Source organism: Ipomoea nil, unplaced genomic scaffold (genome assembly GCF_001879475.1).
Source record: "Ipomoea nil cultivar Tokyo-kokei standard unplaced genomic scaffold, Asagao_1.1 scaffold0761, whole genome shotgun sequence".
Lineage (NCBI taxonomy): Eukaryota > Viridiplantae > Streptophyta > Magnoliopsida > Solanales > Convolvulaceae > Ipomoea > Ipomoea nil.
This window is the reverse complement of record NW_017617189.1, coordinates 2577028-2649116: the sequence shown is the minus strand read 5'-3', so window position 1 is coordinate 2649116 and position 72089 is coordinate 2577028. Positions and strand designations below refer to the sequence as shown.

Below are 72089 nucleotides of genomic sequence, written 5' to 3'. Positions count from 1 at the left end.
CCAAACAGGTCATTTAGGGGAGATGGAGAAGGATTTAGGAAATCTTCTGCAAATAAACAATAGCTAAGCAGACATTATATTAGTCTCATGTTTCACATGCTGGGTATATATATATATGAATATAATTCATCATAAAAAATTCCATCAATAATTACACTTTTTGCTCCCATAAATCTGCCAGCTCCGAACAGACACTTGAACAACACAGACCATCATTTCTTGAGATCGAGCTTAGGTTGTTGGAGATTGGAGGGAGAGAAAATTAAGCAAATAAAAATGGGTGCAAAACAGGTGCAGGGAAGCAGGGCATCACTGGTTTTAAGGATGTTGGGTTTGATGTTGTTTGTTGTGCAGGTGGTTCCATTTCCAGGGCAGAGGTTGAGAAGTTTGAGTGTGATAAGGAAGATGAATCAGAAAGGCCCTTATATTGGTCTTGTCACTGTTTATCCTCCTGAGGAGAATGCCTTCTTTGCCACTGGTGCCTTCCAACCTCACCCACAACACCCCTTTGTAGATTTATCAGGTTAGTTGTATGTTCACTTAAATTCTTTCTTTTACTTTGGCTCCACCTACTTTTTTTAGTCACACCTAATCTCCATGAAAAGATAGGGATAAATAGAGTAATAATGTAATATTATTTTTATTTTTATTTTTATTTAGAGTTAATACCAACTGGAATTCTCTGAGTATAGTAGCACCACCACGTTTAGTTCTAAACATTTAACCACCAGGTCCTTTAACTTTCAAATTTAACCAGTCTTGGTCCTTCTGTTAGTTCAAGTAATTAAAAATTTGAAAGTTGATAGATCATGAGTGGTTAACTTGAAAGTTGAAAGACCATGAGTAATGTAACTTGAAAGTTGAAAGACCACATATGGTTAAATTGAAAATTTATGACTAAATATGACGATATCACTATGCTCGGAGGACCTCAACTGTTATTAACTCTTTTATTTATTACTGACATGACATTTTTTGATTGATTTATTAAATAAGTTATATTCTTACCTTCCCATTTAGTGTATCTGATTTGGTTAATGAGGTTTGACTGAAGTTATTTTAAATTCAATTTTTCATAATATTAAGTTAATATTAGTATATTAAATTTATATATTTAAAAACTACATTCAAAATACTATTAGATAAAAAATTGAATTTAAAAATAATTAAAAAACATTAAAGAAAATAAGCAAAGTAACAATCAGAGAATAGTAAACTGGACATGCAAAATGGGAAGGAGTAAATTTTTTTTGTTTCAATTTGTTTTTTAAAAATAAATGTAATCATTTTGGTCATATGTCTAGTGAAAATTTTCATAATACCCTTTAGAAATATTTCTGGCTACACCATTTTGACTTTTTGAGTGTTCTAATGTTGATAATACCGTTTTTTGCAGTTTTTTTCTTACTGATTCTAATATTCTATGTATTTCATGTTGTGTGACTATGTGTTCTAGCTTTCTAAAAGGAAAACGAAAGTTGGTGAAAAAACTATTATCTTCATCAAATTTTGTTTTTGTTTTGTGTGTGTTTTTTGAAAAAAAAAAATGTTTGTCATATATTGGGGGTGTTTGGTAAATAATTGTTAGCTGATTGGGTTACTGAGTTTAACTAGTTGATAACATTAGTTGATTGTAGAAATGTGTTTATAAGTAAATTAAATGTTAGCTGATAGCTAATTATATGCAAAATAACTTTATCAAAAAGTTGTTCGAAAAAACTGTTTTGAGTAATTTTTTTAATTTTATCGTTTTGGAACAATAAGTTATTACAAAAAAACTAATTAATCAAACACTCATATTGGTTGTTTAACCAAGTCAAACAATTAATAGTGATCAAATAAACCAAATTTAATTAATAAGCTAACTATGTTACTAAACAGGACCACCAAGACTATGTGGTCTAATGGTACCCTGGTTGGACTTCCATTTGAAAGGTTACGAGTTCAAGCCTCAGTGGAGGCGTTATTGGTTTGGTTCTTTGTGTTTCAGTAGGTTGAGAAAGTATATGAACAGATACTACAATGTAATAGGGCCAGTAACATTCAAAAAAAAAAAAACAAAAAAAAATGTTACTAAACAGGACCACTATAAAAGGTTCACTTTTCAACTGCGCATTACCAAATGACTAACTTAGACCTTGTTTGGTAAAATAGTTAACTTATCAGTCAATTTTGACTTATTTGACCACTATTAATTGTTTGACTTGATTAAAAATTAATATAATTGTTTGATTATTTAACTTTTTGTAACTCTAAAATTTTAAAATTCAAAAAACTGCTCAAAACAACGTTTTCAATAAGCTTTTTGAGAAAAGAAATTATACCAAACAACTACCAACTAACAGCTAATTTACCAAACACATTCTACAATATGCTAATGTTATCAACTCGTTATACCACCTAATTAACCCCAATCAGCTAACAGCTAACAGCTATTAGCTAATAGCCATTAGCTAATAGCCATTTACCAAACAGGGCCTTATGCCCTGTTTGGTAAAATAGTTAGCCTATAGGTCAATTTTGACTTATTTGACCACTATTAGTTGTTTGACTTGGTTTAAAAATCAATATAAGTATTTGGTTAATTAGCTTTTTGTACTAAAACTCAAAAAGCTACTCAAAACAACTTTTTCAATTAATTTTTTTTATAAAAGATAATATACCAAATAGCTATAAGCTACAGCTAATTTACCAAACACCTTTTCTACAATATGCTAATATTATCAACTAGTTATACTATCTAATTAACTCAATCTGCTAACAACTAACAGCTATGAGCTAACAGTCATTTATCAAACATGACATATCTTTTTGTCGTTTCTATACTTGTCATCTATCGAATAATTTTTTTTATATGATGTATCTTGCATTTTATAATTAGAGATTTGATATCGAGCATTGTGCAATGTTATAATTCTACATTTTAAGAAGCTGGACTAACATCACAATATAATTTTAAAAAATGTCAAATAAGTCTTTCAACTTTATACAAATAATTCTTATACAAATAATTAGATTTATGATAAAAAAATTATAATTAAACACTTCAATCTATCATTTTTTGTGTATCTAAACACAATAGCCCGTTATTGACCTATAATAACTAGTCATTAGAGTTTTGGCCGTCACTGGCCACCAATCGCCTTTGTTGATAACCTATAATAACTGATTCGGTGCATGAATGACGGCGACCAGTTGGTAGCCTTCTTTGGTGACGGGTGATTATCAACAACGGTCAATGGCGATAGTCAATAGTGATTATCATTTATAATTTTATTGGTAATCAATAGGTTATAAGTAAACATGTCAGACTTAGATGAACAATCTTAATAAGTTGAAGTGTTTTCTTCCAATAATAATAATAATAATAAGTTGAAGTGTTTAATTACAATTTTTTTTAAAGCTCCAGCACTTAATTGTTTTTTCGTATAAAATTTGAAGACTTATTTAACATTTTGTATATTAAGTAAATTCCGTATTGTGACTGATATCTCAATCAGATCAAAACCAACACTTTGATTTGATTTTGTAGGTAGACGTTTTAGAATTGGAACAGTGATGGGAAAGAAAGTTATCTACGTGAGATGCGGTGTTGGGCTGGTATGTATTTCAAGAGTTCAAAAGAAAAAAAAAAAAAACATAGAGTAAAATCAAATCATCTTGTAGTATATGGTCATATATACCACGCTTCAGTACACATAACCTCTCATTTGAATCACTTGATACTACTTGATCACAAGATTATTGACATGATTTTTGTGGTTTTTAAAACCCCGTTTCTTATATATTTCTCATTTTTAGGTGAACGCAGCGGCTACCACACAACTAATGTTGGATTACTTTCAGTTGAGTGGAATCATTCATTTTGGCATAGCTGGAAATGCCAACAGTTCCATGTCCATTGGAGATGTTGTGATACCCAAACAATTTGCCAACACTGGTCTATGGGATTGGATGGTAATCTTTCACATTAATAGCATTTTTATGGCATTATAACTATATCTTATAACTATATCAACAACTTATATAGTTATATGTAAAAATGTGCGTAAGGCCATATCACAAATCCTTGTCAATAAGACGGGTTGGATCAAGATAAAAAAATGTAATACTTATACTGAAAAATGTTAATCAGGATAAACTGCTTATTACTTATAAGAAAGAGTGTAATACTTTTGAAGAAATGTAATACCTTATTTTGATTTAAAAATATTACATTTAATTTTTTCCTCAAAAGTATTACATTTTCCCTTATGAGTAACAAATATTACATTTTTCAGTATAAGTATTATATTTTAATATTGACCCAACCCATCTCACGAATAATAATTCATAAAATGATGTCACAATACAGTCACTCATAGTTATATGGCGTAATTGTACACTATACTAGTGGGGAAGAGAGAGGGGGGTCCGATCCGGAGTTGGCTAACTTCCACCCTTCCTACTACCCTCACCCTTCTCCTATTTTATTTTTTTTTTTTTTTTGTATATCTTTAATTTTCTTTTAAATTACATGTTTCAATTTGTTTTCTTTAAGTTATGCTATTTATTTCTATTTATATGGATTTTATAGTCATCCCTAGGATTTAATTCAATTTTGTTGTAATTTTGGAAGTAAATTTAGGTTCATGAAATTTTTTCATAATTTAATTACCGAGATGTTCTTTGAAGTGATGATTGGTACTCTACAATATTGATGCAAAGTAATATTGGTATGATAATGTTAAATTTTTGGAGATCCAATTTGTAAATACTGATCTCGACATCCCATATGGGAAAGGTCACTACATGTCATCTGTGCACAAGGTGTTTGGCATATATAGCGTATATACTTATTTAAAGGTCAATATTAAAGGTTGGGAGTTAATTAGTTTATTAGAGATTTTATATTTTTTTAATACTTATTTAGTTTTCAAATATAAATTTCTTGATTCTAAACTCAAAAATTATTTATTAGAAAATATATTACATAATTAATTTACATCACATATCTGTTAGTAACAAATATCTAACAGATATTTCCATTACATATTTTTTATTTAGGTTGCCAGAAAAAATAAAATAAAATATGATGCTAGATTATTCATTATTATTTGTTATATTGTATTCTAATTATTTTGATTAATAATGACATTCATTGCTTTTCGAATCTATGACAAAAATTTCTAACTCCGTTACTACGTGAATCAATCATATATTGTATTGAATCAATCATATATTGTATTGGGTATTATTGGTAATAGTTTCTAATAATTCAAATATAATACATTTTTGTCCTGAGTATCACTAAAAATTATTACCAATATTATTAAGTAAAATAATACAATACATGACTATATTAAGTATACAATCGACATTGATGTCAATGAGTTGTTACGTTATACCATGGACCAGAGTCTACCTTACGGTCCTAAATGACGTATAAATTGTGTATTTTTAATATTAGATGTGAACTTCTAGAATATAAATTGTGTTTCTAAGTCAAAACACATAACAATCGTAGAAGGGAATTTGTGAATACAATACATGGTCATCAAATCCTAATCTGTTAATATTATGTGATTGTAATATTTAAAAGTAACTTGTGAATACAAAACAAGGTAATCAATTACATATATGTTAACATTGTGTGTTCGTAATATACATATTTTGAACATTTATTAGTATATAAATCGTGAACATTTAAACCGGATTCCACCTTGCAAGGTGAACCTGGATCCACGGAATAATTTGCCGATGTCAATCAACACCTTAAAATTTCTTATATTTCTAACATCAACCTATTTCAAGCACCAAATATAATTGTATTGCACTTTTTTTTTTTGTTCGTGATGGACTTTGCATGAATTTTGTATTTGTTATGTGGACAGAAACCCAATGGGACAGTTCCAACCAATGATGTTACTCAAATGGACTTCAAGAACTATAATGTACCAAAAGGGGGAGACAATGAGTTAGGGCACCTTGGATATAGCACTGAGCAATTCTATTCAACTTCAGGAGACCCAACTGATCCTGACAGAGTTTTCTGGTTTAATGTAACCAAGGACTGGCTTAACTTAGCTTCTAGCTTGGAGGTAAGAACATTTTCATTTACAACAATTTTGAATATGGATGAGAGGAACACACAACTATTATAAGAGAGTGTGTATGTATTGGGTAAATCCGGTCTTTTGACTCTAGTCGACAAAGAGCCACAAAAAGTTAAATCAGTCAAACCAAGAAGGCTAATAAGTTGCTCCCACTAGGAGTCAAACTTATAACTTTGTGGTCAATAAGTTAATAGTTTGTGCTTCAAAAAAAAAAAAGTTAATAGTTTAACTTGATTATTTTTTAGTTATGGGATATCAATTTTGAAAACTTAGTTAGCACAAGTTGAGTAGTGAAATGAGGATGATACATATTATTTTTATATTCTATAGTGATATTTTTTGTTTCTTTAGCTTTTGTTCATGTTTATCAGGTTTTTTTTTTTTTTTTTTTCATAATTTGTTTGGATCATACTATTGCATCTAGGTTAATATATATCCCCACCAACAATCACAAATTCACAATCCATAATTCAGTCACCATTATTCAAGTCGGTCCGTGCATGATTCCCAACCAAATACCTCATCTATAGTATTATGTATTGAGTGAGTCTTGTATAAAACTGTTTCAGTGAGACTTATAATATAGATAATGTAATCTCATTCATGCATGGATTTTAACATTTCTTTTTTCAATAATGTTGTAGGGGATGGAATTGGAGCAATGTCTAAATTCAAGCTTGTGCCTCCCACAAAAGCCTAAACTAGTTGTAGGTCTCAAGGGTTCAACTGCCAACCTTTTCCTTGACAATGCAGCATACAGAGAGTTCCTCTTCCAGTCCTTTGAGGTTACCTCACTTGACATGGAAAGTGAAGCTGTTGTGATGGTAAGCTCCTCTTTGCTACTTCTTAATTCATATTATTTAATTCCGAAAAAAAAAAAAAAAGGGTCAAAACATCCCTAAACTTTATACCAGAAGTCAACTTCTAAAAGTTGCAATTAAGCATATCAATATGTTATTTTAGTGCATCGAAACTCAAAAATCGGTTAGTGACCAGTTTTAGCAGGTCGTTTGGATTTTGACGATGATATGGCTACCTCAGTGGAAAAAAATCGACTACCGATGACCAATGAACGGTTGCTGGTCGTCGTCTCCAGTGGAAAAGACTATCACTAGTCCCCAGACCGGGGACCATTCGTCAGTTGTCCTGAAGGTAGCCGGTAGCCGGAACATCACCCGAACCCTAACGACCTGCTATCACAGGTCACTAACTGGTTTTTGGGGTTTGATGCGCTAAAATGACGTGTTGATGTTTTTAATTGTAACTTTTAAAAGTTAGAGAGATTAATTGATTTCTCATATAAAGTTCGGACATGTATTTAACTCTTATCGCTTTAATTTCTTGTCTAAATACCATGCATGTTACCATAATCTTCATATACGGAGTATATAATGTTAACACAACTTTTTTTTCCCTCTTGAAGACAAGCTTGTCCAATGGATTCCCAGTAATTGCCATTCGTGGATTATCAGACCTAGCTGGAGCACAAACAGGCAACAACACAATTGATTTGTTTGGACCTCTAGCAGCTACAAACACTGCCAATGCTGTGATTCAATTCATCAACACTCTGCCAAGATCTAGCTGGAGCACAAACAGGAAACAATACAATTGATTTCTTTGGACCTCTAGCAGGTTCAAACACTGCCAATGCTGTGATTCAATTCATCAACACTCTACCAAGATCTAGAAATACTTATGGATATTATTAGGGCTACCATGACAATTGCTCTTTATATTGTGTTTATCTCAAGTTAGAGTTCCCGGTATTAATGAAAACAATTAATCAATTTAGTTGCAAGTTTGCCACTTATTGTTTGAAAAGAAACATTTCATGTCCATTTTATTTATAGAATTGGGCTGGAGAAACATTATATCCCGTGAGAGTTAATACCCAATTTAGTCATTAGTCATAAACGTCTTTTTGTTTGTGTTTAATTGGGTCATCGACTTTGATGAGTTTACTTTATTGAGTCATTTGTAACGGTAGCTTAGTAATTTTCCCTCTATTAATACATGTTGAAAGACTTGAGGAATTGAAAATATTTTCTATTTCTTACATTCTTACATGGAACATCATATTATAACACAATATATAGGCTAAAGAAAGAGCATAGGGAAGAGACACAATAAATGAAAGAGACATAATAAATGGAACAATCTATCCAAGACAACTACTCCTCTCCTTAGGGAGATACTGCCTTAATGAGGCTAAGGAGAGGCTGCTCTAGAAGATATTTCCAACACTCCTCCTCCTGGACCATACAAATCAAATGCTCCTAGCTTGCTACAAATGAAATCAATCCTAGGTCCACAAAGAGATTTAGTGAGGATATCAACAAGTTGATCATTTGACCCAACAAATGTGATGACAGTGTCTCCAGATGCAACCTTCTCTCGTATAAAGTGGCAATCAACCTCAATATGTTTGGTCCTATCATGAATCATGATAGATAGGATTGGATGTAATGTGTAAAGTTGCCTGATTATTACAAATTAATTTCATAGGATTGAAATTGCAAAAATTGAGTTCTGTGAGGAGTTTCTTCACCCAAATTTGTTCATAATTTCCTAGTGTCATTGCTCTGTATTATGCTTCTGCGCTTGATCGTGCAACCACATCTTGTTTCTTGCTTTTCCAGGAAATCAGATTACCTTCAAACATAATACAGTATACATATGTTGATCTCCTATCCCAATGACATCCTGCCCAATCTGCATCCGTGTAACCAACAATTTCTGTATGCCCGTGATCACTGTAGAGTAAACCTGTACCTGGAGATCTTTTCAAATATCTTAAAATTTTGATAGCTGCATCCCAATGACTTTGAAATGGCTCTTGTAGAAACTAACTAACAACACTCACAACAAAGGAAATATCCGGACGAGTGATAGTCAAATATAATAGCTTGCCAACAAATCTTCAATATCTGCTTGGATCGGATTGAGGCTCCCCCTGTCCTGGAAGAAGTTTGACATTCGGATCCATGGGTGTTTTAACTGACTTGCTATTTGTCATACTTGTTTCTTCAAGAATATGCAAAGCATATTTCCGTTATGACATGTAGATACCTTGTTTGGATTGAGCAACTTCAAAAGCAAGGAAATACTTTAATTTTCCAAGATCTTTTGTCTTAAAATGTTGAAACAGATGTTTCTTCAGTTCGTTTATTCCTTCCATATCATCCCTGTGATCACAATGTCATCAACATAAACCACTAAATATATGCTTTTTTCCAAATAGATGTCTATAAAAGACAAAGTGATCAGCTTTGCTTTGAATCATGCCAAATTGTTCGATCACATCACTAAATCGTCCAAACCATGCACGTGGAGATTGCTTCAGTCTATAGAGAAAGCTAGACCTGACAATTCGTGTATACGGGTCTGTTAACAGGTCGACATGATAACGACACGAACACGATAAGGCTAAACACGGACACGACACATTATGATTAACGGGTTCAAATTTTTAACACGAACACGAACACGATTTGTTAACGGGTTAAACGGGTTGACACGATAGACACGTTTTGTTAACAGGTTTCAAGTCGTGTCGACACGATATGACACGAAACCCTTTTAAACCCGCTATTTCTATTAATATCTTTAAAAAACTAAAATTTAAAGTTAAGTTCTATAAAAGAGAAATAAAACCTACAGTTCAATCTATTAAAGAAATTTAAAAATATTCAATTCATAACATTCATAAAATGATAAAATAACATCCAAAAATCATAATTAAAGGAGTCCATACTAATTTTTAGAATAAAATTGAACACAATAAAAATTCATATTTCAAATTATTGAACATCAATAATTGGTGTGTAGGATTTTGGCCTAATGTAGTAAATTCATCTTTAGTCATGTTCATAATATCTTTTGTAATCTCATTCATGACGATGGTTCTTAGCGGGTTATAAACAGGTTGGGTAAACGGGTTCGTGTTAATGGGTTAACACGATAATATTAACGGGTTAAACGGGTTCTTAATAGGTTTAACGGGTTGACCCGTTAAGACACGAAACATAACGGGTCCTTAACGGGTCAACCCGTTAACGACCCGGGACACGTTAAGGCTAAACACTAACCCGTTATTTTCGTGTCCGGTTTCATGTCGTGTTAACGGGTCGTGTCGATATTTGCCAGGTTTAGAGAAAGCGTTTGAGGCGACAAAAAAATTTAGTTCCAGTCCTAGCCACAAAGCAAGGGGCTGCTCCATATATACTTTTTCTTTCAAGTCCCCGTGTAAGAAGGCATTTTTTATATCCAACTGATACAAGGTCCCGCTAGTGACGATTGGCTACCATTGAGAGGAAGAGACGAATGGATGTAATCTTAGCAACCGGTGAAAAGGTGTCTGTGTAGTTAATGCCAAAAACATGTGTGTACCCTTTAGCCACTAGTCGGGTTTTAAGCCTATCAACTTGTCCATTTGGGCCAACCTTCACATTATACACTCATCTACAACCAACCACAATTTTTCCAGGAGGCAAAGGAACTAACTCCTAAGTTCCAGATGAGTGTAGTGCTTCCATTTCATCAATCATTGCTTGCTTCCATCCTGGATGAGTTAATGCTTCTTTGACACTTTTTGGAATAGACACAGTAGATAAACTGGTAATGAAAGCACAACATGACGAAGACAATCGTTTTTGTGTAAAGAAGTTATAAATAGGATAAGGATTTCAAGTGGATCTCTTACCTACTCAACTGGCAATGGGAGAGCTTGTTGTGGTATTTTGGACCGTGTAAGTGGACAACGCTAGTGTAGTTGTTTCAAGAACATTGGGAGACACAAGCTCTGTGAAAGTAGGGACATGGAGAATTTCTATGGCTTCAAGTGGTTTTCCTAAGAAGTTAGATTCTTCAACTAGAGTGGAAAGGAAAAAGGGGGTAGTTTCCAAAAATGTGACATCAAAGGAGGTATAGAAATAGTGTGTTTAAAGACAATAACACCTAAAGCCTTTCTGGAGGCGAAAGTACCCAATGAACACACATTTTATTACCTTGGCATCAAGTTTGTCTCGTCCTGGTGAGGAATCATGGAGGAAGCAGGTACACCAAAAAACCCGTAATGGAAGCTTGTAGAGAGGTTCCTGTGGGAGTAAAAGATTAACAAGAATTTTCCCTTGCAAGACAGAAGAAGGTATTCGATTTATGAGATAACAAGAATGAAGTATAGCGTCCCCCCAAAAACTTCTTAGGAACATTATGGTGAATGAGCAAAGTGCGGGTTGTGTCAACAAGATGACAAAATTTCCGTTCAGCAACACCATTTTGTTGAGGGGTTCTAGCACATGAAGATTCATGAAGTATTCCATGTGAGGAAAAGAAAGAACTGAAAGAGTCTGAAAAATATTCTCTGGCATTATCACTGCGTAGGACTTTGAGAGAAACTCCAAATTGATTTTTGATTTAATTATAGAATTTTTGGAACACATCAAAAAGTTCTAAACAATTTTTCATTGGAAGACCCAACTAAACCGAGAAAAATCATCAATGAAGACAACAAAATATAAGAACCCCAAGGTGGTTGGAACACAACATGGTCCCCAGACATCGGAGTGAACTAAAGAAAATGGTGTATTAGCCCTCTTATTCACTCTACTAGGATATGAGGACCTCGAGTTCTTCCCAAGTTGACATGACTCACATTCTATTTCTTTTAAATTAGACAAACTAGGAACAAGTTGTCTTAATTTATTGATGTTTGGGTGCCCTAAACGACAATGGTTGAGGAGGGGTGAAAGAGTAGCCATGGAAGCTGTGTTGGTATTGGTGGAACATAGAATATGGTAGAGTCATCGTGATTCATGCCCCGTACCAATCGTCTCCCTCGTCTGTAGGTCTTGAATAACCACAAAATCAGAAGAAAAGGTAACCAAGTAATTACGAGAATGAGTAAGCCGATGGATTGAAATCAAGTTGAAAGGGCAACCGGAATGTAAAGAACATGGTCTAAAGAGAAGGAATGGATAGTGACTTTTCCAATTCCTTTAGCTTTTCCCTTTGATCTATCACCAAAGGTATTAGATGGGAGAGAATCTGAGAAATCAATTTGGGAGAAAATGGAGGGATTACCAGATACAGTGACTCCAAAGTCTAAGACCCAAACTGAGTTTGATTGTGAAGCAAGAGCAATATAAGAGATGTCCGGAGAAATGATTGTCTTGGCAGCCTTTAATTCCAAGAATTCTGCATACAGCCTTTGAGACAGCTTTTGTATTTGAGTCCTCAGTATTTCAATCCCCATATTGAACTATGTTAACCATAGTTGGTTTTCCATGAAGTTTCCAGCAAGCTTCAATTCGTGAGTGTGCCATTGTTTGTTACACAAATCACAAAAACGAGTAGAATTTTGTCCTCCACCTCTTCCTCTATTGTGACCATGATGACTTTGAGTAGTAAGAGCATAATGATCAATAAGGGTTGATGATGATGTATTTTCTTTATAAATAGATGAGACTTTAAAAAGTCTTTTGAATATTTCCTTGGTGCTTGGAACAACTCCATCACCGATTATACTATTTTGACTTGCTCAAATTCTGGTTCAAGCTTGGCAAGTGTAAGAATGAAAAAGAACTTGTTGCGTGGGGTAAGTTTCTTTTCAGGTGATCCTCCAAATAGGCATGAGTTTATTGAATTCAGCCATGAGTCCATGGATTTTCCCCAGAAATTTTTCCGTGGACATTTCTGACTTCTTGATATTTAATATCTCACTTACAATGAAGTAAAAGCGAGAGATGTCATTCGTATAGAGAGACTGAGCTTATTTCCACGCTGGAAAAAAATGGTTTTGAAAGGTCTAAACATGAGGATTAAATCAAGAGCAAGGGACTGCCATAATAAACTGCATAGTTGGGCATCAACTCTCTCTCCCAATATTCCTTTCATGCTGAATTTCTTCTGCTGTGGTAGTGAGGTGATCAACCACTCCTTGACCCATAAACCATAGTTGCACAGCTGATGCCCAATCTTGATAATTTTGGGACGCAATGAGTTTTTCACTAGTGATAGTTAAACTCCCAGAGAGATTTGGATCATAGAATTTAGGTTGTATTGGGAGAACAATATTTTGGACACTGTTAATAATTTCTTCATCTGCCATAGTGATCAGGAAAATGTGAGAAAATTAGGGTAGGATCGCAACAAGGAGATAAGATGATTTGGAAATTTTGGCTAGAAAAAGTCGCCGGAGATGGAGTCACACGTCTTCGTGTAGATGCAGGTGGCGTCGGAAGCCAGACAGGGTGGTGGCGTGTGGCGGCGCATGTGGAGGTTTCTGATGGTTGGAAAAAATAACCAGGGTCGCCAGAGCTTCCTTTAGAGGTTTGCTGCACTAGATCGTCAAGAGAGCTAAAAAAACAAAAGGTCTTCTTGAAGGAGATGGACAAATGAACAATGTTCATCAGTAGGAAAATGGAGTAATTTTTATGCCAGAAAAAGGTGGCTCTGATACCATGTTGAAAGACTTGAGGAACTGAAAATACTTTCTATTTCTTTCTTACATGGAACATCATATTACAACACAATATATAAGCTAAAGAAAGAGCATAGGGAAGAGATACAATAAATGAAAGAGACATAATAAACGGAACAATTTGCCCAAGACAACTACTCCTCTCCTCAAGAAGATATTGCCTTAATGAGGCTGAGGAGAGGCTGCTCAAGGAGATATTTCCAACATAATATAGTTTTCAACTATATAAGTTTTACCCAAATTAGTCCTCGACTATAGTAGTTTTTCTCGATTTAGTCATTGATTCTAACAAACGAAAACTCAATTAGGTAAAACCATCAAAGTCGAGAACTCAATTAAGCACACAAAAGGAAGTTTAAAACTGAATCGAGAAAAATTACTACAGTCAAGAAGTAAATTGAGTATTATATCTATCATGTGAGCTTTTAAGTTTTATGATTATCATTTTTCTCATTATATAATGTCATCTAAAATGCCTTTTTAATTAATGCTTTCTATTTGAGAGCATATGAATTTGGGTGTAATCATATTTCTCTTAATTTAGTTTTTTGAGTTTAGCTTGGTTAAATGTTAACCTACTTTGAGACAATATATTTGGGTTATAATCTACTTTTTATCTTCTAATGCATATAAAACACATATATCTCTTAATTAGGAGTGTGTTTAGAAACTCAAAAAATGATTTATGAAAATTATTTTTCGAGTTTTCAGTGTTTAGCAAGGGGAAAAAAAATTAGAGTCAATGAAAATTAATTTTCGGTCAAAAGGAAAACAATGCCAATTTTCTGGAAAATGACTTTCCATTTTATTTTGGGAAGTCATTTTTCAGAGTTTAACTTGTGCAACCTTCTCCATCTCCTCCGGTGATGGTTTCTGGTTGTGGGACGAAAACTCATAGCCAAAAACATTATTTTCCAGATGAAAACCTACACTGGTTTCCATTTCCGTCGGAAATCGGGCAAGGAAAATGAATCAAACACGTCAAGACAATTTTTTGAAATGTAGCCAAACACTGAAAATGAAGAAGTTTTCTGAAAAATAACTCGTATTTTAAAAGTCATTTTCTTGATTTCCAAATATACCTAGATGTAATAAATCGTAAGTAATGATACTATCATCAATTGACTAGATTGGATAATGAGTCAAAGTAATTATGAGTTTTCTGTACTATACTATTTTATTAAGTTTAATCTTTTATAACTTAATTTTATTCAATTTAATCTTTATATTTAAACAAAATGAAACAATTAATTAAAGGCAAGTACGCAACCATTAACACCGTTAATTAACTTATGTGACATTGAGTTCATCATTTCATCATTTGTATTTTAATACTAGTTTTCTATGCGCATTGCGCGATTGGGAATTGGGATAATGCCCAATGTTTTTTTTTTTTTTTTTTAAATAAGTACTTTAAAGTATATCAAGACAAGATTATATTGGAATTGTTCATACATAGATAATTGAATATTAAATTTGCATATTTAAATAAGTAATTATAAGTTTACAAATGCAAGATAATATAGTCAAGATTGATTGTAATAAATCGTAAGTAATGATACTATCATCAATTGACTAGATTGGATAATGATTCAAACTAATTATGAGTTTTCTGTACTATACTATTTTATTAAGTTTAATCTTTTATAACTTAATTTTATTCAATTTAATCTTTATATTTAAACAAAATGAAACAATTAATTAAAGGCAAGTACGCAACCATTAACACCGTTAATTAACTTATGTGACATTGAGTTCATCATTTCATCATTTGTATTTTAATACTAGTTTTTTACGCGCATTGCGCGATTGGGAATTAGGATAATGCCCAATGTTTTTTTTTTTTTAAATAAGTACTTTAAAGTATATCAAGACAATATTATATTGGAATTGTTCATACATAGATAATTGAATGTTAAATTTACATATTTAAATAAGTAATTCTAAGTTTACAAATGCAAGATAATATAGTCAAGATTGATTATAATTGTCAATAAAATAATTGTATGGGTATGGTTGAAACCAAATACGGGACATAAGGGAGAGCAAATAAGAATTAGGGCATAAAATATTAAATATATACTAATATTGAAGAGCTAACTGCTGATTGTTAAACAATGACATTGCGAGATAATTTTTCACTTCAATTTGTTGTGTGATTTGAATACTCTTTTTGTCAATAAATCCAGTAGTTAATATGATTGACTTAATTACATTTTTTTTTATTTTTTTAAAACTATTATTATTATTATTATTATTATTATTATTATTATTATTATTATTATTATTATTATTATTATTATTATTATTATTATTATTATTATTATTATTATTATATGTATACCCTTAGGTCATTTTACATATTTATCTAAATAGCTAATTTTTTCAAATATTTTTTACCAACCGTTGATATAATTCGCTGGTCAAATTCGCTAATATAATCCGCTAACGCTAACTGCTAACTGCTGATTGTCAAACAAGGACATTGCGAGGTAATTCTCACTTCAGTTTGTTGTGTGATTTGAATACTCTCTTTGTCAACAAATCCCTTAAGTAGTTAATATGATTGATTTTATTAATTATATTTTTTTTAATTTTTTCATGGTATTAATAAAATACTTGATATATATATATATATATATATATATATATATATATATATATATATATATATATATATATATATATATATATATATATATATATATATATATATAGCATTATTTTCTATTATAAATTTGATATTTAATTAAAAAATAGTGAACAAAAAAGATAATAGACAATGTAGTGAATATAATCAATTGTTGAATTTGAATGTAAAAAATTTTTACATTGGAGAAATATAAAGACAATATAAATAATAAAATTATTTTTCTTAATTAATTTATTGATAATGAATAATTTTTTTAATAAAGACACTGTAGGGACAATGTAGCGAATATAATCAACTGATGAATTTGAATGTAATGAATTTTTATATTGGAGAAAAATAAATACAATATAACTAATGAAATTATTTCTCTTATTTAATTTATTGATAATGAATAATTTTTTTTGAATAAAGACATTGTAGACACATAATTATAAATTAAAGAAATGCATATGTATCATTTTTTGTTGTAGCTACTAAATTATTTTTTAATTTAATAAGAGTAAAATAGAGTACTAATTATGCCAACTTTGATTGGGATGTCGTTCGAACCTAAGACCTTTTTATATTTTTTTATTGAAATCAATGAGTAAGTTAATGGTGAACTAACAGAAAAGATAATATTTAACGGAAAAGTTAACGGATAATCATATTCATTAAGGATAAATTAGGAAATCTTAAGAAAAAATTAAAATCTGATCAATCTCAGCCATTCATTTGATTAAAAAATTTGACCGCCATTTTCTTTAACCCATTATAGGCCTAACTCTATTGGGCTCTTATTAGTATAGTAGATAGTAGATAATATGATGTATCATGCCAACTCAAATATTATTTTATTAATATTTAAAAAATAATTAATTTAATTACTAACATATTAATATTAAGCTTTACAAAATAAATGATAACTAATCCCTTTAAGAGTTAATTTCATTTTTAGTCATAGATTTATAGGTTACAGTCTACTTTTAGTCTTTTTTTTTTTTTCTTCAAAACATCCATGTTTAGTCCTAGTATTATTGTGTTGATGGATTTAATTAACCCGGGGTAGTCACAATTACTAAACCTGATAATAAAGAATAAATAGTAAAATGGGAAAAGAGGGAATATATGTCACGGAGATAATTCTCGTATTGATAACAGTTTGTAGGAGAATTACAAGGAAATGTAATAATTAGACAGGAGAATTAGATGTCCTCCACAAGACAAGAGTGAATGTTTTTAAAACAAAGCCTCCTCTAACCGCCCCATGAGAATATGGTGGGCGGTTAGATCTCCTTTGACCGGGTCCGCCGCCATAAGCCCGAGGCCGATGACACCTCAACCGAGGCCGCCCTTCACCGTAGACCCCCTGGACAGTGGCTACCCCAGCTGAGGCCGACCCTAACTGAGGTCAACCTTAGCCGAGGTCGACCCCAACCGAGGTCGACCTTAGCCAATGTCGACCTTGACCGAGGTCGACCCCAGCCGAGGTTGCCCTTGGCCTCCTGGATCGCATCTTCCCTTCTTCGGGTCGGTTTTCCCCCAACCCGTTTCAAATATATCCATCATTAGTTCCCCACTCTTTGAGTTGCGAGTCTTCGTCAGCAAAGGAGAGTAGTCCCGAACCAAAATCCAACTCAAAATTTTGAAAATAATTACTTGTTGCAACCCCTCTTCGTGCATCCCTGCATGCGACCTCCTCCCCTCATGTTGGTGATGTCCCTTGGAGGCACGTGACAGAGACTCCTCCTTGACTCCTCGCCTAGTGGACATTCACTTACCTAGTGACATGGACGACCTCGCGCAGGCCTTTAGGTAGCCTTATGCTTAGACATCCTTTATGCTTAAGACTTTAGCTATGTACTATGAACTCTTTAGCTTCGTGCATGAAACTTTTGATTTATGAACTCGCTTTACTTCTTTCGTGCATATTTCCTTGATGTGTCCTCGTCTTGGGCAAGCCCATGAGACGGCTTCCTTGCCTATGGAACAGGGTGGTAGACTTGTGGCTGGTGAGGGGGCGATCTTTGACTCTCTAGAGAGATATAGGAAGTTGGTGGGAAAGTTGAACTATCTCACCATTACGCGTCCGAACATTGCTTTTCCAGTCAGTGTGGTAAGTCAGTTCATGCAAGCACCTACGCGAGCTCATTAGGAGGCAGTAGTTCGAATTGTAAAGTATCTCAAGAATGCGCCCGGTAAAGGCATTCTATATGCTGATCGTGGACATATGAGAGAGTTGAGGCTTTTTCATGTGCTGATTGGGCAGGTTCGTTGAGCGACATGAGGTCTACAACAGGATATTGTGTGCTCGTAGGAGGTAATTTGGTTTCTTGGAAAAACAAGAAACAAATTGTTGTGGCTTGGTCCAGTGCAAAATCTGAGTATAGGGCGATGACTCATGTGACATGTGAGATAACTCGGGTGCACAATATGTTGAAGGAGGTTGGTGTGGAAGTGATGAAGCCTATACGTTTATGGTGTGATAATCAAGCAGCTATACACATTTCAAATAATCCAGTGTTTCATGAGCGTACCAAGCATATTGAGGTAGATTGTCATTTTGTGAGTGAAAAGATTCAACAAGGCTTGTTCGTATTGGCGATCAACTAGCTTATTTGTTCACCAAAGGGCTCAGTAGGGACAGTGTTGAATATATTTGTAACAAGCTGGGCCTGCTTAATATCTATGCTCCAGCTTGAGGTAGAGTGTTATAAATGAACAGACAAGTATGTGAAGAGTCAAAAGTAGGTGAACAGACATGGATGTGAAGAGACATAGATAACCTTCCATCTTGTATATATAGATGAGTCTTGTACTTGTAGAAAGACACAGAAAACAGACAAAATGAAAACAAGGTCAGTGTTCATAGAATAGCTTCTTCCTTTTAGTTTTCAACAAAGATGAGGGAAACAGTGAGTACCAACCTGGGAGTTAATAGGGTTTAGGGAAAGGAAATTACTTGGGTTTACCTATGCTAGTGGGTAGAAACTAGAAGCAGATTTTTGGCTTCTTAAAAGAGAAAATCTTGAGCAGGATTAGGGGTGGAATCAAAGGTTTCTGTCTAGGACAGTGAGAGAGGTCATCCTCAAAAGTATTGTTCAAGCCATTCCATCCTACGCTATGGGGGGTTTCCTAATTCTTAAGGAAATCATAAAGGAAATTGAGATTACTATGAATGAGTTTTAGTGGAAGGGTGGACATAATGAGACCAAATCTGGCATAAATTGGAAAGACTGGAACAAGTTATGTGTACCCAAGGATTGGAGAGGCATGGGGTTTCGGGATATGAGGAACTTTAACCTATCAATGCTCACTAAACAGTCCTGGAGATTGACCAACATCCCAGAATCTTTGGCAGCCAGAGTGTACATAGCAAGATATTACCCTAATTCCAACTTCTTGGAAGCTCGCAGAGGTTCAAACCCATCTTTCATATGAAGTAGCCTCATGGAAACTCAAGATATCATTAGGAAGCATAGCAAATAGAGAGTTGGGAGGGGCAATTCAATTCATATATGGAATGACAAATGGCTGCCTGACAAGTTGAATCCAACAGTCACAACTTTTCCTTTCCTACTGATGGAGAATGCAATGTGGAAACTCTGAAGGATCCTTCCGAGAAACACTGGGATGTGGATATTGTTAGAGCCATTTTTAATGACAGAGATGCTCAATTAATACTGAAAATTCCTTTACCAATTCATGACTCCCCAGGCAAAGTAATTTGGGCCTCTGAAGAAGATGGTGTATACTCAATCAAGAGTTGTTATAGAAGTATTAATGGTGAACTGGCACAAGAAGATAAGGTTCATTAGGCGTCATTCTAGAGACTAAAGCTTCCACCAAAAGTTAAAATCTTATTATGACAGTTGTGCACTAAATATCTTCCTACAAGAGATCTTCTGCGGAGAAGGAAAATCGATTGTGAATCTCTCTGTCCCATGTGTAGCAGCGAAGATGAATCCTTGGAGAACCTATTTGTTACATGCAGATACGTACAAACATTATGGAGATTTGCAGGGTACATATTCCGAGCGACACAAACCTGCTCATTCAAAGATTGGTTCAAGGTCAATATGAAGAGGCTTGACACTATGCAACTAGGTTGTTTCATTATTACATGCTGGGATCTTTGGAAACAACACAATAACAAGGTGTGGAATAATAAAAATCCTCTACCTGCTGCCGAGACAATGAAAAGAGCACAATCTTTCTTAGATGATTGGCAGAAAATAGTAGACATTTCTTTGGAAAATGGGGGGTTATGTCAAGACATAATGTTGGAAGTTGGACTAAACCTCAACAAGGTTTTCTCAAATTGAACGTGGACGCTGCTATCAATAAGGAAAATGAAAGGATGGGGTTCGGATGTGTCATACGCAATGAGGAAGGTCAATTTATTGCTGCAAAGGAAATTCAGAAAGCTGGTATGTACACCCTAAGAGAAGCTGAAGCAAATGCGATCTATGAGGCCTTAAGCTGGATAAAGGGCTTACATTTAGATAGGGTGCAAGTGGAGACAAACTCTCTCAAAGTGGTTCAAAGTTTAAAACCATAGTGTTGGAGAGTCCTCCTTTCATTTGTTAATTAAGGATATCAAAAATCTACTGAGTAGTTTTTCTCATGTATTGTTATCGTTCTCTAGATGGTCAGCGAATCGGGCGGCTCATATGGTAGCTAAGCAGTCAGTTTCTACGTCTGATTGTTCGGAGTGGTTTTCCAACCCTCCGTCCTATCTTTGTAATGGGTTGTCTTCGGACCTTTATTAATCTATGGTGTTATTTCCAAAAAAATAAATAAATAAATAAAAGCAATATGACCACTTTTGAAGGCCAGAAATGACTGCATGAACATAAGTAACCTAATAATTTATCCTAATTTAACTAAATAGGTGAATCTATAATTAAAAAATCATCTAAACTCAATAAAATATCTCTAATGAATATATTTATGTACTCCCCATTTTTTTTAAATAACATTTTCTTGTAATGTAAATATAAAAAATATGAGTTGATTGACTTGATTCCATTTTTTTTTTTGTCATAGATTTAGGTGATGTTCCATTTTTAGTTTTTTTTTTTTTTTGGATAATCAACGATTTGGTCCCTCAATTGTTGGCGAACTGTCAATGTAGTCATTCAATCGCTTATTCATCAATTTTGTCCCCAAAATCAATTATTTTTAGTCGATTTAATCCCTCCGGTCGTCTTCCGTCAACCAACCGGTCAGGACTCCGATTTAGAGGGGGCATTTTGGTATTTTCTTGTCTTCAGCCCTCTTCTTACCAAGCATTGACGGTGGGAACAACGCACGACGAAGACCGGATGTCCGGGAAGAGAATCATGGAGATAATGCAAGACGCTCAGAGCACTACCACGTCGACGGTGGACCACATCATGGGCGGCGGCTGTCAGTGACAACCCAAAAATTATTTTCCTAAATTCTATTTTATAAATTTCAAAATAAATTATTTTTACTCTTATGTTAATTTTCCAAATGGGTGTATGAATTAAATATTTCTAAGTCCTTTGTTTTAAATAAAATACTTATATTTTAGAAAAATATTATCTATTGAGTATACTTATATATCAAGTTTTGACTCAAAAAGTCAATCTGAGTGAAACTTGAGAGGAACCTGTGAAACTGATTCAAGTGTTTTGGTCTAAGAATGTTCGTAAGATTGAACCCATTTCATTCTTAATAATTTAGAAATCCATTTTTATCCTAACTTGACCCGACTTTGACCCAAAATTGTAACCCGAGATTTTAAATCGCGAAATGACCTTTTTAACCCCTTTGGCCGAAAATTTAGCACATTGCCTAGGGTTTTGAACCCTACCTATATATTGTTCACTATTTCATTGCCTAGACTCAGTCACTCCCATTTCCCCTCTATCACTCCAAACTTCAGGGAATTTTCAAGAAGAAGAAGAAGAAGAAGCATTTTGTAAGCAAATCATCTATCCATCATCTCCATTCATTTTCCTTCATCTCTCTTCTTATGCTTTCATCTTCCATCCTCCTCTAGCCTATTCTTTAGACTATAGTGTATGTTTGTGTGATGTATTTTCTATATGTTCTTGTTGAGGAATCTAGGAGGTGAAGGTAGAAATCTTGGTTGAAGAAGATGAGGGATTCCTACTAAGGTTTAACAAGCTCAAGGTATAAACCATGGACTCCCAAAACATATTACTTTGATATTGTGTTGTTATTGATGAGATAGTTGTGTTGTTGGTGTTTTGATGCTTGGAAATGTTATGGAATACATGTTTATGTGTTTATTATGAGTTTGTGTTGATATCTTGATGGTCTTGAATGTTTGGAAATTGTTTTGGAGTTGTCTGTAAATCTTTTTTTTTTTTTTTTTGTTCCAAAATTTGTGTACCAGAAATTGCACATTCATTAACAACAAATTCATGACATATCAGAAGTGGGGACAAGACTTCTAATTAGCATAAGCTTTCTATTTTGTTTTTGAAGATGAGCTTCAATGCATTTGACATGTAACGTGCATACTACTTTTTAGAATGAAATCTTGATCAACACCAAGATATGTAGAGCTAAAATATAGAAAACAAAACCTAAATTTAGCAGCACTAGTTTCTGAATAGCCTTAGTTCGGCCAGCCACTTGATATGGAGGCTTCTGACGAGGGTCAACAATATAATCTGATGAAGCACGTCCTTTGTCAAAACTGTTGCTTCTTTCCGTACCTATTCCTTGCACTGCTACTTTCAGACCACCTTTGAAGGCCTTTCAATCTCTCTAGGTTTATTTCTTCTATATGAATTTCATTTGCAAGGCCTTCTGCCTGGGCCTGTTTCGCAGCAAGCTGGTCAATTAGACTGTGAAGCTGCTTGTCCAGTAATTTCTCACGTTGAGCTGGAGAGGGTTGTTTCAATACTTTATCCTGAACTTATGCCCACTCTTTCTCAAGGTCTTGAAGGAGTTCTTCCATTGATGCCAGTTCATTTTTCTTGTCCTCTATCTTCTCTACTAGTGTGGATTTTGAAGATTCTGTACCACTATCAACCATGATAGTAGAGTTACTTACAATTTTACTTGACTTTACGGACTGGCTTGCAACTGCAGCTAGAGCACTTTATAACTCAGATCTCAAGTTTTCTTCAAACAGTTCCATTTCCTTTAACCTAATCTGATGTGTATCTGCTTCATGCAGTTTCTCTTCAATTTTGTTTTTACAATTTGATATAGCCTTCTCATATTTAGCATTTTCTTCTTGTAGTGTAACTTCTCTTTGTTGCGCCTGTTCCTTGGTGGCGGAGCGGGCATTGAGCTGGAGTGCTAGGGTAGTGTTGGAGGCGAAGGAGTGGGCGTGGAGGTGGGGAAGGCATTGTGAGATGTCGGGAGGCGGAAGTCCGAGTCGCAGATCTTGGATCGCGCGGCTAAAAGAGGCGGCTTTGCGATTCAGCTCTTGGACATAGGCCTGCTTCTTGTCTGTCAAGATCAACGGGATGGAATTTGGATTGTCGTCGTCGCCGCCATTGATGTGTATGCTCTTTCCGACCACATCTGCTGCCCAAGCAAGCAGCCCCGCCATCGCTGAGCGTTACTCCTCTTCCGAAGAGGTCTCAACTCTCAACTGTACTATTTGCCGCTTAACTAATTATTACAATCTTTTTTATTATTTTTTTAATTCCGATCTGAAGTGAAAAATAGTTGTCTGTAAATCTGGAAATGTGTTTTTGGTTCTGTTGTGTTTCTCTCGAAGCTCACTGCCTGGGCTTTGTTTTTGGCCTAGCGGAACTACCAACGGACCCCGGAGGGATTCATTGGTGAGTTCTGCTACCCGACGGATCAGGGACGGACCTTGAGGGGTTCCACCACCTAGAGTCGTGGCTCGGCGGAGCCAAGTGATGGAGCTCCTTAGGCTCCGCCACCTAGCTCCGTTGGGTGGTTCTGGGAGGGCAAGGCCCTTGTGGCTCAGCCCAATTTTGTTGTTTCGGACCGGGAATCGTGGGCCCTTGTGGCTCGGAGACTCGGGCTCGTAACGACACGTTAGTATGAAATGTGCCTATGTGATTTGTGAATAAAATTCATTTTTCCAAGCCAAGCATGATTCATGATTTTCCTAAGTGTTTATTGAGCACCGTTGAGCATGAAAGTTGAGTACCATGTTTTGGACTTGAGTTATGAGATGAGTTTACTGAATGCTCTAGTTGCATTATCTAGTTCATGAGTATTGAGATTGTCATGATCATATGGTTCCACTTGCATATTGGACTATTTCATAATCTTTGGTGTATAAAACCTATGTTTTCATATCAAAAGCTTTTGCTCACTTTAGATGGCCTATATTATTACCTAAGGATATTTTCAAAACCTGTATATGTATTTTGGAAACCTATACCTATATTATTTTGAAAAGCTTGCATATTATCTAAATTGCCATCATGAAAAGAGAAGTTGTATGAGATATATGTATGCTATTTATATGAAGTGAGGAAAACCATTATTTTGGAGGCTGCCGATTGGACTATGTCCATTCGGATCTTACGATTAGAGACAACTGGTTTTAGAAGTAACTTGGTAGAAAAATCCCAAGTTGCTAGATTCGATACTACCCGCTGGGCTTGGAATCCCAGTAAAGGGGTGTGCACACTGAAAGTACGATACCTGATTCCGCAGAGAATTAGAACCACGAGTACCGGTTCTGTGAGTGAGATGAGTATTAGGTCGGCTCTTGGTTGCTAGCCCGGATAGGTCCGTTCACGATTCGTGAAGTTTCTACCTCCCCACGAGTTTGAGGTTCCGTAAGTACGGATGTGGCGATTGTGTGGGGAAACACCGTTGCTAGGACTTCGTTGCAGCGGAGTACCTGCCTTATAGACCCAAATATAAAAGAAAGAAGAGAAAAAAGAATCACGAGATGTGATAGAGGTCCTCCGCAGAAAAGTATTATTACTATTATCAAGAGTATGAGTATCTATATATATATATATATATATATATATATATATATATATATATATATATACTAGGCATCTATCGTATGGTTTTCCATTGTTGCATAATATATGCCTTGTGATGAGTACATGAGAAGTAAAGTATGTTATATTGTTTGGTAGTACTAATATGATAACATGTTTTTACTTGATACTTGAATCTCTTGCATAGTATCTATCTTAGAAATATGTTGATATTGCATATTTTGATGAGTATATATGCTTAGTGTACATGCTTTATATATATATATATATATATATATATATATATATATATATATATATATATATATATAGTATCCTTACTTAGGATTTATGGATGGTTTGTCTTATTGCCTATGTGGATACTCGTTGTACTTGAATGTCAACCGTTTTCCAAAATCTATATCTATAGTTATGTTACAGGGTTGAGTGACTTTATACTTAGAATTTTATGCTAACGGGTTTATTTTCCTATGTGTCTTTATAACCCTTTTCAGGTGGACTTGATACATGACAAGAACGCGCATTGATAGTAATAGTGTGTAGCTCTAGGGTTTAATAGATGTTAGCCGCCCTAGTTATCCCTTCCTTTTTGGTGATACTTGATAGTTTTTTTATGTAGATTGACTACTGGTTGTTTTGTTGGTGCTTGGACACCGGGGATTGCATATCCCCTTATGTTGATGTTTAGAGCGTTTGACTCTGGTTAGATTTATAGTCGATTAGCCTGTGCAGTTACTCGATGGTGGGTAACTGTGGCGGTGACACTTTCCTTTTTAGCGATGAATTTGGATTTTATATATATCCTTTTTAGTTTTTATTTTCGCTGTTTTCGTCTTTTTAGACTGCTTAATCTATGTTTATAAAGTTAAGAAAAAAGGGGGTGTTACACTGTCCGTTCGAGGCGATGGACGTTGAGGTGAAGATCATCGGGTTGGAGGCCATGATCCGGGTCCATTCTTCGGACGTGAACTTTTCGGCGGCCATGCTGATGAATGTGCTTAGAGGAATGGAGCTGAAGATCCACCACACAGTGTGTCCAGCGTCAGGGACTTGATGCTTCAAGATATTGTGATTAGGGTTCCTGACGGATTGACCAATGAGGAAGATGCCCTAAAAGCTGTCATCCTTAGAAGATTACAGTCTTAATTAATCTCCTCCTCGATAAGCTATCATTATGTTTGCCTGCTTTCTATGACACGATGCTTGTTTTCCGGTGAGCTTTGTCTAGGGCGGTGACGGTATTGTAAGCTTGCAGTTTTGGTGTACTTCCACAGCCGAGGGTTCATAGTTGAATCCTCCTTCTGCCCGACTTACATGAAGCATCTTTGCTTGGTGGCGGCGGAAACTAATTTCGTGATCGTCTCCGTTGATTATAGGTTGGCCCCCGAGTACCCTCTTCCCATGGCTTACGACGACTCGTGGCTGGCGCTCAAGTGGGTCGCCGCCCATTCTAACGGTGGGGGGGGGGGGGGGGGGGGGGGGGATGAGGAATGACTGAAGGAGTACGTAGACTTTGATCGCGTGTTCCTCAACTGCCCAATTTTTCTTGGGAAAAGATCCGATCGCTGGTGAGGGGAAAAAATTCAATCACCTCCTCCACAAATGTGGATCCATGCGTTGCTACGATTCTTAGCAGGGGTACCACGACGACATCATCGGATTCCTCGACAGGTTCCTGAAAATGGGGGTTGAGGTTGAGTTGGACGAAGACCAAGACCCCTACTTCTCCAGCTGCAAATATTGTAGAGCCAAGAATGGCGTTTATGGGTTTAATTCCTCCCACCCCATGAAACGCTTCATGTGCTTCCCATCTCTCTCGCATCGGAAAAAAACCCTAAACCGAATCGCAATGTTGAGCTTAGTGTTCCTTTTCATGTGTTTTCTGATCGTTTTCTCCATCGGAGCTGTGATTTTCCGGTCAAGAAACAAAGCCCTGGACTCCTCCGGTCAAGAAGAGGGATGAAGATTGGAAATGACCAAAATGCCCATGCTAAATCGAACCTCTCACTGGCTGAACGACGGAACACAGCTGGAGGGATTAAATCGATTAAAAAATAATTGATTTCAGGGACCAAATCAATTAATAGGCGACTAAGAGACTACATTGACAATTCGCCAACAATTGAGGGACCAAATCGTTGATTATCTTCTTTTTTTTCCCCAGAACATTCTCCTTTAGTCCTAGAATTATTGTGTCATTACTATTTTTGGTCTTTTTCAACAAAATCATTTAAATACTTTTAAATACAAGGGTCTTTTGATTTTCAAATAGGGATTTCTTTAAATATAAATATAATGGGTCAACCCACTTTATAAAAAAGATATCGAAATGTCCTTGTATTTAACATTAATTTAATAATTTTATTAACGAAGAACTAAAAATGGTAATATCACAATAATACTAGGATCAAAAGTGAATGTTGTAATAAAAAATACTAAAACTATAAATCTATGACAAAAATAAAATTAACTCTAAAAAATATTATTTGTATTATTGAGAGTATATATTTTCCGTTGTAAAATACTAAAATGAAGGTAAATGCTGAAGAAATTCTCAAAAGAGATTCTGCATTAGAATAAGAATTTTGGTAGCTATTCTGACAAAGGCGCACACCGCGATCTGGCGGCCACCACCAACCTGTACTTTTGCAGTTCGCCATTGTCGTCCTTTGACTATTGTGTTCTATTAATCCTCCATTTTCCTGAATACGCAACCTGATTCCTGACTGAGAAAGATTCGAATCAGCGGATGATCCATGGCGCTCTCCAGGCTTCGTCATGCCGCGATTTTCCGAGCTCCTTCCCTCTTCAGAGCTCGCCTCATCTCTCCCTCCTCTACCTTACGATCTCTCTCTTGGTACAATCTCTCACACACATATTCAGATTTAATTTTTCCCTAGTGAAAACTTGTTGGCAATATTGTTCTGAAGAAGGGAATAATGAAAATTAGAATTCTCAAAGTTCTGTTAAATTGTTTCAGAATTTGTACTTGTAACTAAGTAATTGATGAAATTTATATATATGCCTATAATTATAAGGCAAGGCAAGGCAAATACTTGTTCTTAAGCCTTCTCTCTTAAAGGTTTTACAGCAACTTGTACTAACCCAATGTGTGGAAATTCGTAAGCTTTACCATATAATTCTTAATATATATTTTGAGGACAAATGAAGATTTTTTTTTTTCCCTTAGTACAATATATTACAAATTGATTAATTAATACGGAGTATCTCCTTACAATAAATGAATATACCCATAACAAGACCCAAACATAGCACCCCAACAAACAGGGATTAATTGTCCTCATAAAAGAGGGAGTAAAATATACCTCACCAGGCTTGCTCTTGGTGAGATTTGGTGACGATTTGGCCTGGCCTTAAGGCCATTGCTAACTGGGCAAGGCCTTGAGGTTAGAATAAATGAAGAGTTTGTTGCATAGCTCTTTTGTCCTAATGGAAAATATTGACTAAATTTTTTAAAAAAAATTCTTACTTTGTAAATCTCTCTTTGGAATCCTAGGGAGCTTCCAATTGGTTAGAAGTATGTTTCTCTATTACTAATACTATTTGTATTCTGGTCATTGTTGTTGGGACAAGAGACTCTTCAACCAAGAGGCTATTATCCTAATCTTCTAAGGCTTCAAGCCAGAGCTGGGTAGATTACACCATTTAAAGCAATATACCAGCTAGATAGCAACCAGGAATGATTTTTTACTGTAATATGAAAAATTTCCAGTGTAAGAACTTATTTATGAGATTGTAATGATGAAAATAAGCACATGAAATCAGCAATTAGAATTCTCAAAGAAAATTGCTTAAGAAATTTATACTAGTAACTAGTAATTGTTTTTCATTTGCATTTCCACTGGCTCTTTGAACACTGTTTATTCAATAAGTTGAACACTGTTTATTCAATAAGAAGAAAAAAGCAGATTCTTTAAAAATGAGAATTTTGTGAAAACCTCCGCAAAGTGATTTTGAAAAAAATTCTTCTATTTTATCATGCCTGTTCAACCTATTCGTTTTCTTTGATGAAGTAAATGAAAAAAAAAAAAAAAAAAAAAAAAAAAAAAAAGAAAGATTGTATGATGTATTTGAATTTCTAATGATTTAATAGAAAATTAGTTATGCAATTATCAAAGGGAGATCTTTAGGCTAAAATGGTATGGACTGAGGTCTGTGATGAGCGGTACTCAAAATGGTTGGAATATTGCATTGAGGTCTTGAATGCTGTGGGTTTTTAGGGAACATCAAATTAGTGAAAGGGATCCGCTGTATGTGGAATATAAGCTATGATCTTAAGTGAAGTCTGTAATATAGAGGAAAACCAGTGGACACAACTTTGGATGTGGACTTGGGAGAAAGGAAACTGAAAGAGAGAATCATCATGAATGATGAAGGCATATGCAAAACTTGAAAGTCTTAAAAGTTGGTAAACTGTAACTTTTTTGGCAACAAACTGGCAGAAGTGAAAATAGTATCCATGATTACCCATACATTCCATATTAAACAGTCTCAGGCATTTTAAGTGTGCCCTAGAATTAATACTTTGAAATCAGACATTGATACAACATTCTTGTTTTTCTTCAAACAACCACGTACCAGATACTGGAAAAGAATTGCTGCTACCCTTTTTGAGTTTTTGTTATATAACACTTTATCATCATATAGTATTTGTTATGATCCCCACTATTCATTTTTTATGTCCATGAAATGCATTACCAATTGAATTATGGAGTGTTTTTGACTTTTCTATTTGCAGCAGTTCTGAGGTGCTAAATCATATTCCTGAAGTCACTTCATTAAGGTCTGCATATTCAAACTCTCCTTTTATTGAAAAACTTTGGTGTTTTGATTGCAGAGCTGGACTTTAATGAAGTTTGTATTTTGAGGAAATATAACTCTTCTATTACTAGCTAACCTACCTTTAGATATTTATAATAATTTAGATAATGGGCTTTGTGCCTTTAAGCATGAGTGTGTAGTGGATGGGGTCATTTGTTTTGATTCCATGTTCACTAATTAATAAAATCTTCAGGCCTATACAGTTTCCTATGTTCAATGGAGTTCATCATAATTCTTCCAAGGTTGTGGTTAGTATAATTGTATAAGGAACAATTTGTTTTCTCATTTTTCGTTGTTGGATCTTTTCTCTGATTAATGATGGTATACTGCAGTTACCAAGTGGTGTCAGATATTTTTCATCAGCAGGTAAGAAATATATTATATCTAACACATTGCACCGCTTGTTTGGTTTTATCTTGTGCTTGTTATATTTGATTAATCATCAATTCTTCTCTGTTACTTTTTAAATTTTGCTGACTGTAGCAGTTAAGTGTAGATGGACACCATGCATTTTTCATTATTTGAGATTTTGAGCTTCATGGGAAATTTTGAAAATAGCTGAAGTACTGTATACAGTGGCACAATTTTCATTTCAACTACTAAAATTTTGTTCCTTAACATTTTTGAAACGCCATTGGATTGGAAGCCGCCTCTAAGGATCTCTTTTTCAAGTGCTCATGTGCAGCCTACAATGTTTTATGGAAATTCAACACTCAAAATACCTATAGTAAATGCCCCAAAGGATCTAAAATTTCAGAACCTGTTATCTGCACCACCAGCAATAAAATTTCTTAATTGCATAATCAGTTAGCATGCTGCTTTGCACTTATTGCATTATTATTTCCACTACTCATGTTTTCTTTGTGCATACCTGTGTTATTTATTGATGCAGAGAGTGCTTCCCATACTGTTTTAACAATGCCAGCTCTGTCGCCTACAATGGTAAGCTATGCTGTGAAATTTCAGTAATGATTGGAAAGAAAGCTGCTTTATTGTGATTTCGATATCTCCTTTATGGAAACACTGACATGCTTATTGCCCTCTTTGCAGAATCAAGGGAATATTGCCAGATGGAGGAAGAAAGAAGGGGATAAGGTGAGTTCCTAGTGCCTTGAAAGATGTCCTCCATGTCTTTATGTTCTGTTTGATTCTGATTCTATCTGACAGATAGAAGTGGGGGATGTGTTGTGTGAGATAGAGACTGACAAAGCTACACTTGAGTTTGAAAGTCTTGAAGAAGGGTATGTATTGGGAAACCTATTCAAATGCAGATTTTCTTTCTGATATGTTACTCATGATCAGTTTTTATTGAACACATAGAATCCACTATAATGTCACTATTGACGTGTGCTTTCGGAAACCTATCTGATGTTCTTTCTGATATGTTACTCATGATTGTTTTTATTGAAAGCATTGAATCCACCAGTGTCACACTGTCACTGTAGATGCATACTTTTAGACACCTATCTTTCTTCTTTAAAAAAAATTATTTTATAAATTTTCACAAGCTTTTGCTCTTCTTTTTTAATAAATTTTATTTTATATATTTTTTCATTCATCAATACATTCTGTTTCCCTATTGTTAAATTGTTCATGTGAACTGTTTTTATGAGTTAAAATATCATTGAGCTGAAAGTATACCAATTACCAAATACATTCTCACTTTATGCTATGTACTTCTTTGATGCCTCATTGGAATACTACAGTTTTCTGGCAAAGATACTAGTGCCTGAAGGATCAAAGGATGTGCCTGTTGGACAGCCTATAGCCATTACGGTAATCTCCAGAATCACAATCTCAAAATTTTGACCACAAGTTAGATTGCATTGACCAATAGAAAGTGATATTGGAGAACCTTTTGGGAGAAATGAAGTATAATACTTTACATTTTATTCAGGAGCCTGCAGGATCTGCAATTATTATCACATTTTATAACATATTGTCTAAACATCTCTCTTTCACCACATTGATATTTACATTAATATTTCAAACAATTTTTGTTGGGTGCTGCTGGCTTCTGATTGTCACAAATATTGAATTGTCTTGTTAATTAGGTTGAAGAAGCAGATGCTATACAGAAAGTCCCTTCTACCTTTAATGGTGATTCAGAAGTTGGAGATGCAGCTGGGCAACAAAATGTTGCACAGGGAGATGCAGTTCCTGAAGCAAGTCCTGTGAGCATCGACACATCGGACCTTCCACCACATATTGTTCTTGGAATGCCAGCATTATCCCCAACCATGGTAATAAGAGTGTATGCGGGCCTAGAGTTGATTTTGTGTTATACTGTTTGATATTCTGTCAATGTGAATTTATTTTATTTTATTCTACTTGCAGAATCAAGGTAACATTGCTAAGTGGAGGAAGCATGAAGGGGATAAGGTTGGTGCAAGATAGTAGGAGGCTAGTGAATCTCCTATTTAGATAGGGATGGCAATTTCAATCCGCCTTGTGGATATCCACCGAAATCCATCCTGCATGGGTCGGGTGTTTTTTGGGTGATAGTGGGTGGTGGGTCTTAAAAAGGTAAACCCACCGTGGGCCGGGTTCTATTACAAAACCCACCTAGAACCCCACCCGATCCACCATGTGTGTGTGTGTGTGTGTGTGTGTATATATATATATATATATATATATATATATAATAGTAAAATAAGTACTAGTATGTAGTTACTTATAAAAGTTTCTATAACTTTGGGTAACTTTTTACTACTTTTATATCTAAACTACTAAGTTTATTTTTAAAAATTAACAATTTAGTTTATTATATTTGAATATTTATATTATTTTATGTTTTAGTATAACTAATGAATTTTATTATTTTATTATGTGTAAGTAATTTAAATATTATTTTTTGAAAAAAAAAAAATTAATAAGATGATAAGTGGTGGGTACGCGTAGTGGGCACCCTCACCCGGTGGGGTGGGGGTGGATTTTGAAAAAGTCCACCCAATGTGGGTTGGGGTTGGAGGTAGGTGGAGAAAATATAAGGTGGGTCGGGTGATGGATGTAGCCGCCCCCAACCCATTGTTATCCCTATATTTAGATGCTTTCTGCTACCTGAAGTGATAACTTAGATGTCTTCCTTTGTTTATTTATTTTCTCCTGTTGCAGATTGAGGTTGGTGATGTTCTTTGTGAGATAGAAACTGATAAAGCAACCCTTGAATTTGAAAGCCTTGAAGAAGGGTAATTTTTCTTAGCTAACTTTATAATTCACATTTATTTGAATAGTGCTATTCTTTGCACACTTGCCGCACTATATAAATCCTTGCAATACAAATGGGTTTAGTCTTGGCAACATTGACTCTGCAGATTCTTGGCCAAGATATTGGCTCCTGAAGGCTCAAAAGATGTTTCTGTTGGACAGCCTATTGCAATAACGGTAAGTTGCTATTGCGGTCTCTGTCCCTAAAAACAGGAGGGTGATGAAAACATGCAACAAGGTGAAAAGGAACAAGGAACCTACGATGGGACTTTTAACATTGGGTCTAATAAGTTACCGCAACTTATTCTTTTGGTATGCATGATGCATCTCTTTGGAACTAATGCCCACCACGTTTTCAAGGTTGAGGATGCAGATCACATTGAAGCTGTGAAGGCATCATCTATCGGTAGCAATAAGGTGGTGAAAGAAGAAAAGCCTATCCTCCAGGACTCTACAAAAGACGTTAGACCACAGAAAACAGGCTTCAAGAGAATTAGTCCAGCTGCAAAGTTGTTAATTTCAGAACACAGGTTAGATGCATCATCAATTCCAGCTTCTGGTCCTCTTGGGACTCTATCAAAAGGAGATGTTTTAGCTGCGATAAAGTCCGGAATTGGATCCTCCAAGATCTCCTTGGGCAAAGCGGCAATGCCTTCATCACCTCAGACCCACCCCCAAACTGCTTCATCAGAATCAGCTGGGTTAAAGTCTGATTTAAAGCAACCAGATTCTTATGAAGATTTACCCAACAGTCAGATTCGCAAGGTAATTTACTTTGTTAAGCCAATGTTAATAACTTAATAATATATTTTTCCCTACATGTCTGTATCTGATAAATAATGATCGATACATTTTTGCTAATGTTGTTTGCCTTTTGGGTTTGTTCTTCTCTATCAAATGCTGATTTCGAGGCTTAGAGAATTATGAGAAAATATTTGTTATCCCCGAAAGACTCACAACCATTATATTATATATACTGCCCTACAATCAGGGAATGACATCTAAAATAAAAATATTTTTCATAATTCTAGGCTTGTATGTTATAAGGTAGTACAGGAAGTAAGCGTCATGTTGCTTTTGCTTGCTTGTAGAGCATCAAAATTAAAATATTTGATATGTAATGGATCTTCATGCAAGCCCGTTTTGTTGAAGTTGTTTTAGTGGAAGAATATGTGGACATTCATGCAACTCCATTTAATGGAATACTGTCATTTAAATTGGTTAATTCTGTTCTGCCAATCATTATGGTCCACACAGCTGTGTGGACCATACTATCAAATAATGTACATTCAGTACACAAATAATGTACATTTAGTATATTAAAAATGTACATTATATTCAGGAAAAGTACATTATTTGCGTACTAAAAGTACATTATTTTGTATAATGTACATTCAGTACACAAATAATATACTTTTAGTATATTAAAAATGTCCTTTTGGTTATGGTCCACATAGCACTGTGTGGACCATGGTCCACACAATAATTTGCCTTGTTCTGCTTTAAAGTCAAATTTTGTTTCGAGTAGCTGCTCAAACAAGGGTAACATGAGTTCATCACCTTCAATGATTCTTTCAGTTAACTTCTATGCACTGCTCTACCACTCCATGTGCTGTTATATTATCTTTTATTTTGAGAAGAAGGGATGCTCGCATCACTTTAGAGCTCCTTCTGGATGCCGTTACTCGTGTGTACTTAGTATCATCCGACATAGAAAATGCCTAATACTGCAAACATAATGTTGGAATGGATTACTTATATTTCATCCTAGAATAACAGACGTTGACAGTTTTTTTAATGATCTCAGAATATATGTAAAAAAGAAGTTTTTGGCTTTCAGGTGATAGCAGCTAGGCTGTTGGAATCAAAGCAATCTACACCTCATTTATATTTATCCACAGGTTCAACATTTAATTGACTTGTGCAAATTTCCACAGAAATCTTAAGTTTGTGTAATACATGCTTGTTTAAAATCAAAAGAAAACAAAATAAAAAAAATTACTTATTCTCTAATGTCTTCCGAACTAACCTTTTTTTTTCCCTACCAGATGTTATGCTGGATTCTCTTCTTTACTTCAGAAAGGAACTTAAAGGTAAAGAACATAGATATCTAACTAGCACTTCACTTTTCATGAAATTATTATATCCTTTCTGTCATAATTTCTTCTTTTGCAGAAAAGTACGATGCTAAAGTCTCAGTGAATGACATTGTCATTAAAGTTGTTGCCATTGCACTAAAAAATGTTCCAGAAGCAAATGGTATGATGTTATAAATGATTTCTAACTGATCAAATTGGTTTTTTACATTCATAAAATGTATAGCATAGTCATGGTAAGCATGATTCATGTGAAGTGACAATTTGTCTTTTAAAGTGAATCATGCTATGGACTCCTGCTCTCGGGCTTTTTCTGCTCTAGTCTGGTCTGAAACCTTTTCAGTGCCAGATTATGTGGAAGATTTCCTCTTGCCAGTTTGTTTTAAATTGACAAATGCTAAGACCATTAAACAAACTGGAAATGACAGATAAGTTGTCAACCTAGGATTTGAAGTTTTGCGATTGTCATAAACATGGTGTTATGAACATGTGAAACTGTATAAAAAAAAAATCAATTTGGATTTAATATAACAGTCCGTTTGGAATCCTGGAAAATGTTTTCTGGAAATGATTTCCAGAAAATGACTCATTTTCCAGAAAGTAAATATTTTCTGGTGTTTGGCTGAAGGTTAGAGAACTATCACTTTATGTTTGGTTGAAAGTTGAGAAATTACACTTTTTTTCTGTTTGGTTCATTTTCTTGAAAAATGATCAAATTATTTGTTATAAAATAATAGTAATAATAATAATAATAATAATAATAATAATAATAATAATAATAATAATAATAATAAATTAATAATAAGTGGTGGTGGTGGTGATGGATGGTGGTGGTGGTTGTGGTGGTGGAGGTGGTGCTACCGACCGCCGTGGTGGTGGTAATAATAATAATTCGGAAACTTGCTTGAAGAGAGATGAGAGAGATAGGGAAATAAAGAATTTGGAAATGTCTGCCGACTAAAAATCTAGGAAGCCATTTTCTGCCAAATTGAGCTTTTTTTCCGTTAACGAGAATGAATATTTTTCCTTTGACTTTATTTTACCCAAACACGGGATAATCCGGAAAATGAATTCCAAACGGATCCTAAGTCCTTGTTTGCTTTACTCTAAACCCTAAACCCTAAACTTCTTGATTAAATTGGATATCTGCTATTGTTCAAATGCTATCTCTCACTAAAGCTGTTTAGGTTATGGCTTCCCAAGTCCCAACACTTAGCTTTGCTATCATGTTCAAGGATTACATATTCTGTGCTTTACGGCCACTTCCCTGAATATTTACTTTCTATTTCTGTTGCAGCGTACTGGGATGCTGGAAAAGGTGAAGTGGTGTTGTGTGATTCTGTTGACATATCAATTGCAGTTGCTACTGAAAAGGTTATTCAATGGACCACTCGCTCCAGTTAATTTTCCTTATAAAAGGCTTTGCTCTTATTATGTTTTGTTTTGGCTTCCAGGGATTGATGACTCCTATTATTAGGAACGCGGATCAGAAATCAATATCTGCAATTTCCTTAGAGGTATTAATGAACAAAGTGTGAACTGCCCTTCCTTTATTTCCTTTTTTAACGTGTGGGTAAAGTATGGTTAAATTCTGCAACTGCATTTTGATTGCTCACCAGTAACAAAAACATTTATTTCAATGGATCTAGTAAACATTTATTGAGCTTTACTGAAAGAAGTGAAAGTTATCATATACTGCAGTTGTGACTTGTGATTCTTGAAACTTAATTTGGTATGGTTAACGAAAAATAATTGTTTGCCTTTACAACTGTTATGTATTTGGAACCTGGGGGGTGTGGTTGAGTGGAAGGGACTCATCCATCCTTAACCAACCCTTGGCTATGGGTATGGAGCAGGCTTAAATCTCCAGGCCAGCTCTCCCACCTAATAGAGGTGTCTACAATCCAGCGAGAGGATTAGTCACTGTGTTTGACGGTGGAAACCTTGGGTACACCCAAAAAAAAATTATGTATTTGGTGCACAGTTTCCTTTGTTAGTATTCAGTACTCAGGCCCGTGTCTAATTTAGTTTTGCATCTTTCATGTGCACAGGTTAAGGAACTTGCTGAAAAAGCACGAACTGGAAAGCTTAAACCCAATGAATTCCAAGGCGGGACTTTTAGGTAAAACAAGCTGATCTCATTCGATTTGAGGACTAGGTTCTGATTTATTACATATTAGGAACTTATATTCAGTGTCATAATCGCATGCATTCTTTATGCAGCATTTCAAACTTGGGGATGTTCCCAGTGGACCGTTTTTGTGCAATCATTAACCCCCCTCAGGTTTCTCCTCTCTTGCAAACCTCTTTAATGTTTAGACTGGACATATGACCCTCATCTGGATTTTTCTAGGTCCTTGGTGTTGATGTTACAACTCACCTGTCTGCGATACTCTTAGATCAGTTTTAATAACGAAGTTTTGTCTTTCCTCAGGCTGGCATACTTGCCGTTGGTAGGGGGAATAAAGTTGTCGAGCCAGTTCTTGGTCCCGATGGTAACAATCTGATGTAGTATATATATATATATATTTTTTTCAATTGAAATTCAATATTTTTTGGTAACCATCTAACTTCTCTCCAGGAATTGAAATGCCCGCTGTTGTTACAAAAATGAATCTGACCTTATCTGCTGATCATCGCGTGTTTGATGGGAAGGTTGGAGGTAAGTCACAATGCCCCTTAATTTAGCGGGATCATATCAAAATTCTCCATATTTGAACTGTCGTCGGTTGGATTTTGCAACTTCATACCTTTCTATAACATGGCATTCCCGTGATTGAAAAGTAATCCATATCAAATTTGCAGGCGCTTTCCTTGCAGCTCTGAATTCAAACTTCACCGACATTCAACGGCTTCTGCTATAATAGCGTATAGTTTCTTCAATTTTGTTCTCTCTGTTTCATACCCAAAACTAGTTTTACTTTCCTGAACCGTCTTCATTTTGCTTTAGTCGTTCCATTAATTTTGCTTCATTCATAAGGTCCAAATTCGAGGGGCCGCCTTCTGATTTTGGGAGAGGTTTTCCCATTTCAGAAGATCATGCAGCAGACTAGGTTTCTTCTCTGCAAAGATGGAAATGAGAAATTGAATTAATAAATAGCTCCTGATTAATCCCAACGATCACATTCTGGTTTTTTTTTTTTTTTTTTTCTTGGGTGTTGAAAGTGCCATTACATTCTTCCTTTACCAGCTATATTTGTGAAGTTGAAATGCACTTCTAGCTGGAAAATAACACCTTTAGTCTTTTACCGATAGGGTAAATTTAGTTGAGGTGAATAATGTGGACGGTTTGGAATGCATACTTCAATGTAACATAAAGCTTTTTTGCTGTTGTTCCGTCTTACGTAAATTGAATGTCCCCTATTCATTTTCATTTGTCCATGTATTTGTTCATGGATTATTTTGGGAGTGTTTGGTAAATAGTTGTTAGTTGGTTAGGTTAGTGAGTTTTACTAGTGGATAATATAGCTGATTGTAGAAAAATGTTTGGTAAATTAGTTGTTAGATGATAGCTAATTACATGTAAAATGACTTATTCAAAAAGCTGATCGTTTTGAACTTTAGCATTTTAGAGCAATAAGTTGTTATAAAAAAATTAATTAATCAAACACTCGTATTGATTGTTTAATCATGTCAAATAGTTAATAGTAGTCAAATAAGTTAAAATTGACTTATAAGTTAATATGTTATCAAACAGGGTCTTTGTTCTATTTTTTACTCCGTAATTTTTAAACCACATAGGAAAATGATCATATAATAACTTATTAAAACCACCGCAAGTCCATTCTATATTTTCTCAATCATTATTGTGTGGATCATTTCTATCAAATAATGTACATTTAATACACAAATAATATATGTTTAGTATATTAAAAATGTACATTATTTGAGTATTGAAAGTACATTTTTTATAATGTACATTTAGTACACGAATAATGTACTTTTAGTATATTAAAAAGTACATTTTTGTGGTCCACACAGCAGTGTGTGGACCATGGTTCACACAATAATTTGCCATATTTTCTCCCTATTTGGTGATAGTAGGCAAATTATATCGTGCACCCTGGCCAAAACGACGTTATTTTGGTCATTTTTTTTTTAGAAATTCCGTTTTTTCATTTCTACTGTTAACTTCAAAAAAAAAAAAAAAATCCACTATTTCGAATGTACATAAACTCATAACAGAATACACATAATCTAACATAATACACAATACACATAAACTCTTAATATAATACACATAAACTCTTAACATAATAAACATAAACTCTTAACATATACACATAAACGACATTGTGCGCCCTGGTGCACAATATAACGATTGGTGATAGTAGGCACAATACAAATGGTTTATGCAGCCAGGGTCGATTTTTAGATTTTTGTGGCCCTGTTCGGGTAAATAAATGAGGCCCTACCAAAATCACAATCTTTAAAATCAATACCGTAATTTTTTTCTAATAATAATAATAATAATAATAATAATAATAATGTAGTAAAATGTTACTATGCGCAAAGAAAAAGCCAAAAGACATATTCTGGAATAAATTACAATTATAACAACAACAACAACAACAACAACAACAACAACAATAATAATAATAATGTGCACAAACTCACAATGTAAAATAATTAAAAATAAAAAAAATAAAGAGATGTCCAAAGCTGGAGATGCAAGTTTTGAACCTCTAACTTCCACGTTGAAATTGAAATATAATAAACACATATTCCTACCATTTCTTCATGGAATCTTTTAAGTTTAATTGAAAACTTTTAGTTTTTATTTCTAAGTTAACTAGGTAAAAATTAAATATTGGGCCTCTAAAATTTGGGGTCCTATGCGGTAGCCCAGCTTGCACAGCCAAAATCCGGCCCTGTATGCAGTTTTAACATCTCTTAGACAACGAAATTTAAAAAGATGAATAGCCTATTCCTTTGGTTTTATAATTGTATGAATTGGTTTTATGATATGTATCTTATATGGTTTTATGGTTGATACGGGACTTAATGGAGCTCTTCAAATTTATTGGTGCTGCACATTTTTTCTTGACGGGAATGACTTATATGATAAAATATGTTCTTGGAAAAATAGCATTAAAATGACATTTTAAATGACTATTTTGTAGTATAATTATCAGTGGGGTTCACTTCTGATTTGGATCGGGTCAAAGTGGAAGGGGGTGCAAATCAAATCTCAAACTAAGCTTGAAAAGCCTTGATTCAGACCTGAACTCGTGTACGCCAGCACCTGCGGGTACGAATGTCGTTCGGAAATTGGTTGGCCTTGCGGGCACGAAGACAAGAGTTTGACTCTCGTGTGCTGCGGCTGAGCAGCACGAGGGTTCGACTCATGATTCAGCCAAGGCCGAGCTGAAACATCACGAACCATTCGTTGGTTTGGTCTACCAGATTCGTTCTGGACTGCTAGAGATTCAATTCATCCGTTACGGAATTAAATTTGTATTAATTCTAATTTTAAAATTTGAATTAAATATCTAATAATGGTGGATGTTTCAGATGTTACCTGCCATCATGAATGCTGTTAAATCTTCTTCTCCCTATATATGAAGGGAGTAGAGCAGCAGAAATTTGTGAACAAGAGACACAACACACACAACAAGAGATCATAGTTTTCAGCTCCAAAACTCTCTAGTTCTACTCCTTTCTTGCTACTGTGATCTGTCCGTACTCTAGTTCGCCGGGTTCGTTCGTTTGGGTGCTCAAACGTCGAACCGTAGTACGTTTTATCCTGGGAAACCTAGGCTACAACGCTCCTAGCACTTTTGGGAGGTAGCAAATGAGGTTTTAAGGAAAAAGTGTTTCGCTCGACTCGTACTAACCTCTCTTCTTCATCTCCTTTCTTTTGGTTTTTGGGATTATGCTCTAAGCACTAAATCCTTACTCCTTTCTTGTTAGTTGGAATTATAATCTGGAGGATTATAAATTCCATTTTGGTTGATATATATATATATATATATATATATATATATATATATATATATATATATATATATATATAATTTTTTGTAAATCGACTTATTTCAAATTTCACAACAATCTTAAAACTTATTTTATTTTTAATCGACTTGGTATCCCCGATGTGCGCTACGGGATCACCCTTTGTGGAGTGGACGATTGGGGAATGGAACAAGGCACACGGGTTTGAAAGACTACTACGAGATAGGAATAAATAAATTTGTTTCCAATGTATTTTTCTATTTATTTATTTGTTAAACAAATGTTGTAGTATCCTTGTGTTACATTTTTATTATTAAATAAAAATGAATTGTTTCATTTAGTTATTGAATCATGGTACATACGAATTATTTGATGGTAATGTCTAAATGTATGAAATGACTCAATATGGATGCCTAGTGCATCACGTAGCATTATTTGAAAAATGCTAAAATGGCTTAACGGTCGAAACGAAATGTAACAAACACGTTACATGTTGAAATCTCGTAAGGACTTTGGTTCTAGTTCATGGTGAACGATATAGATTTCATGTAAGATCAATTTGTCAAAAATTGGGATAGCTATATAATCGTGAGCGTCACAACTCAAGTGTTGAATATTTTAAATAATATTCTTAGTACGATTATATAAGCTTGATTCAACTAGTCGGAAAATTTGGTTGATTTGATATTGTTAATTATGTTAGAATTAACTAGATAAAAAATTTCAAATTACACTAGTATGAAATTTAATTTGAGACAAGTGACGAAATGTGGCAATTTGCAGCACATTATGAAAGGAGGTTTGGCTAATTGTGTAATTAGCTAATAATTTTAGTGCTAGGTAGCACTGGAATTATAAATTAAGCAACCGAATGTTGCTGTGAGTTTATAATTTAAAGCAATAGAATTTGTTTTGGAATCGGTGCGTTAGTTTGGCAGCAATGATTCGTGCTTGGTATAGCATGATTCGTGCTTCATTCCTAAGCACTGATTCGTGCTTCAAGTTCGAAAGCACTGATTCGTATTTTGGCCTTTCGGTCAAAACTGAATGGATTCGTAAGGGCTAATCTGTTAGCTTCTACGAGATGTGTTAATTGGTAGCACATGTTTATTCTTTATAAGAATAAAAGACAAAACCAAATTAATCGTGGATTAATGCGGTTACGGCGATCGATGTGGTGAACATGAAACACCTATTAGTGATTTCTACGCAAGCATTGGTATTGTACTCGATGGTATGGCACGGTATTCACCTCAATCGAATGTTATTACCGAACATAAATATCAAGACGTTGATAAGTTCGGGTCTACCTTAAAGTGTTTGGGGTGATACAATACTTTGGACAAGTAAGTACCTTTTAAATAATGTTACCCGCATGAAACTCGATAAGGCTTCTTATGGGTTGTGGGCACGTAGGAAGTTTCCCTACTAATACCTAAAATGTGGGGGTGTCTTGCCAAAGGCGTTTGTTGGTTCTTAGTACACGAGTCCTATAGTTTGGATGTACATAGGAACACGATAAATTGAATCAAGAAATTCATCATTCTTTAGAAGATGCATTTCTGTGGAGGTTTAATAAAGGACGTAGCACATTAAAATGAACGTTTGGCGTAGCTATGGTTGGGGGGTATGAAAGAGAACCCAAGCTCAAAGCTAGACGTAGCAAGCGAGCTAGGATTGAAAAATCCTTGGTCCAGATTTTCTGACGTACATGCTAGAATGTGATGCGCATATTCTAACTTGTTTACTAGAAAATGAATCGGATTTTCTGACAAGTGTTGTTAGAAAATGAGCCTCGAACGTATGTAGAAGCTGTGACTTCTATGGATGGAACAATTTGAAAAGAGGCTACAAAAAGTGAAGTAGATTCTATCTTAGATAATTATACTTGGAACTGGTTGTAAAACCTTTGGATCTTAATGGATCACGTGTCGGAAGATAAAAACCGGTTGGTTATATTGAAGTAAATGTCCGGGCTTGTAATTGTAGATTACATGCAACGCTAGTGCCACGGTTACTTCAATATATATTCTCTTGTGATGAGAATAAAATCCATTAGTATGATACTTTCCATAGTCGTTTAGCGAGACTTGGAAGTTCATCGAAATGGATGTATCGCTTTCTTAGTAGACATGGAACGACCTGAGGGTTTTGTGGTTCCACGCTATGGAAAGAAAGTGTATAATTGGTGATATCATTGTATGGTTCGAAACTATTGCCTTAGTATTTGTCATATGGGTTTGGTCATGCATTGATGACCAACGAGTTTAGTATTAACAAAGGTGACAAATGTGTCTACGTAATGTATACGATAGACGGTGATATCACTGTTTGTTTATACACGATAAACTCATCGTGGGTAGTAACGATCAAATGATCAAATCTACCAGGAACATGTTAAATTTGAGATTTGACATGAAGGGCATGGGCTTGGCGGATTTAATCCTTGGGATTAGAATCGTGAGAAGACCGGGTGGTCTGTGATGAGCCAATCTCAGTATGTTGATTGAATCCTTGCTAAGGATGATAATCAAGTGGCTTGGACATCGTTAGATACTAACGTACAACTAGACAATAATCACGGAGATTGTATTTCTCACGGAGAATACGTTCAGATTATTGGTAGTTAAATTGCATCTAATGGGTTGTACTAGGCCGGATATTGCCTTTGCGGTTAACGAACTCGGTAGACATACGAGTAACCCTAATGATACGCACTAGAAGGCAATAGTGAGAGTTATGAGATTTTTAAGGTATGCTCGTGACTTTGGACTGCACTACTATACGTGGGATATCTAGTTGTACTTGGAGAGTACAACACTTTAACCAGATATCAAAGAACGCTAAGTCCATTAAGGGCTACGTGTTTACGTAGGCCAGTGCAGTTGGTTGTATGGAAATTTTTGAAACGATCTGTGATAGCTAAGATCCATGATGGAATCTAAGCTAAGAGCCTTAGACATGTGTCGCCGGAAGGCTGAACGGCTACGCCATTTGTTCGAGGATATTCCTATTTGGAAAAACTCGTACCTCCAATTTGTGAAATGAACGTTCGGCGTAGCTATGGCTGGAGGGTATGAAAGAGAACCCAAGCTCAAAGCTAGACGTAGCAAGCGAGCTAGGATTGAAAAATCCTTGGTCCATATTTTCTGACGTACATGCTAGAATGTGATGCACATATTATAACTTGTTTACTAAAAAATGAACCAGATTTTCTGACAAGTGTTGTTAGAAAATGAGTCTCGAATGTATGTAGAAGTTGTGACTTCTACGGATGGAACAAGGTGAAAAGAGGCTACAAAAAATGAAGTAGATTCTATCTTAGAGAATTATACTTGGAACTGGTTGTCCTTCCTCTTGGTTGTAAAACCTTTGGATCTTAATGGATCACGTGTCGGAAGATAAAAACCGGTTGGTTATATTGAAGTAAATGCCCGGGCTTGTAATTGTAGAACATGCAATGCGAGTGCCACAGTTACTTCAATATATATTCTCTTGTGATGAGAATGAAATCCATTAGTATGATATTTGCCATAGCCGTTTAGCGAGACTTTGAAGTTCATCGAAATGGATGTATCGCTTTCTTAGTAGACATGGAACGACCGGAGGGTTTTGTGGTTCCACGCTATAGAAAGAAAGTGTGTAATTGGTGAGATCATTGTATAGTTCGAAACTATTGCCTTAGTATTTGGCATGTGAGGTTTGATCATTCATTGATGACCAACGAGTTTAGTATTAACAAAGGTGACAAATGTGTGTACATAATGTATACAATAGACGGTGATATCACTGTTTGTCATTTATGCACGATAAACTCATCGTGGGTAGTAATGATCAAATCTACCAGGAACATTTTAAATTTGAGATGTGACATGAAGGGCATGTGTTTGGCGAATTTAATCCTCGAGATTAGAATTGTGAGAAAACAGGATGGTCTGTGATGAGCCAATCTCGGTATGTTGATTGAATCCTTGGTAAGGATGATAATCAAGTGGCTTGGACACCGTTAGATACTAACGTACAACTAGCCAATAATCACGGAGATTGTATTTCTCACGGAGAATATGTTCAGATTATTGGTAGTTAAATTGTATCTAATGGGTTGTACTATGCCAGATTTTATCCTTCATTTTAACACCTACTTCATGCCAAAGCGGACGGAGACCATTTTGACTTAAAATTCAATAGTCGGAGGATCACTTGGATTGCAATTAAAAGTCAAGGAACCAATATAAGAAACGATTATAGTCAGAGGACCATTTTGAGAATTCTCTCTCTCTCTCTTTCTCTCTCTCTCTCTCTCTCTCTCTATATATATATATATATATATATATATATATATATATATATATATTGAGTTTGAATATTTCTTTGAAAATTTTTATTGTTTGATATTTTAATTGCATTTAAAAAACAAGTTTAATAACTTTTGACCAGTATCCTAAAGGAACACAAAAGAAGCAAAAGAAATATTCCGTACTTGAATTGCATGGATTTTATATTTAGGCATTTACATTTGATACTCTTCAATAAATGAAATATCACAACTCTTTTCCAGTTTCTCCTTAATCCATAGGTGTACAATCGCTTTATGCGTAATGATAAGCTTTCCCAACAATTTATTTATGCATCAAATATTACAATGTAATTATTTTAAAATTTTAGTCAATAAAAGGCTTCTTCTTTTTTTTTTTTTTTTTTTTTTTAATATAAAACTCTTACAATGGGTTTAAATAGTTTACTAGTCTTTTAACATGTTATAAGTTTATATCAAATTGATATTGAAAATCTGAACTTAAAGCAACTTATTAATTTGCAAGTTGCAAATTGCAACACACCTACCAGGAATACAAGAAGTGCATGCATCAAAGTATGTTCATGACCTTTATTTTGTATATATACAAAATTATCATTACGTACAGGCTAGGTTCAATGAATATACATCTTTTTAAAGCAAACTTACAATGGCACTATATTATTTACTAATTATACATTTATTATGTCCATTATAACTATTCCTCAAACTTGTAAATCTCATTCATCAATAAATATATATCTAACTTTAAAAAGTATTTCTTGCATGTATTTCAAGAAATTTGTATCTTTCCACATGATATGTATTGCTCGAGCAAAATGGAAAGTAAAAAAAAAAAAAAAAAAAAAAAAAATGTTTGATCAAACAACATAACATGTTAGAGAATGAAAATTACATAAAGACATGTAGTATAACTCTTAATTTTGTTGGTCTATGTTTTTATTTTTAATACATTAGGTTTCACGAGTCGTAGTGTCAGAGTGTACCCCAATACAATTTGAGCTCACACACTGTCATTGGAGCAAGACTTTATGATGATCGGTCAAATTAATTGAGCTAGTCCTTAAGGATTTGTTGGTCTATGTTGAATGTTGTAATAGTACAATTTTTATATCATAGCTTAGGGTTCATCTTGCATTATGGACCCTGATTCAAATATTATATGTATGCAGTTAACATATTGTATACTTGCAATTAACAGTTTATGCTCATGTAAATAAATTGAAGCACATAACATGATAATTATAGAAACATAATATGTTAACTGCGACACATAATATTTTATTTAACTACAGTTAACATATTATGTATCTGTAGTTATCATGTTATATATCTTCAATTTATTTATCAATACATAAACTGTTAATTGCAAGTACAAATGCAAAATAGACTATGATCCATGGTGTAATTTGCCGTTAGAGTATACCAATTGAACACCTTCAGCCTTCATATGTTGACCAAAGAGGACAGACAGTCAGACACATTTAACTATATTAACTGTTGTTCTGTTCTTAGAGGATACCAATTGAATATCACCACCACTAGCCGCCATACGTTGACCAAAGAAGACGGCCGGAAACTGCGAACAAACAACGTGCTCTGATGTGAACACAACTTGCTTTGTTAGTTGTTGGATTTGACACCTTTGACCGATATCCAAGGTCGCAATACTACGTGTATTTTTATTATCTACTTTCAACTTTTACTTTCACACTTAAAATGTAAACACTTGTAATGGAACCCACTGCCTCAAGTCAGGTAAAAATTAAGAGTACATATAGTAGAACTCTCTATTTATTTTGTACTTTCCCGTGTGTTTCTTTTCTTTTGAGTTTGCGAGAGACTAAGACTACGAGATATTGGACAAAAGTGCCGAGTCTGACAGCAAGTCAGGTTGAGTCTATTAGCGCCACTACATTTTCGAAAGACAGGATGCTGGATTTGACCCTTCACCAACTTTCGTCGAATAATCCCATAGTCACCAATTGCTGGTTGAATTCGACCCATCACCAGCTTCCACCCAATAGTGCTCTAGTTGGTTAAGGAATGCCCAATAAAGAATCAAAAACTGTGTTAAGAGTGGGAGCCAGTACCTGTACACTGTTTTTTGAAACATTAAACATAGACTACTACAATCACATATATGACAGAAATGAGAATCACTATGATTATTACTTGTAACTAAAACTTTCAACTTTTGTATATATCAATCAATGAAACTCAACCATTAAGCACATTTTATATATATATATATATATATATATATATATATATACACCATCCCTAACATGGTGAACTTAGAAACTTATAAAGAACATGCAAGTGTATACATCTATAAACAAATGTTGCTGTCATATAATTGGGTAAATTTTCGTGTAAATGCTAGATACTAGGTCCCGCTCCCTTGCTAAGCTGCGCGGATGTTTGGACGCCACAAGATGTGTCATTTTACATTGCGACAAATTTGTGATGTACCTAACGTCCCGGTCTAAGGGCTGAAGCTGAACATGTTGAGAAGTCACGTCCCATTAGGCAGGCGACGAACAATGTCTTACTGCACCTCTTGGAAGGCCCTCCCGATGTTGTATGCCCCTTTAACCCCTCGAGATGCTGTTTAGTCATACAAATAGTCATCAAAAGTTCTAATGCTGCTGCATTCCTCGATTGCTTTGGCGTTGAGCTCTCTGCTGTATCTCCACACATAGTTCAAACCAACAAGGAGCTCGGTGATTGTTGCTTCTGTTTTTGCCTGGTTTGCATAGTAAAGAGTTTGCACGAGGAGCACATTTGCTCTCGAGACAAAGCTCTGGTGCTCGAAACTTCGCTCGGACTGCCATCTGATCATGTGATGAGCGAGGGGAGCAAGCCACTCCAATATTCCCAACATTGCCTCGTTCCATTCTTCTGCAAGGGCTGTGTCATATCCCGATGAACTCAAACTCTTTGCATATGGCTTTAGTTTTGCCCTGAGGGCTGCTCTTATGCTACCGGGCAACATGTTGTACAGGTCCTCTCGAGCATCTTGCCCTATCAAATGCGGGGACGCAACAAATTTCTCGATTACGATGATAACATTTGCGTAGTGCAGTGCTAAAGCAGCAGCCCCGAGACTGCCAGGAGGCGCGTTAATCAACCTTCTTTTTGAGTCGAACTTGAATGCATTACTGAAAACCGAATTGCTCTGTACGGGTATGTCCATACTAACACCTTGGTTTAAATGCAAAGCTCCAGAACAAGAATCGACTGGATTTAGATAACAGTCACTCACCGGAGAACCATTTCCACCCATAACGCAGCCTTTCAGAGGTCCTATAGTGGCCAACTTATTGGCTTTTGAAGTTTGGGTTTTTCCTTGTAAACTCCCCGAATGTTCGTGAGACTGCCACCACTTAATGCCAGATTTTTTAGGTCGAGACTTTTCTGTTGACATCCCAAGCGGACCTGAGTAGAAGTTAACTGATTTATTTCCTCCGGAAATCGGGTGTGCTGTGGAAGAAGGATTTCGGGGAGGGTCTGAACAAAAGGCGTTTGTGTTGGTCGTTTTTGGAATTGGCCCAGATTTAGTGAGAAGACTCTCGATGGGTTCTGAAGAAAATCTAGAGAGACTACTCTCAGTCGGGTGAATAGATGATTGTGAATGTGCAACTGACTGGCTGCGATGAATATGGTCAGATTCAAGAAGTTTTAATTTTTTCACTTCCTGATCACCGGCAGGATTGATTCCAAAAACATGCCCGACCCTACTGAATATAGTGAACACCGATCTTGCCAACAGACAAACCGTGTAATCATAGCTCCTGTTCCAAAGAGAAACCTCTTTAAGATACTTCACTTCCTGTTGCTTTCGTGAAACGTTCTTCTCGTATTCAACTAAAGCAATGTTATCTGCATCACCACCCTTCATTCTCCTCAAAGTCTGCTCAAGATCCGAAAGCGTTTCCATTTCTTGGTACAAATTCGCGTTGGTCTCCATAAACCACTCCATCTTTTTAACTTTTCGGTCCATCTTCTTCCACGTGAATTGCCAGCCATATGGATCAGCACCAGTTTTAAGCAGCTCGTTGAAGGCTAGATCGAAGCTCTTCAAGAACGGATCGCTGCACTTCTTTGCAAGCCTAGTAACAACCATTGCCACATTTCTCAAATTTTCATTCATCTCACGGCATATTAGCCTTGCAATATAAATATCGTCTTCTGATACAAGCTTTTTGATGCCAACCGAATTCATTACCTCATACCTTAACCTCGCCACCTGCTTATCACCGAGAGACTGCCATAGATGAACCAGCTTAGACATCAAGCTCGCCACTTCAAACGCCAAAACTCCTATTAGCTGCTTCTCGGTAGCACTGTCATGCTTCTTCTTCTTTGTTTTCCAAAGATTACGAAACCAAGACTCAGCAACCATGTTTACGATACTGACCTCAAGCCCACCAGCCGCTGTTATCGTTTACAAATCAGAAAACTGAAATACAAAAAAAACATAACACACTTAACCATCAGCATAATAAACTAAAAAAAACAAAAGTAAAATATCAGCCACCAGCTGCAACAGGACTAATTCTAAATAAAATTAGAGAAAATTGTACTTTTCGTCCCTAAGTAGTAAGGTAATTGTAGGATTCGTCCTACTTGTTGGCCATGCTCACCTCTCATCCCTAAGCTATAAGTTAGGTTGCAAATTTCGTCCTTTTTCTAACAGATCATGCTCACTTTTCATCCTTAAGCTATAACTGACATTGCAAATTTCGTCCTTTATATTTTTGTTAGAAAAAGGACGATATTTGCAATGTCAGTTATAATTTAGAGATGAGAACTAGCACGATTAACAAGAACGAACCCTACAATTACTCTATAACTTAGGGACGAAAAATTGCAATTTTCTCATAAAATTATACTGTTTGCTTGATACAAACTGATTAGAAGTAATTCCATTGCCTCCATGTCTCAAGAGGAAACACTTCCTTTCCTCAACAAATGAAACCTTTTCAAAATTATATTCCTTAAAATTAATTTGACATTCCTCCTCTCAAGCATGCTAAATAGTACAAAGCCACATAGAACAAATAATTTAGCATAACAAAAATGAACAAATTCATGTGTACTGATTAAACTTTCAAAAGATTCAACCCAAATTAAAACACTCAGTATTCAATAATTACACATACACTAAGCGACAATAAATAAATAACAAATTTTTAATCCTAAAAAATTCAGAAATTTGATAAGATCAAAACTTTGCACAGGGGGGGATCAAAACAGAAGGGGAATAATTAAATGGAAAGATTAAGAGAAAACTGGGAACTCACTGATTATTTGAGAAGAAAATGAAATGAAAAACTAGCAAATCAAATCACAATTCACAAGTCATCCGTTTTGTGTGCCGCTCGTGTGGGTGGATGAGAATGGAAATGAGGATTTGAGAAAGGAGAAGAAGAAGAAGAAGGCGCAGGGAAGACTGGAGTCCACACGCAGCCAAGCCAAGAAGCCAAATTGTATACAAAAAGAGAAAAACCGAGTGGAGTTTTTATCTTATTCTCAAATGACCCCAACATTTTATCCTTTTTATTGTTTATGTCCAATCCCTTACATTTCTAATATTCTTGTAACAAAAGGTGAAATTGCCTATCCCAAGCGTCATCACATCTCGTCCCGACAGGATTATGAAAGGATAATTTGTACAAGCTTAACTCAATCGTTTAGTAGACAGTATTTGAGAAAGAAAAAATCAAGCTTCAAACCTTGGCGGTGACAGTATAGGGATTATGTCCAAAGTTGACAAATTCCTTGTGTGTACCGATATTTGATCATGTATGCTAAGTCATTGAGTTATTATGATTTACATCTTCTCAAATGCTCTGTCGGGTCGGAGGTAACACCCAATGTATTAACTTTATAAACTCACTTTGCCCATTTCAACAACAAACAAATTTTTACATTATTACATTTAAATTTAATATTTACTAAATGAATATTTAATTGGATGATGTAATTTGAAATAAAATCAATAATTAATGAATCATTTATTATAAAATTGAAAGTCGCGATAAAATTTGACAGGTCAACCGTCAATGGACCATTTTTTGTCCAATTAAAAATTGTCGATAAAAAATAGTAAATGACAATAGCTAATGGAGTATTCCTGAAATTAACTCAAATCCTTAATTAATTATACGTCTGCTAAATTTTGTTAAATTCATTATCATAAATGACATTTATCATTCATTTAACTAATAAGATTAATCTCTCTCTAGATTTTCTCTAGGGTTTTTGCGTTTTCTACTAGGGTTTTCTTAGGTTTTCAACGGTGATCGGTTCTTCCTGTCCGGACGATGGCCGGAGACGTTGCTATGGATGACGATTTCATTAGGCGTGAGGAGGAGACGAACGGAGCTTTGGATGAACGGTCCGGCGGAGGGCTGTCGGATGGGGCTGTTTTGCGCCGAATGGGAGAAGGGGGGAAAGGGATGCGGCGAAACGGTGGAGGGAGTTTGGTTGGGAGGCAGATTGGGAATACCGAAGTAAGGGGGAGTTTGGTTGGGAGTCACATAGAAAACATGCAGCGTGAAAAAGGGGGAGGGGATAAGGGCGGTGGAGTTGGTTGGCGTGAGGAGTTATTGGATGGAGAAGGTGGTAGAATGGTGAGTGACGAGGTGGGCAGTTTGGAGGGAAGGGGGACGGGCAGTGGGGGGCAGCGAGGAAGGGAGGAGGGGGGGCAGTACGGAAGGCGGGGGTGGGGGCGGGTGTGGCGGAATTGACGGATAGGTGGGCGGATTGGGCACTGCGGGAGGAGGAGGGTGCGGTGTTTATGCCGGAAGGGGAGGATGACGGGGTTGAGGGAGGTGGGGAAGGTGAGGAGGAGACATGGAGGGTGGTCGGACGCTTTTTGACGCAAAAGTTAATTAAACTGGATTTTATGAGGCAGGTTTTAGCGTCTGTTTGGCAACCGGTGCGTGGTGTACAGGTAACGGAGATCCAACGGGGTTTGTTCTTGTTTGTTTTTTTTCCATAAGACAGATATGGAGTATGTGCTGAATGGAGGACCCTGGGCTTTTGAGAATAATGCTCTTGTGTGTCGGGAGGTGTTGGATGGGGTGAATCCTGTGGATGTAGAGCTGGATATGATTGACATGTGGGTACAATTGCATGATATGCCGAGGGGATACACGTCACATGCAATTCTGGAACAGGCAGGGAATTTTTTGGGCTCTTTTGTTAAGCATGATGAGCGGTTTGAAGGGGCGCCATGGCTAACTTTTCACCGTATTCGGGTGTCAATTTCGGTTGATAGACCGCTTCGAAGGAGGATGAGGTTGATGAAGAGGGATGCGACTACAGCATGGGTCAATTTCAGGTATGAACGACTGCATAAGTTTTGTTACTTTTGTGGTTGTATGGGTCACTTGCATACTTTCTGCATACACGCTAGGGAGGCTGGAATTCCGGTCGAAAGGTACCTGTACGGTCCGGATATGCGAGCTGGTAGGTCCCGGAGCGCTCCTAGAGCAGTTGGGGATAGCTGGCTCGTGCCGGTTGGCGGGAAACCACGGCCACTGGGAATCAAGCCACGTGTTGTTGGGTCAGTGGATGGGGGACAGGGAAGTGGGGGTGTCACACCCACGAGTATGTATGAGGATGAGGTGGTGGTGGCTACGGCGAAGCGTCGTAGGCATGGGACGGAGGGGGGAGAGGATAATGGAAATGATGAGGTAACAATTGCTGCTGTTCCAAAAAACTTGTCCATGGCGGGAGCTGGTGTCCAGCCCCGCCCATCAACATGAGTACTTTGAGCTGGAACTGTTGTGGCTTGGGCAATCCACGCACAGTTCGACAGATTGTGGGACTAGCGTCCAGTAAGAAGCCTGATTTTGTATTTTTGATGGAGACCAAGGTGCCACGGGTACATGCAGAACGGATCCGTGTTACGCTTGGGTATGAGGGTTTATTTAATGTTGATAACGATGGATTGAGCGGAGGAATGGCACTTTTATGGAAAAAGAATAATACGGTAAGGCTATTAAGCTACTCGCAGAGTCATATGGATGTGGAAGTAAGCTTGTTTAATAAGTTATGGCGCATGACATGTATCTATGGTATCCCCGAACGCAATAGGCGGGAGGAGACATGGGATTTACTTGGCACTCTGAAGAATAGATCCTTGTTGCCCTGGGTGGTGATAGGGGACTTTAATAATCTCCTATATCAGCATGAGAAGAAGGGGGGAAATCCGTATCCTAATAGTCTGTTACGGGGTTTCGGAGAAGCTGTGGACGACTGTGGTTTGATGCAAATGCCAATGAGAGGCCACCAATTTACGTGGCAAAAGGGAAAGGGGACGCCGAATTGGATATAGGAAAGGTTGGACAAGGCTCTAATAACAAATGAGTGGGGTCTGATGAATGAGAATGCATGGTTGGAGAACATTCGAACCCGGGCCTCGGATCACTCGATCCTTTTCCTCAATATTAATGCGACCTGCATGCCAAGGGGAAGGGGGCCGCGGAGATTCAGGTTTGAGATGGCTTGGCTGTTAGATGAGGGGTGCAAAGAAGTAGTAGAAGCCGCCTGGCATGAGGGGAGAACGGAGGGATTGCTGCATTGTCAGCAGTTGTGTGGGGAGAAGTTAATGTGGTGGGGGGGAGACCAGTTTCATAAGTTCGGAAAACGAATTAACCAGCTACAACAGAGGCAGGATTCCATACGGAATAGGCGAGATTTGGAAGCACTAACTGAGTACCAGCAGATTGAGAATTCCCTGAAACGAATAGAGGCCCAGGAGGATGTGTTCTGGAGGCAGCGAGCCAAGCAGCACTGGCTACGTGGGGCTGATGCAAACACAAAATTCTATCACAGGTATGCCTCGGCTCGTAGGAAAAATAATTTTATTTCTAGTATTAAATGTGATGCTGGTAACTGGGTGGAGGGAGATGATATGCATTCCACTATATTAAATTACTTTGATAATATTTTTGCCTCTAATGGATTGAGCTGTGATGACCCGCTATTTGAGATCCTAAGCCCACGGGTCACGTTAGAACAGAATATGATGCTAGACCGCCCTTTTGAAACTGGTGAGGTTAAAGAGGCTCTTTTTTCAATGTATCTGGATAAGGCACCGGGTCTGGATGGCTTAAACCCGGGTTTCTACCAGCAGTTTTGGGAGATAGTGGGAGGAGATGTATCTGGCTTTATAATGAATGCTTTGAATTCCTGTGTATTCCCCGAGGGGTTGAATGATACTAACATTGTTTTGATCCCTAAGAAAGAGATGCCTGAGACAGTTGCAGATTTAAGGCCGATTGCGTTGAGTAATGTCATTTACAGAGTTTTGGCCAAGATGATAGCAAATAGGATGAAAACACTTATGGGAGGATTAATATCAGAATCCCAGAGTGCTTTTATTCCGAGAAGGCTGATTACTGACAACATCTTGGTGGCGGCAGAGGTGGGGCATTATCTGAATAGAAAGCAATGTGGTGTAGTGGGTTGGAGTGCATTGAAGCTAGATATGTCAAAGGCCTATGACAGAATGGAGTGGAACTTTCTAGAAAGGATGCTGACTGTTATGGGCTTTAGTGAGAAGTGGATAAAGCTCATTATGCTGTGTGTAACGACTGTTAACTATACTGTAATGGTCAATGGTATAGCAGGGGGCGCATCAAACCAACCAGGGGACTCAGGCAGGGAGACCCTCTCTCTCCGTATCTATTTATTATTTGTGCAGAGGCTCTCTCGATGATATTACAGTATGAACAGTCGGCAGGCGCTATACATGGGTGCAGAGTTGCAAGGGGGGCACCGCCTGTATCACACCTATTTTTTGCGGATGATAGCCTCCTATTTTTTAAAGCAAATATCCAGGAGGCGGGAGTTGTAAGGCAGTGCCTTGCAAGGTATGAGAAATTGTCAGGCCAGGTGGTGAATTATAATAAATCTAATATATGTTTTAGCAGAAATACCCAGGAGGATGACAGGGCACAGGTAGCGGATTGTCTGGGGGTGATGCAAGCACCCAATTTTGGGAAATATTTGGGCCTACCTTCCTTTGTAGGGAGAAATAAGAGAGCTGTTTTTTCATATGTGGAGGAAAAGATCAGGCAACGAATTGGTTCGTGGAGTAAAAAGTTGCTTTCTCAGGCTGGTAAGGAAGTATTGTTGAAAAGTGTAGCGCAATCTATGCCTACCTATTCAATGAGCGTTTTTTTGTTACCTGAGACAGTTTGTCAGTCAATTGAGCGAACTATGAATAAGTATTGGTGGGGAAATGGAAGAGAAAGGGGAATACATTGGAAGGCTTGGGACAGGTTGTGCGTACCAAAAAAATACGGTGGTATGGGTTTTAAAGAGCTGAGGGCTTTTAATCTGGCTATGCTGGGAAAACAGGCATGGCGTTTTTTAACGGACCCAGGGACACTCGCAGCTAAAATTTATAAGGCAAGGTATTATCCCACAACCAGTTTTACAGATGCAACTATTGGTAATTGCCCAAGTTACTGTTGGAGAAGTATAATGGCAGCCCATGCAATGGTGGTCTCAGGGGTGCGAAGGAGAATTGGGAATGGACAGACAACTTTAATATGGGGGCATCCGTGGTTACGAGATAATCCTAGCCCATTAATTCAAACAGATATGCCAGAGCAATTGAGAGAGGCACGGGTTGCAGGATTAATTGATTTACAGACTCATACCTGGGATCCACATATTTTATCTGACTTGTTTATTCCTGAGGATGTGGAGCGAATAAATATGATCCCTATTAGTCCTGATTACGAGGATTCATGGTATTGGATGAGTGACCCAAAGGGGACATATACAGTGAAGAATGCCTATAGGCGTATTGTGGGTGACTATGAAAATAACCCCGCGATTTTCGATAAATGGATTACAATGTGGAAAGTAAAAGTCCCCCAAAATGGAAAACATTCTTGTGGAGAGCCATATGTGACATTTTGCCAACAACCATTAACTTGATATTTAAAAGGGTGGAGGTGGACCCAACATGCCCAATGTGTGGTTTAGATCATGAAGATGTGTTACATGCTTTAGTGCTCTGTGAATATTCTAGACTTGTTTGGAATATAACACAATTGCCTATCATTAATATTGTTGCAGACTCTTTTACAACATGGCTAAAAGGGGCTATGGCGATCTTGACGGAGGAGCAGACCCGGTTGATGATAGCAATATTATATTATATTTGGAGAGCCCGGAATTCAGCTGTCTGGAAGGGATCAATGACGCGGCCTGCCCAATTAGCCAGAGCAGCAACCGTAGCACTACAGGCGTACGGCGCTACCCAGGCCAGCCGTACCGAGCCGGCAGCAGCATCGGAGCATTTAACCGAACCAGGGGAGGGTGGTCTACGATGCTATGTGGACGCGGGTTTCCGACACGACACAGGCGAGGCTACGTACGGCATGTTAATAATAGCGCCAGATGGCTCTTTTGTAGCAGCAAGAAATGGCAAATTATCGATTTGCTTTTCACCACTTATGGCGGAGGCCCAGGCATACAAGGAAGCACTGTCCTGGTTACTTGAACGGAACAACACATCAGTAAGTTTACTCACGGATTGCATGGAATTGACTACGATTGTCCGGCACCATCACACGCAGATCCATTCCTACGTTGGGGTCACAATTGACCAATGCAGAACGCTTATGTCTTTATTTATCGTATTACTTTGGATTACATCTCTAGACAGGTTAATTTACATGCGCATACTTTAGCTTCGTTAGCATTTACACAGGATCAAGCTATGTACTGGGATGCTATCCCACCTGACGCTATTTCGGCTTTGATTCATTAATACAATCGCAAGATTGACCTTCAAAAAAAAAAATGACATTTATCATTCTATTAAATTGGTCAAATAAATTATTTATATAAAATATGCAATATAACTCATACCATTTAACGTAATGACATCTCGGTTATCATTTCAAATAGGTAGTTATAAGTTCAAACTTCTATAGTAAGGGCTTAATTTTTTGCACTAGTAAATATTTAAGAAAAATAAAACATATACTACCTTGTAAATAATCATAAGTATTTCAAAAAATATAAAATATACAATCATAAGTATTTTTAAAAATATAAATATGCAATATAATGAACTTGTTATATTGTAACTATCACATAGTACCGTCAAAGTGGATCGAAGTCCGAGGGTTGGCCCGCCCCGCCTATGGTGGGGCGGGTTAGGATAATGAAAAAATAGGCTCGTGAAAATGCGAGCCTAACGGGTCGGACTGAAATTGACCTGCAACCCACGCGGGCTGTGGGTCAGCCCGCGGGCCAAATCAATTAACACTTACGGATACGACATACGGAGTAATTAAGATTGTGGCTTCTTATTGAGCACATTCGTATATATATATATATATATATATATATATATATATATATATATATATATATATATATATATATATATATATATATAGGCCTATAATAGGTAGAAAAAATAGTGGTCAAATTTTTTAATCAAATGAATGGCTCAGATTGATCAGATTTTAATTTTTCCTTGAGATTTCCTAATTTATCCTTAATGAATATGATTATCCGTTAACTTTTCCGTTAAATATTATCATTTCCGTTAATTTCTGTTAGTTCACCGTTAACTTACTCATTGATTTCAATAAGAAAGGTTTTAGGTTCGAACCACATCCCATCAAAGTTGACATAATTAGTACTCTATTTTACTCTTATTTAATTACTAGTTTTTTACGCGCATTGCGCGATTGGGATAATGCCCAATTTTTTTTTTTAAATAAGTACTTTAAAGTATATTAAGGCAGGATTATATTGAAATTGTTCATGCATAGATAATTGAAGGTTGAATTTGCGTATTTAAATAGGTAATTCTTCTCCCAAAGGTTGAGTCTCCAACCCCAAGGGCACCCCACACTCCGACCCGACAGAGCATTGTGGGAGGTTGTAAATGCTGATACGCACAAGGAATCTGCCCACTTTGGACATAATTCCCGCACTGCCGCCGCCGAAGTTCAAACCTTGGTTTCTTCTCCCAAATACTATCCACTAAACCATTGAGCTAAGCCGGTGCGGGTTAAATAGGTAATTCTAAGTTTACAAATGCAAGATAATATAGTCAAGATTGATTATAATTGTCAATAAAATAATTGTATAGGTATGATTGAAACCAAATACGGAACATAAGGGAGAACAAATAAAAATTAGGGCATAAAATATTAAATATATACTAATATTGTTTGAGGAGATTCCGACATTAGGATTTGTGGTTAAGTTCTATTAAGACTTTAATATTAGAATTAGATTAATGGTGTAGTTATAATTCTATATTAGACTTTAATATTAGAATTAGACTAACGGTGAATTAACGGAAAAGTTAAATGGATAATCATATAATTAAGGATAAATTATAAAATCTTAAAAGAAAAAAATTAAAACCTGGTCAAATCCGCTAGTATAATCCGCTAATGCTAACCCCTAACTACTGATTGTCAAACAAGGACATTGCGAGGTAGTTCTCACTTCAATTTGTTGTGTGATTTGAATACTCTCTTTGTCACAAAATCTCTCAAGTAATTAATATACTTGGTAAATAAATATATAGCATTATTTTGTATTATAACTTTGATATTTAATTAGAAAAATAGTGCACGAAAAAGATAATAGATAATGTAGTGAATATAATCAATTGATGAATTTGAATGTAAAAATTTTTACATTTGAGAAAAATAAAGATAATATAACTAATGAAAATATTTCTTTTAATTAATTTATTGATAATTAATAATTTTTTTTTCACTGAATAAAGACATTGTAAGGATAATGTAGCGAATATAATCAATTAATAAATTTAAATATAAAAAATTTTTATATTGAAGAAAAATAAAGACAATATAACTAATAAAATTATTTCTCTTAGTTAATTTATTGATAATGAATAATTTTTTTTTGAATAAAGGCATTGTGGACACATAATTATAAATTAAAGAAATGCATATGTATTATTTTTTGTTGTAACTACTAAATTATTATTTATATAATTTAATAAGAGTAAAATAAAGTACTAATTATGCCAACTTTGATTGGGATGAGATTCGAACCTAAGACCTTTTTCTATTGAAATCAATGAGTAAGTTAATGGTGAACTAACGGCAATTCTTAAAATTTTAACGGAATTAGTAACGGTGTGTGGGTATTTTAAGAAATTTTAGTGTAAAATTTAAATCTGATCAATCTTTCAATCAATCTGAGCCATTCATTTGATTAAAATCTGTGACCGTCATTTTTTCTACCCATTATAGGCCTAACTCTCTTGGGCTTTTATTAGTATATATATATATATATATATATATATATATATATATATATATATATATATATATATATATATATATATATATATATATATATATATATATATATATATATATATAGTAGAAATAATAATTTAGTAGCTACAACAAAAAATAATACATATGTATTTCTTTAATTTATAATTATGTGTCTACAATGCCTTTATTAAAAAAAAATTTATTCATTATCAATAAATTAATTAAGAGAAATAATTTCATTAGCTATATTGTCTTTATTTTTCTCCAATATAAAAATTCTTTACATTTAAATTCATCAATTGATTATATTCACTACATTGTCTATTATCTTTTTTTGTGCACTATTTTTTAATTAAATTTCAAAGTTATAATACAAAATAATGCTATATATTTATTTATCAAGTATTTTATTAAGAGCAAATACCAATTTTGGTCCCACGAGTATTAGTAAAATGACAGTTTTTGTCCACATGTTTAATTCCTACCAATTTTCATCCACGACTATTGTTTTAGTACCAATTTTCATCCACAACTATTGTTTTAGTGCCAAAATTGATCACGCCGATCACCCTTCGTTTAAGACATGCTGAAATATGAAATTAGTAATGGTAGTTTCGTGCTTTTCAAAGTAGGATCCCTATTTGAGCATGAATAAATGGATTTAAGCCCTAAGATCTATCACAATTCGCAGTTTACCTCCTCAAATTAAGGTAGGATGAGGAGGAGAATTGCGAATTGGGATCGATCTTAGGGCTTAAATTCATTTATTTATGCTCAAATTGGAATCTTAAGTTGAAAATGACGAAAATGCCCTTAAAATTTTTAAATTTCGAGATGTCTTAAATAGATGAGTGACTGATTTGATGAATTTTGGTACTAAAATAATAGTCATGGATTAAATTGGTACTAAAATAATAGTCATTGATGAAAATTGGTAGGAATTAAACATGTGGACCAAAACTGTCATTTTGATAATACTTGTGGGACCAAAATTGGTATTTGCTCATTTTATTAATACCATGAAAAATTTTAAATTAATAAAGCCAATTATATTAAATACTTGAGGGATTTGTTGACAAAGAGAGTATTCAAATCACACAACAAATTGAAGTGAGAAACTACCTCGCAATGTCCTTGTTCAGTTGTTTGACAATCAACAGTTAACGGTTAGCGTTAGCGGATTATATTAGCGGATTTGACCAGCGAATTATATCAAGGGTTGGTAAAAAGATATTTAAAAAAATTAGCTGTTTAAATTAATATTTAAAATGACCTAATAATAATAATAATAATAATAATAATAATAATAATAATAATAATAATAATAATAATAATAATAATAATAATAATAATAATAATAATTTTTTTTAATAATAATTTTTTTTTTTTAAATATAGATGTGTTTTGGGGAAATCATTCTCAAAAACGTTAAGTAAAAATATTGTAAATTGCAATGTTTGTATTTTCAGTGGTTTGGAACAAATTGTTGCTTCAAACTGTTGAATAACCAAAATACTTTCTTTAGCATTTTGATCTTTGGGTTACATCATATTTACCAATCGTCCAATATCATTGGGTTATATTATAATTAAATTTTTTAAATTTTTACTACATCTAAATTCCTTAAATTAGGAATTTCTTTATCCATAATAATTTATTCAACAATAATGGTTGAACTAAATGAACACTGAGCAAAACACCTAAAGGATTGGTACCGTTGATTCATTCATTGATCTTGTATATATGTGCATTCATTAAATATATTAGAACCCTTTGTAACAAAAATACTTGGTTACTATTTAAAAAAGTTTAGTAATAATTATAATGAATCTCCTATATTACATTGTATTCATATACTATGAATTACATATTTAAATAAACAAATTAGACATTAAATCAAATGAATAGTTCAGATTGTTCATATTTTAATTTTTTCATTGAGATTTCCTAATTTATCCTTAATTATATGATTATCCGATCCGTTAACTTTTTAGTTCACCGTTAGTCTAATTCTAATATTAAAGTCTAATATAGAATTATAACTACAACATTAGTATAATTCTAATATTAAAGTCCGTTAGTCTAATTCTAATATTAAAGTCTTAATAGAACTCTAACCACAAATCCTACCGCCGGAATCTCCTCAAACAATATTAGTATATATTTAATATTTTATGCTTTAATTTGTACTTGCTCTCCCTTATGTCCCGTATTTGGTTTCAACCATACCCATATAATTATTTTATTGACAATTATAATCAATCTTGACTATATTATCTTGCATTTGTAAACTTAGAATTACCAATTTAAATACGCAAATTCAACATTCAATTATCTATGCATAAACAATTCTAATATAATATTCTCTTGATATACTTTAAAATACTTATTTAAGAAAAACATTGGGCATTATCCCTGATAGATACCCCAAATTAGCCGCCTGGGTGGGAGGCCAGTTAAGGGAGCCGAACCGGTAACTAATTGGGAGAGAAAGAGGAAACCGCTAGAAACCACCCGGTCATGATACCAGACGCCCTCGGAGTCTACTATGCACTTGTCAGCAACCAGTCGGCGCGTCTACAGGCGGGTCCTTGAAGGCAATGCCGATGGGCGACCAGCCACGATGATCGGTGTGTCCCTGATCCTGTGCCTTACGAAGTGGGGACGGGCGACCAGGTCACGCGGGCGGTGCGTCCCCCAGCCGCGCAACACCCAAGGCCCGGACAGGCGGCCAGGCTTACTAGAATGAAGGCTACCACTTAGAGGCAAAAGCTCAGGAAGTCATCCCCGCGCGGTCGAGACAACTCTCGGCTGGGTACACGCCCTAAAACGCATACCAGCGGATTTTCTGGACGCAATCTTTGCTCAGTTAGGTAGTTTCCATAATTCGCCTAGACAGGAAAGGTAGTATATTGACAACTGCATCAGCCCTACTTACCCTCGACCTTGACTAAATGTCAGCCCTGCTTACCATGTATAGATTCTATATCCGTGTATAAATATCCCCACGGGATCTCCATAGCGGGGGACGGACCCTCTCTTTTTGGGCGGCATACTTTTAAGGGCAACACCCTAAAGAAATAACAGCCGATTATTCTATAAAAAATTATCTTTATTTTCTCGCTTTCTTCACATTCACAAATACAATCATCCGGTAGTGTTGGCCTACCGGGCAGCCATCCACGCTGTGAAAATCAACAATCCCAATCGTGCAATGCGCGTAAAAAACTTGTGTGTGTGTGTGTGTGTGTGTGTGTGTGTGTGTGTGTGTGTGTGTGTGTGTGTGTGTGTGTGTGTGTGTGTGTGTGTGTGTGTGTATATATATATATATATATATATATATATATATATATATATATATATATATATGTATATATAGAGTGAATTCCATTTTTGGTCCTACTGTAATAGGGACGTTTCCAATTTTAGTCCACCTTAATTTTTTTTGCCCTTTATGACCACTATTATTGAATGTGTTCCACTTTTAGTCCACCGTTAGTATTTCTATCAAGAGGCCGTGTAATCTAGGGGTATTTTGACATTTCTTCTCATCCAAGACTATGTTTGACTAAAGAAATGAGAACATTAAACCTAAAACCTAAGATACATCGCCGGTCCATGTTGGAACGAACGAAACGATGTAGCTTTGGCTTCCCATTCTCGTTGTTTGAAGAGCCATCTTCGAATATCGGAGGAGGAGGACAAAGCGCCTTGATTAAAAGAGAAGAGACAAACATAAAAAAACCAAAATACCCTTGGATTATACGGCCTCTTGACGGAAATATTAACGGTGGACTAAAAGTGAAAAACATTCAATAACAGTGGTTGTAAAGTGGCAAAAATATTCATGTAGACTAAAATTGAAAAGACCCCTATAACAGTAGGACCAAAAATGGAATTCACTCGTGTGTGTGTGTATATATATATATATATATATATATATATATCATAATTTTTTAAATTTTACTTATTTTGTTTAACTTTGAATTATAAAAAAAAAATTGGTTCGCGAGTCAGCCGGTGGGACGGATTAGGGTTACATGAACCTTAGCCCGCGGGCTGACCCGTTAAAGCCCGCTAGAAATTAGCTTCGCGGTGGGCCGGTCCAGCCCGCTTTAACAGTACTACTATCACACTTGGGACATAAAAGATGTTTGCCACGCCTTTCACATGTCAAATAACCACTATGCTTTTTTTTTTTTTTTCTTTTTTTGTCATGGATGCGTACAAAAAATTGAAAGGAAAGATTTCTAGAAGTAAATAACTTTGGGGATGAAAAAGAGAATAAAGAAAAGTAGATGGGTATGAGCGCAATATCAAGATGTACAGCCGTACAGGCATTCGTCACAACAACCATCATGGACGCCCATGAGAAAGAGCAAGCGTTTTACGGTTTTGACCCTGACGTCAATATCAGGTCACCCTTTTAGACCAACCCGTGCGCCCGTGCACAATAAGTCAATTACTCAACCGAGTAACTTTATTTTATTATGGAGTCTTAAATTTATAATTAAACAAATATCTTTTACAAATTACAATAATAATAAAAATATTAATAATATTGGTCATATTGACTAAATAAGAAAAGAAAAAGACAAATATATTCTGATACATATTAGCAAAAAGACATTGAAATGAAATGCATGATGTATTTGAGAAATTGCAATTAAATATATATTTATACTATTAATAAAAACAAAATCCTCTATTTTAACTTTCCGCCCAAAACAATCCTATACTACTAAGGTTTGTGTAATATTATAAAATAGTATAATACAATTTTTAATATAATATATTGTTTCCTACTTTTCTATTCATACTGCAATTCTACATTAAAATTTCTATTCTAATATTGTAAAATAGTGTAATACAATTCCTAATAGAATATATCGTTTCCTACTTTCCTATTCGTACTACAATTCTAAAATAAAGTTCATAATCGCAATACAATACAACAATATTAAAAAAAATAAAAATAAAAATAAAAATAAAAAAAAAACTATGTATCATATAACTATATGGGAAAATGGTCAAATAGGCCCTCGAACTTTAGCTTAGAAGTCAATTATGCCCCTAAACTTTTTAAAGGTGCAATTACACCCATCAACAATTCATTTAGGTGCAATGAAGCCCCAAAACAAGTTAATAACCTGCTATCACAGGTCATTAGGATTCAGGCCACCTTTCGGCGAAATTTCTGGCAAAAAAGTGACCGCCGACGACCGTTCGTCAGTCACCGATCGCTTTTTTTTTCTTTTTTTTTTTTTTTGCCGGAAATTTCGCCGGTCACTTTTTTTTTTTTGCCGGAAGGTGGCCTGAACCCTAATGACCTGTGGTAGCAGGTCATTAATTTATTTTTGGGCTTCATTGCAACTAAATGAATTGTTGATTGGTGTAATTGCACCTTTAAAAAGTTTAGGGGTCTAATTGACTTTTAAGCTAAAGTTTGAGGGCCTATTTCACCCTTTTCCCTAACTATATTAGATGAAAATGTTATAAAATATTGTAGAATAACATTTTTTTATTTTTATTTTTTTGCAAATAAGTTGTTGCTATCTTTGTGGAGAAGTTGCTATCTTTATGGGGAAGCACCTGAAAGATTTTTTCCAGAAATGTCAATTCTAAACGAAACTAGCCTGGGTTTGAGTGAAAACATGTTGATAGCCAAAGAGTTGGTGTATAACAAAGAATCGTTGAAACAAAGCATGAAACATTGGCAACACAACTGACCGACGAGCAAAAGAATGTTTACGACTTTGTAATGAATGATATTGATTCTAATGGGGGTGGATTGTTCTTTGTGTATGGTTACGGAGGAACATGCAAGACATTCGTGTGGTGAACGTTATCGTCAAAGATAAAGAGTCGCGGTGATATTGTTCTAAATTTTGCTTCTACTAGAATAACATCCTTGCTCTTGCCGGGAGGTAGGACGACGCATTCCAGATTTGCTATACCGCTCTTTTTTAACAAAGATTCCACATGCAATATATTGCAAGACAACGACCTTGCTGAGCTTATAATAAGGAGAAAATTGATAATGCTTTGGACCAAACAATGAGGGATCTATTGACGTTTGCCATACCGAGTAGTGACGAAAAGACTTTTGGTCGAAAGATAGTAGTTTTGGGCGGCAATTTTAGGCAGATCCTACCTATTATTCTAAAAGCAACAAAACCCGTAGTTGTTAGAGCAACTATTAATTATTCATACATGTGGACAAATTGCAAGGTATTAAGGCTCACCGAGAACTTGAGACTATGAACCTTAGCTTTAAATGAAGATAAATAGACGGTTGATTGGTTTTCAAAATGGATTACAAACATCGAATATGTGATTGCAAGGGTTGTAAACGGTGGTTCATCTGAGATCGATATTTCGGCACGGTTTTTCTTGAAGTGTGGACACGATCCCATAGCAACTTTAGTGGAAAACACCTTTCCAAGTTTGAGATATGGCATGCTTGATGAGTCACAACTAGAAGGCCGATCGATCATCTCACTGACTTTAGATGTCGTTGATCAAATTAATCAGTACATGTGCGACATGAATACTGCAGAAGGACGAATATATTTAAGTTGTGACTCTTTATGTAAGGCAGAATCAAACGGTGAAAATCTATCAAAAGTACACACTCTTGAATTCTTAAATAGTTTGAGTTTGTCAGGTTTTCCTAATCATTCATTGACATTAAAGATCGATGCACGTGTTATGTGATTGCGGAACACAGACCACTGTCTTGGTCTTTGTAATAGGACGCGACTCAACATCACAAGATTGACAGATCACATTGTCGAAGCAAGAATAGTTAATGGGACACATGAAGGAACCAAAGTTCTTATCCCCCGAATGTCTCTCACTCCTTATGATACGAGATTGCGCTTCAAGTTCCAACGTAAACATTTTCCGTTAATGCTTGCATAGGTGATCAACTTTATTTTTATTGTTATTTCAAATAATATTTTATAATTAATTTGTAATAATTGATTTAATTTTTATTTATTATTGTTATAAGTAATTTTTATTAATATTGTTTAATTTTGGGGTAGTTTTTGTTATTAATTTAGTTTTGTTATTAAAATGGTGAGTGCAATAAATTATTGACACTATTGTTATTGTTATTGTTATTGTTATTGTTATTGTTATTATTATTATTATTATTATTATTATTATTATTATTATTATTATTATTAGAGTGAATTCCATTTTTGGTCCTACTGTTATAGGGGCGTTTCTAATTTTAGTCCACCTTAATTTTTTTGCCACTTTATAACCACTATTATTGAATGTGTTCCACTTTTAGTCCCACCGTTAGTATTTCCATCAAGAGGCCGTGTAATCTAGGGGTATTTTGACCTTTCTTCTCATCCAAGACTATGTTTGACTAAAGAAATGAGAACATTAAACCTAAAACCTAAGAAACCTCATCAGCCCATGTTGGAACGAACGAAACGATGTAGCTTTGGCTTCCCATTCTCGTTGTTTGAAGAGCCATCTTTGAATATCGGAGGAGGAAGACGAAGCGCCTGAATTAAAAGAGAAGAGACAAATATAAAAAGACCAAAATACCCTTTGATTATACGACCTCTTGACGTAAATATTAATGGTGGACTAAAAGTGAAACACATTCAATAACAATGGTTTTAAAGTGTCAAAATAAATTAAAATGGACTGAAATTGAAAACGCCCCTCTTTATATATATATATATATATATATATATATATATATATATATATATATATATATATATATATATATATATATATATGTTAGTTTAGGTTGTTCCTGTCTGAAATAAAGCGTGAACAGAATCCGCAGACGCCGAAGCCACGGACAACGCCGCAGACGCGAACGACGCGAACAGTCGATTGTTTCTGGCGGAAGCTTCAATGGCAATCCTTGATTCAAGGCATTCCGTGGAAGTTCGTACCACAACTTGGAGCGAAGTCTCGTGAAGGAATCGGAAGTACCGAAACAGTATAAAAGAAGGCCGAATCGAGAAGGGACTAATCTTCATCACCGAATCTGGACACCAAAACCAGTCATTCTTCACAAAAACTCACAAAGAAAAATCCGTTCGGAGAGTCTAGATTCTTGTTCAGCAGCGACGACAAGATTTCGATCGGTGGCTTCGACGAGTGTTCCGTCGACGGTTCTGCACATCATGAATTGGCCTGCAATTTAATTTTTTTGGGCATTGTTTCATTATCTGGTCGGCAGCTTTCTGGTTTTGTTTTCTTCTTTAATTCTTCAATTCACTGTGTTTTCTTTTTTAATTCTTCAATTCACTTTGTTTTATTTTTTTAATTCTTCAATGCACTTTGTTTAATTCTTTAATTCTTCAATGCACTTTGTTTAATTCTTTAATTCTTCAATGCACTTTGTTTAATTCTTTAATTCTTCAATTCACTTTGTTTACTTGTTAATTTCTCAATTTTCCATTCCAATTTATGCCTTGTGGAAATAGTGCTACGGTGAAGCTTAATTGCAGAATTAATGCTTAAGTACAGAGCTAATTACCATGCTTAGTGATGAGTTATGCTTAGTTGGAGTTGTTGATTGTCTCGTCTGTTCAAATATTGATATCACCTTTATTGTTCGTTGATCATAATGAGTTGTTAATTATCTTGCTTAATGATTTGCTAATCCTCATATTCCTAGGCTATTCGAATTTAAATTTTTTTGAGCGCAAAACAGAAATTCATTACTGATCAGAATAAGTGTGAAATACAATCAGGTGGGACACCAGTCCAGACCCCTGAGACAGCCCTAGAAACGGTTGCCCGAGCAAGCTCATGAGTCACACGATTCGCTGACCTCTTGATATGGGATACACTTACATTCCCAATATCCGTAGCAATCGACTTACATTGCTTCACTACTAACCCAGCATAAGAAAAATCAGAAAAACAAGAATTGAACGCGGTACAAAAATTTAAACAATCTGATTCTAACATGATATTATTAAAAGCCTGTGTCTTAATCCAAGTTAAAGCCTCCTTAACTCCTAGAATTTCTGCCATGAACGGATCCTCCTCGCCTATCAACCTGTTACACTTCGCTGCGACAAACGTCCCTTCATGATTACGTAGCACAATGTCGTAACCAGCCCCTTCCCTAGAAACTGTGGCGTCCACATTACATTTGATGAAGTTAGAAGGTGGCGGACTCCAATCAGACAACGCAGCCTCATTGGCTTGATCTTGGTTACGCCTTGTGTGGACTTCCTTCCATTCGGCCTGTAGATTATTTAACTGCTCACTCGCCCAGTCCATAGATGTTTATTTACCAGGCCAAACCATGTCATTTCGGGTTGTCCACACTACCCAGAACACTGCTGTCATCTTCGTTACATGCACCGCATTTGTTAAGCCAAACCAATCTTCCATGAATACTGGCAGACTACGCCCTTGCCGCCCCAGAGCTTTTGTGCCAACTCACAATCGAAGAACAAATGCTCAGATGACTCCATATTGTAACCACAGATTGGGCATCCTCCCCCAATCCACACCCTCCGTGAGTGTAGATTTTCCCGAACTGGTAAAATGCCGCGAGCACACCGCCACATTAAATTCTTCACCTTCGGGGGTATCGGCTGTGCCCATAATTTTTTCCAAGATTGGAAAATGCCCGTGTTCACGTTCCAAGCTGAGTCCTTCGTCAATACATGATAGCCCTGCTTAACAGTGTAGCAACCACGAATATCCCCTATCCACCTCCAAGAGTCACGGAGATGAACATTCAGAGGGGTAGCCAGAATCTTAGGTACATCCTCGGGAAGGAAAATGTCCCATAAAACCTCTTCATCTCACCGACCCTGCCCGTCCTGCAAACCTTGTACCGTCGGCAACCGAAGGTGATCGGCACACGGGGTGGCTAATGTAACGTCGGGAGTAGATGCTAACCAATGCCATCCCCATATCCTCGTGTCACATCCGTCTCCAATGCGTCTTGCAAGCCCCATTCGTAACACATCCCTCCCAGCTAGAACACTTCTCCTAAGTAGCTCGGATTCCCACCTGGTTGAGCCTCCATAAAATCTGTCCTGGGAAAATATTTGGCTTTCAAAATTTGACTCACCAATGAATCTGGATGTATCAAAATTCGCCAGCCTTATTTGGCCAACAGAGCCATATTAAACTCATGTAATTTTTTAAAGCCCAGACCCCCTTTATCCTTTGACATACACATTTTGTCCCAACTCAACCAATGAATACCACGGTTACCCCCACCCCCTCCACCCCACCAAAAGCGATTGAGCATTTTTTCAATAGTATCACAAATTCTCAAAGGAAGCAGAAAAACGAACATTGTAAAGATTGGCAGTGAAAGTGCAATACTTTTCAAAAGGACCTCTTTACCTGCACGAGACAGCAGTTTATTTTGCCAGGCTCCAATTCTCTTTCGAATATTCCCTTCGATATACTTAAAAATTTCTGATTTGTTGCGACCCAAAACCGAAGGTAGCCCCAAATACCGGCCCAAATCCGCCGCTTCTGGAACACCAATGAGAGCCGAGACCTGGTCCCTGACTATTGATGGTGTATTGTGACTATAAACAGCCGAAGATTTGTCAAAATTTATAAGTTGGCCCGAGGCCAAACTATAAATCTCTAGGCATTCCTTAATTTTTGTTGCTTCCCGTTCGTCGGCCCTGAAAAAAAGCAAGCTATCGTCAGCGAAAAAAAGGTGCGTGATGGCCGGTGCACCCCGAGCCACCCTTACACCATGAATATCACCCCGAGCTTCAGCCTATTGTAGAAGTATAGACAAGCCTTCGGCACAGATAATAAACGGGTACGGTGATAAAGGGTCCCCCTGGCGGATACCCCGAGTAGGCCGTACCTGACCCGCTATCTCCCCATTCACTAAGATTGAGTAATTCACCGAGGTGACACACAACATTAGCATAGCCACCCAATCTCCCGGGAAACCCATTGCTTTTAACATACCTTCCAAAAACGGTCATTCCATCCTGTCGTACGCTTTAGCCATATCTAGCTTTAGCGCCGCCCACCCCTTACTTCCCCCGGTTTTCCGCCGTAGGAAGTGACCCACCTCCCCGGCTACGATAATGTTATCCGTGAGCAACCGGTCAGGAACAGAGGCGCTTTGCGACAAGGATACTACATGAGACAGACATGTCTTCAATCTATTAGCCAACATTTTGGCTAATATTTTATAAATCACCTTACACAACGCAATAGGGCGTAGGTCCGAGACTTTCTTGGGTACAGGCTTCTTAGGGATTAAAACGATATTTGAATCGTTAAAACCCGGTGGGAATTGTCTGAGTTCCACACATTTAATAACGAACACAGATAAATCATGCCCAATGACCGGCCAGAAGTGTTGGAAAAAAGCCGGCGACAAACCGTCCGGGCCAGGGGCCTTTTCGGGTTGCATAGCAAACAATGTCATTTTAACTCCAGCTATTGCAAACGGATTAGATAATGCAGATTGCATCTCTGCCGTCACTTTTCCCCGGACACGACCAAAAAAATCAGCACTACACGTGCCTGAGCAAAAAATGTGTTCGAAATACCTGATAACTTCCGAATTCAAAGCCGTGCCTCCCACCCACTCGTCATGTTGGTTTTTGATCCGGGATAACTGATTGTGTCGCCGGCGAGCCGTAGCCATTTTGTGGAAGTACTTAGTGTTTGCACCCCCGTGCTTTAGCCAAAGCTGTTTTGAGCGCTGTCGCCAGAAAACTTCTTCGGCTTTCAATACTGTATCCAACTCTTGTTCGGCTGACATAAACATAGCAATGGCACTAGGAGATCGGTTCTCTCTCAGTTGATCCAGGGTTCGCCTGAGCTGATTGCTTCGGGCCCCGAATGTCCGATGATATTCCCGGCCCCACTTCCGGAGCCGCTCGCCACATAGAGCTAACCGTTCCTGGATATACGCCATGCTTCTCCAACCACCCGCATACAACCTACTTCCAACATCCAGGCCAACTCGAATCTAAATTTCCGATTTGCAACGCGTGTATGCTCCGAATTTACGTCCACAAATAAAGCACAATGTTCGGAACTGTGAGCATAAATGTTCCGCACCACAGTTTCTTCATGTAATTCCATCCAGTCCAAAGTTGCCACCGCCCTATCCAACCTCTCTTCTACCCATGCATCAGTACCCCTCCCCTTTACCCATGTAAACCGCCCTCCTATCATACCCAG

The 72089-nt window shown here is 36.0% G+C and overlaps 4 protein-coding genes and 1 pseudogene across 9 annotated transcripts; 2 read left to right on the top strand and 3 right to left on the bottom strand.

Moving 5' to 3' along the window:
* Window positions 1–92: 92 nt before the first annotated feature.
* On the top strand, window positions 93–8002 carry LOC109176859 (bark storage protein A-like). Of its 2 annotated transcripts, XM_019326255.1 has the most exons (7): window positions 93–523; window positions 3533–3600; window positions 3802–3957; window positions 5874–6080; window positions 6740–6919; window positions 7519–7673; window positions 7780–8002. In XM_019326255.1, the coding sequence occupies exons 1-7, from the start codon at window positions 277–279 to the stop codon at window positions 7805–7807; spliced, it is 1041 nt and encodes a 346-aa protein (XP_019181800.1). In that variant the 5' UTR covers window positions 93–276; the 3' UTR covers window positions 7808–8002. The 2 variants fall into 2 exon arrangements, with proteins under 2 accessions (XP_019181800.1, XP_019181799.1); XM_019326254.1 differs by having other exon boundaries at window positions 7519–8002.
* A 14591-nt stretch (window positions 8003–22593) lies between these two features.
* On the bottom strand, window positions 22594–23816 carry LOC109176906 (annotated as a pseudogene).
* Window positions 23817–27715: 3899 nt separating this feature from the next.
* LOC109176905 (dihydrolipoyllysine-residue acetyltransferase component 1 of pyruvate dehydrogenase complex, mitochondrial) lies at window positions 27716–38645 on the top strand. 5 transcript variants are annotated; one of them, XM_019326311.1, is made up of 24 exons: window positions 27716–28021; window positions 29924–29968; window positions 30200–30254; window positions 30339–30372; window positions 30899–30948; window positions 31057–31101; window positions 31174–31247; window positions 31713–31782; window positions 32061–32249; window positions 32344–32388; window positions 33121–33194; window positions 33321–33390; window positions 33574–33978; window positions 35054–35114; window positions 35262–35306; window positions 35389–35472; window positions 36607–36683; window positions 36764–36826; window positions 37361–37431; window positions 37533–37593; window positions 37744–37804; window positions 37891–37971; window positions 38115–38177; window positions 38290–38645. In XM_019326311.1, exons 1-23 carry the CDS (start codon window positions 27921–27923, stop codon window positions 38171–38173), a joined length of 1920 nt encoding a protein of 639 aa, XP_019181856.1. In that variant the 5' UTR covers window positions 27716–27920; the 3' UTR covers window positions 38174–38177; window positions 38290–38645. The 5 variants fall into 5 exon arrangements, with proteins under 5 accessions (XP_019181856.1, XP_019181857.1, XP_019181855.1 ...); XM_019326312.1 differs by having other exon boundaries at window positions 29927–29968; window positions 38115–38645; XM_019326310.1 differs by having other exon boundaries at window positions 38115–38645.
* Window positions 38646–47750: 9105 nt separating this feature from the next.
* LOC109176904 lies at window positions 47751–51069 on the bottom strand. The gene is made up of 2 exons (XM_019326309.1): window positions 50889–51069; window positions 47751–50044 (listed from the first exon to the last, which is right to left on the bottom strand). Exon 2 carries the CDS (start codon window positions 49985–49987, stop codon window positions 48194–48196), a length of 1794 nt encoding a protein of 597 aa, XP_019181854.1. The 5' UTR covers window positions 49988–50044; window positions 50889–51069; the 3' UTR covers window positions 47751–48193.
* Window positions 51070–67678: 16609 nt separating this feature from the next.
* Window positions 67679–69179, bottom strand: LOC109176854. The gene is made up of 2 exons (XM_019326249.1): window positions 68636–69179; window positions 67679–67929 (listed from the first exon to the last, which is right to left on the bottom strand). The coding sequence occupies exons 1-2, from the start codon at window positions 69177–69179 to the stop codon at window positions 67679–67681; spliced, it is 795 nt and encodes a 264-aa protein (XP_019181794.1).
* Between the last annotated feature and the right edge of the window lie 2910 nt (window positions 69180–72089).

Excerpts from the sequence above, each read along its gene's own strand:
- LOC109176859 (XM_019326254.1), top strand. The coding sequence starts at position 277 with ATGGGTGCAAAACAGGTGCAGGGAAGCAGGGCATCACTGGTTTTAAGG. Across the intron at positions 3,958-5,873 it reads CTGGTCTATGGGATTGGATG|AAACCCAATGGGACAGTTCC; the intron begins GTAATCTTTCAC and ends TTATGTGGACAG. Across the intron at positions 6,081-6,739 it reads ACTTAGCTTCTAGCTTGGAG|GGGATGGAATTGGAGCAATG; the intron begins GTAAGAACATTT and ends ATAATGTTGTAG.
- LOC109176905 (XM_019326311.1), top strand. The coding sequence starts at position 27,921 with ATGGCGCTCTCCAGGCTTCGTCATGCCGCGATTTTCCGAGCTCCTTCC. Across the intron at positions 28,022-29,923 it reads ACCTTACGATCTCTCTCTTG|CAGTTCTGAGGTGCTAAATC; the intron begins GTACAATCTCTC and ends TTCTATTTGCAG. Across the intron at positions 36,827-37,360 it reads TATCTGCAATTTCCTTAGAG|GTTAAGGAACTTGCTGAAAA; the intron begins GTATTAATGAAC and ends TCATGTGCACAG.
- LOC109176904 (XM_019326309.1), bottom strand. The coding sequence starts at position 49,987 with ATGGTTGCTGAGTCTTGGTTTCGTAATCTTTGGAAAACAAAGAAGAAG.
- LOC109176854 (XM_019326249.1), bottom strand. The coding sequence starts at position 69,179 with ATGGACTGGGCGAGTGAGCAGTTAAATAATCTACAGGCCGAATGGAAG. Across the intron at positions 67,930-68,635 it reads GACTGGTGTCCCACCTGATT|ATTCGGTGATGAAGATTAGT; the intron begins GTATTTCACACT and ends TTTGGTGTCCAG.